Source organism: Lithobates pipiens, unplaced genomic scaffold (genome assembly GCF_037356315.1).
Source record: "Lithobates pipiens isolate NorthernLeopardFrog02 unplaced genomic scaffold, aLitPip1_a1.2 Scaffold_27, whole genome shotgun sequence".
NCBI classification, from domain to species: Eukaryota; Metazoa; Chordata; class Amphibia; order Anura; family Ranidae; genus Lithobates; species Lithobates pipiens.
This window is the reverse complement of record NW_027507788.1, coordinates 106,437,198-106,499,628: the sequence shown is the minus strand read 5'-3', so window position 1 is coordinate 106,499,628 and position 62,431 is coordinate 106,437,198. Positions and strand designations below refer to the sequence as shown.

The window sequence follows — 62,431 nt, the reverse complement described above, 5'->3', positions numbered from 1 at the left end:
CATATATTAAGCTGTGTTCACCTCTATATGTGTGCGATGGGCTGTGCGTGTTTTTGTGCGTAACGTCTAGGGCAAACTATTCTTCTAAAATAGCACAAGAGAAGTAAGTGACCCTTTTATTTTTATCAGGCGGCACCAAAACGCATGGTACTTTGTTATGCGGAAGCACGCACATTAGCAAGGTGCGTTAGGGTGCCATTAACCACTTCCTGCCTCCTCATCAGTGCCCATCAGTGTCACCTATCATTGCCGCAGCACCGCTTCATCAGTGCCCTTCAGTGCTGCCTCACCAGTGCAGCCTCATCAGTGCCCATCAGTGCCAACTCACTAGTGCCGCCTCATCAGTGCCCATCAGTGCTCCCTCACCAGTGTAGCCTCATCAGTGCCCATCAGGGCTACCTCATAAGTGCCCATCAGTGCCACCTCATCAGTGCCCATCAGTTCCACCTCATCAGGGCCAACCAGTGCCCTCTCAATAGTACCACCTATCAGTGCCGCCTCAGTGTCCATCAGTGCCACCTCATTAGTGTCCATCAGTGCCCCCTCATAAGTGCCACCTTATCAGTTCCGTCTCATCGGTGCCACCTCATAAATGCTCATCAGTGCCACTTATCACTGCCACCTTATTAGTGCCCATCAGTGCCACCTCATCAGTGCCACCTCATCAGTGCCCATCAGGGCAGTCTCATCGGTGCACATCAGTGAAGGAGAAAAATTACCTGTTTGCAAAATTTTATAACAAACTATGAAAGTGCCCATCAGTGTCACCTATCATTGCCGCAGCTCCACTTCATCAGTGCCCTTCAGTGCTGCCTCACCAGTGCAGCCTCATCAGTGCCCATTAGTGCCACCTCATAAGTGCCCATCAGTGCCAACTCACCAGTGCCGCCTCATCAGTGCCCGTCAGTGCTCCCTCACCAGTGTAGCCTCATCAGTGCCCATCAGTTCCACCTCATCAGTGCCACCTATCAGTGCCTCTTCATCAGTGCCGCCTCATCACTACCACCTATCAGTGCCACCTCAGTGCCCATCAGTGCCACCTTACAGTGACTTAAACTCTATTGAGCATCTGTGGGGCATCCTCAAATGGAAGGCGGAGGAGCGCAAGGTCTCTAACATCCACCAGCTCTGTGATGTCATCATGGAGGAGTGGAAGAGAACTCCAGTGGCAACCTGTGAAGCTCTGGTGAACTCCATGCACAAGAGTATTAAGGCAATGCTGGAAAATAATGGTGGCCACACAAAATATTGACACTTTGGGCCCAATTTGGACATTTTCACTTAGGAGTGTGGAGTGTACTCACTTTTGTTGCCAGCGGTTTAGACATTCATGGCTGTGTGTTGGGTTATTTTGAGGGGACAGCAAATTTACACTGTTATACAAGCTGTACATTCACTACATTGTAACAAAGTGTAATTTCTTCAGTGTTGTCACATAAAAAGATATAATAAAATATTTACAAAAATGTGAGGGGTGTACTCACTAATATATATATTGGGATTTTTATTTATTTATTTTATACTAGTAATGGCAGAGATCAGCAACTTACAGCGGGACTGTGATCTTGCGGCAGACAATCTGACACTAACTACCACTTTTGGGAATCAGTGACACTAATCCAGTGATCAGTGCTAAAAATATACACTGTCACTGTATTAATGACATTGGCTGGGAAGGGGTTAAACCTATAGGGCGATCAAAGGGTTAAAGGTGTACCCAACCAGTGTTTTTGTGTTTAATATGTGTGCTGATTTTTCTAAGAGTTGTGCTGGACTTTATTCCAGAAACAAAATCCAGCACATCCACACTGACAGGACAGGGCTTTGCCTTGTTTACATAGGCAGAGCTCTGTTCTCTTCTTCTTGCTGATCATCGGGTGCCGACAGACATACATTGGCTGGCACCCACTAATTGCCATCTGCTGTGCGGAGCGTGCTGGACCACGTACTAGGTAAGCAATCCGGCACAGGCGAGCCACCTTGCCACCATATAACGGCGTTATGCAGTCCACAAGTGGTTAACCTCCCTGGCGGTATGATTATGTCAAATATTTGCGTCTCAAAGCGGTACATTGTTTTGCATAGAAATTTGACATTTTATATTGTAGGCCTGTAATTCTTAGCAAAAACACACTTAAATCTGTCCAAACAAGAGTCTAGTAGATATCCCGGGTATGATAAAGTTTGAAACACAAAATCATCAATTAGAATATAATAAATAATTATAAAAAATAATACTATAATAATAATAAAATTAATTTCCCCATGATTCACTATCGCTAAATTCTGCAAGTGTTCTAATTTACTATCGTTGTTTTCTAGCTGGTCTAAAACCACTTTTGATGTAAAGGGACACTTTTTAGTTGCCATGGACATTCTCAAGTTTCCAGGCAGAAAGAACAGTATATATAATATAAAATTGCATGCAGGGCACTGGACAAAGCACTGGGGACAAAAGGGATGTGAAATGATTTGATACAGTAATGTAATCTGTAAGAGTACAGTGTACTGTATGTGTTATGAATGTTCTGTTTTTTGAATTTGCCGCCGGGCTCCACCCCGTGCGTTGCCATGCTTGCAGGGAACAGAGTTCGGCACACAGAGGCATCGGGCAGAGGACAGAACCCGCAGACACAGCTGGGGGGGGGGGGGGGACATTGCAGGATCCTGGGGACAAGGTAAGTACACTGCACCAGTATTCTGCAATGCAATCCCAATTGTGGTTCGGGGTTACAGCTAATGGTACTGAAATTTAACCCCGAGCCACGCTTGGGTGAGAGAGAGGTTAATTCATTCCCTGTAATAAGGTAAAAATAACTCTATTTCCCTCCACCCCCCATCCCTAGCACCTACACGATTCCTTTCACAGATCTAGTGCCGTCACATCTGCAGCACCGCACTTCTCTCTTCCTGTTCTCACAGGAGACACTAAGACCTGCGGATGCCATAGACTCCTGCTGCTGTCAGTCAAACTATATAATCAAAACAGTACAGAAAATTCTGGAAAAAACATGTTTCTCCTAGATGTTGTTATTGTTTAGTATAGTTTTTGTTATAAAATTTTGAAAATAGATTATCTTTTTCAAAATGCATTCTGCTACATTTATTTGGTAAAAAAATAAGCCAAATCAGTGTATATTATTTACTCTGTGTGGAAGTAATAGAGTTTACTAAGCTATGGTAGATATACAGTATATTTGAAAATTGATCAATTCTGATGTACTGAATTACTTCTTTAGGCCCTAAAATACCAGGATAGTACAAATACCCCCAAAAGTATCCCCTTTTGAAAGTAGACAGTCCAAAGTATTTAGTAAGAGGCATGGTGTGTTTTTTTAGGTTATCTTTTTATAAGTAAATAAAATGTGTTTTTTCTCACAAGGTTGTAATTTTAACAAGTTATTTCTTACACCCATACTTATTATTACACCCAAAACACATTCTACTATGCCTATAGCACATGGGTGAGACTTTTTCACAGCCTAGCTGTATTGAGGGGCCCAAAACCCAAGGAGCACCTTTGGGCTTTCAAGGAGCATACATTATACATCTAATTATGGACTACCTATCACATTTGTGGAGGCCCTGGAGAACCAGAACAGTGGAAACACCTATAAAATGACCACATTTGAAAAGAAAAAAAATCCAATATATTATCTGAAAGTCATATTGAGTGTTTTGAAAGTGTCCTTTTTTGCGGGAAAAAAATCAAACTAAAATGTATATTTTAAACAAAGTTATTAAGAATTTTCTAACACACAGCATAGGTATACTTAGAATTACATCTCAAAACATATTTCACATAGCTGGAGTCCGTGAACCCGGAAGCAAGATGGGTGAAGATGGAAGCTTCCTCCAATGATTACATTCCATCAATGGAATGCTTCATTTTTTAATAGGATATTTCTCACACACAGCATAGGCATAGGCATATTAATGCCACGTACACACGACCGGACTTTCTGGCAGACTAGGTCCGATGGAATCAGTCCGTCATACAATCCGATCACATGTGGGTTAATCCGATCATTTTTCATCTAAAAAATCAGACGAACCTAGAAATAGAACATGTTTCAAATCTGTCCAATGGACTCAATTCCTATCGGGAAAACCGTTCGTCTGTATACTGGTCCAATGGACCAAATACGACGCAAGGGAAGCTATTGGCTACTGGCTATTGAACTTCTTTTTTAGTCCCGTCTTACGTCATCACGCTCAAAATGAATGGACTTTCGAACAGACTTAGTCCGTTCATGTGTGGCCAAGTCCATTCATTTGGAAAGTCCGTTGGAACTCCGCCGAAAGGCAGTCGGGAAGACCGTCGGACCTAGTCTGCCGGAAAGTCCGGTCGTCATTAGAATTACACCCCAAAAACATCAGGCTACTCCTCCCATGTATGGTGGTACCATATATGTGAGCCTTTCCCTGTTTTGACTAATTATAGTAAGCAAATGAAGAGAGTGGATTATGGAACTTTAAATGAGGCATGGATATGTGTATGAAATGGTCTAGGATACCTAAAATTTAATTAATTGTCACTGCGGGGAAAATCTGTATACCCATAGAAAGTTGCTAATCAATCCAATAAATTAAATACAAATACTAAATAGTAGGTATATATAATGTATCATAATATATAATACATGGGTCATGCAAAAATAAGCATAATTAATTGTAGTAATAATCATATTGACAAATTTTATGTATATAATGGATAGACATAATTGGTACAAGCATTCACAATTAAAAAATTTAATGGATATACAGAGCAGGTGAACATGGTTATCCTAATAAATATAACTATAAATGAATAAAAGAAATTCATGATTGTAGCAAACTTGACTTGGCATCCCTGAGTATGGACTCTACGCGTTTCATGGCGATTTCAGCCAATCATCAGGAGTGGGATGCATCAAAAATCGCTAAATAAAGAGATGAAATGGGTAAGTAAATAGGTCGGTCACAGTCTCCATTCCTCCATGTTCCTTGGAGAGCTATGGCTTAGGGTGAAGGGGATGTGTCCCCGCCTCAACCCCGGGGGAGACGGCTCATTCAGTGCCACCATCCTATTCCCTTTTTGGGTCTGTTGGGTTATTCATCTGAACGTGGCCAAAGGTAATGCATCTACTTTTAACACCTGCTCTCTTTTTGAAAGCAATGATTTTTCATTTGAGACTGTGACCGACCTATTTACTTACCCATTTCATCTCTTTATTTAGCGATTTTTGATGCATCCCACTCCTGATGATTGGCTGAAATCGCCATGAAACGCGTAGAGTCCATACTCAGGGATGCCAAGTCAAGTTTGCTACAATCATGAATTTCTTTTATTCATTTACAGTTATATTTATTAGGATAACCATGTTCACCTGCTCTGTATATCCATTCAATTTTTTAATTGTGATTGTTTGTACCAATTATGTCTATCCATTATATACATTAAATATGTCAATATGATTATTACTACAATTATTAAGCTTCTTTTTGCATGACCCATGTATTATATATTATGATACATTATATATACCTACTATTTAGTATTTGTATTTAATTTATTGGAATGATTAGCAACTTTCCATGGGCATACAGATTTTCCCTGCAGGGACAGTGACAATTAAAGAGGGATTCCACCTACAAAAAAAATATTAAAAGCCAGCAGCTATAAATACTACAGCTGCTGACTTTTAATAAATGGACACACACCTGTCCCGGGTTCCAGCGATGCCGGCAGCCGAGGCCGATCGATCGCTCGGCTCTCGGCTGCTGCCGCCACCATTCTAGGTGAGGGAATCAGGAAGTGAAGCGAATCGGCTTCACTTCCCGGTTCCCTACTGCGCATGTGAGAGTCGCGCAGCGCAATAGGAATTGTCCACGCTGTCTCTGAGACCCGTGTGTGTCCCAGCAGACAGCGCGGCAGGACAGGAAATGGCGTAGACTTCCACGGGAGTCTATGCCCAGAAGTGGGTGTAAATACCTGTCTTTGACAGGTATCTCCACCCCCCTCCCCCCTGAAAGGTGCCAATTGTGACACCGGAGGGGGGGAGGGTTCCGATCAGCGGAAGTTCCACTTTAGGGTGGAACCCCGCTTTAATTACATTTTAGGTATCCTAGACCATTTCAAACACATATCCATGCCTCATTTAAAGTCCCATAATCCACTTTCTTCATTTCCTTTTAATACAGGGATGGAGGCATGCTTATGTTGCATTGGGGTCCAAACAGGTTACGCGCTTTTTATTATAATTATAGCAAGCAGAAACATGACCACTAAACAGGCCAGGGTTAGTACAGACGACAATGCACATATTGATATGTTCGCCAAGGCGCCAACAACTTCTGCTTCAGTTCCTGTACATGATGACATCACAGGGGAGGCTTCACCTCACACGTTTCGTCATAAACAGACATCTTCCAGGGCTTGTTGCCAGCCTGGTGATTATATATCGATATGCACATTTTTTAATTGCACAATTAAAAAGGGGGTGCGTTTGGCCAATATGCTAAAGGACTGCTGCACTAAAAAGTCCCTGGAAATTGGGATGCAATAATATAGAAATGTGTGTGAAGTGTGCTGCCAAACTGAAGTGCATAAGCTCATAGGCTTATTCTGAAAATGCCATGTCTATGTGAACCAGTGATACAAAATCACAAAAAAATGTAAAACAAGATAGCGAAACAATGTCTGAAAAATATAAGTCTTGTAATAAAAAAAAATGACTGGTGTAAAGAACCTCTTGTTAGCGAGTTCAAAATATAAATTAAGTTAAAAACACCATTAATGAAAAAACGTGTATATAAAATAAATGATTCCATCCAATCCCAGTTGGTGCCTATTCAGGGGAAATGCATCGGACAAGGAGCTGGCGGTGTGGCGTTTTAGAGCATGGACCGCACTACAGGCGCTCATGCTCATATTTGTTGTTTTTCTTTTTTGTAAGTGCAAATTTTTATTAAATGTATTCTTGTTTAAAAAGTTAATTCACTATTGGCTTTTTTCTATTTCTCCAACACACTAATATCTGAGCACCTTAAGCCAGTTTCCAATGTGAATTCCGGCAACTGATCACTATTAGCTACATTTGCGATGTGGGGACACATGCATATGGTTCCTGTTGGGATTACTACATCCGCAGATGGAGTCAGTGTTCAGCTTGAGTTTCATGAAAGTGATCGGCAGCAGCTGATTTCCGTTTGTGGAGACATGCATATATTGATCCTGGTAGGATCTTAAGATCTGGTAAGCTTCCATCTATTATATTTTCAGCAGGGAGGTGAAGAATATCTGGATAAAGTTTGCATGGAACTTTCACTTATACATTGTTTTTGATGGAGACTGTCATTTGACACAGGAGATGATTCACTGATGGACTAGTTTATTTTATATACACTATTTTTCATTAATGGTGTTTTTAACTTAATGTGATTGTAAACCTTTTTTTTTTTTTAAATAACAAACATATCATACTTACCTCCACTGTGAAGTTTGTTTTGCACAGAGTGGCCTCGATCATCGTCTTCTGGGGTCCCCTGGTGGCTCTCGTGGCTCCTCCTCGCATCGATAAACCCCCTGGGAGAAGCGCTCTCCTGGGGGTGTTACCATGCGGGTGCGCTCCTGAGTCCAGCATTTGCGTGCATAGACACAGAATGCCAGACTCGGCTCTGCCCTCGGCGCCTGCGTCATTGGATTTGAGCCAAGAACCCGGGCAGAGAGGAAGAGCGCGTCTCCGTCAAGGGAACGAACAGGCTCAGGTGAGTAAAACAGGGGGGGCTTGGGGGCTGGTCAGTGTCCGAAGTTTTTTTATCTTAATCCATTGGATGCATTAAGGTGAAAAAACATGAGGGTTTACAACCCCTTTAATTAATATTTTGAACTCACTAACAAGAGGTTCTTTACACCAGTCTATTTTTTATTACAGTACTTTTATTTTTCAGACTTTGTTTCACTGTCTTGTTTTAAATTTTTTTGTGATTTTGTATCAATGATTCACATACACATGGCATTTTCATAAGAAGCCTATGAGCTTATGCACTTCAATTTGACAGAGCACTTCACACACATTTCTACTTTTTTTTAATGCTTTATTTATTTACCGTACTTACCTTTACAATACTTTACTTGCCTGTGCTGCATTTACCATCCATCTGTGGAGCGGTGGAGAAGAAAAGCATTGAGATTTGAGTGGAGAGTTGCCGGTAAAGCTGAGCATTTAAAGCACTTATAGACCACTTTGAATAAGGGAGTCTTTTTATTTGGTAAGCTTACATCTTGTCTTAACTGTGGTGACAGGTATACTGGTGATATTGGATGAAGAGAGAAGATTTTGCTAATGCTCTCTTTAACCACTTCCCATCAGGGACAATTCTGACACTTCGTTCCCACATGTAAAAATCATTTTTTTTTTTCTAGAAAATTATTCAGAACCCCCAAACATTATGTATGTTTTTTTTAGCAGAGACCCTAGGAAAATGGCATGGCATTTTTTTCAAACATTAAAAAAAAAAAAAAAAAGAACTGTCTCCATAGGTGACGCTTTAAAAATGTTTACAGGTTACCTGTTTAGAGTTACAGAGGAGGTCTTAGGCTAGAATTGTTGCTTTTGCTCTAATGCACACGGCAATACCTCACATGTGTGATTTGAACCCCATTTACATTGTGGGCCTAACCTATGTATCCTTTGATGATGCCCTGGGGGAGGGGCGAAACACATTGATGTACTTCAGGTTCATGCTAACCACTGACGCAATTTCCACCTCCGTGGAACGCACACCAAATAGCAACAAACTCGGATGTTTCTTACTAATGCCTTCCTTTGCCAAATATCCTGTAAGTGGCGCTTGTAATGTATTTGATAATTTATGTTAAGCGGTATTTCACTATGAGTTTTTTCTCTATTTTCCCATCTATGGAGTATGGTGTATCCTTTCTGTCCTAAAGTACCCTCTTGGAAGAGTTTGTTGAGGAACCATCCTACACATCCCCAGATCAATAGATCACTGCCTTTTTTGATGCCTGACTGCGAAGTTGAGGGTCTTTTGTTTCTGGTGAGTGGGGTCACCGAAGGGGGAGTTACCTCACATTTCGCAAAGTTTTGGAGCACCATTGCACTTTTTTTTATAGAAGCACCAAGCACTTTACAGATTTGTGCATATTATATTATATATAATTTTGTTGTATTTTGATTTTGTATGTCACAAACACATTGATGTAAATAGCATTAATCACCAGGATGTGTTTTGTATAATGTAGCCTGCCAGCGCTGTTTTATATTTTCTAAGACTTACTTATGCGTTCGCTTCTGTGCGCTAGCACGCACGGACGGGGGTGCTTGATTTTTCTTTTTTATTATTCTTTATTTTACTTTTACTCTTTCACTTTAACCACTTGCTTACTGGGCACTTATCCCCCCTCCTGTCCAGACCAGTTTTCATCTTTCAGCACTGGTGCACTTTGAATGACAATTGCGCGGTCATACAACACTGTACCCAAATTAAATTTTTATCATTTTTTTCCCCATAAATAGAGCTTTCTTTTGGTGGTATTTGATCAAAAAAAATCTAAAAAATGTTATTCTTTTATATTTTGTTATAAAATTTTGCAAGCAGGTGATTTTTTCTCCTTCATTAATGTATGCTGCTGAGGTGGGACAGATGCGTGGCAGTGATGGGCACTGATGGGTGGCAATAATGGGCACTGATCGGTTACACTGATAGGCAGCACTGCTAGGTGGCACTGATTGGCACCACTGGTCAGGGCAAGGGCTGACCTTGGGCTCCTTGAGGGTAGGGACCAATGTGAGTGTGCAATGTACAGGGATAGGGACAATTGTAGACACTCACTCAGGTTGAACTGGATGAACTGGTGTCTTTATTCAACCTAACAAACTATGAAACTATGGTGGGCATTGATAGGTGGCACTTGTGGGCATTGATAGGTGGCACTGGTGGGCACTGGCAGGTGGCAATGGCATGTGGCACTGGCAGGGGGTACTGGGTGGCACAGATAATTGCATCTTCCTCTTAGGGACCTTGCTGATAAGCCGGTGATCAGCTTTTTTTTTCTCCTCAGGCTGTCAGCGTGAGGAGAAAAAAAACGATTAACGAGATTTTGTTTACATCATGTGATCAGCTGTCATTGGCTGACAGCTGATCACGTGGTAAGGGGCCGGGACAGTTGTATGACGGCCTCCTGGAAATTTATGTGCGCACTGTGGCCGTCATTCGGTTATAGCGTGGATGGCAAGTGGTGAAAAAAAATGTTTTTGATCATTTTTATTCCTATTACAAAAATGTCCCCTCCCACTGCCTGGAAGAATGATCGAGCAGTTGAACTGCCTCTATGATTGTTCCTACAATGCACAGAATCCCTGGCTGAAAAAAATGATATCTGGAAGATGCCTGTAACTGCAGGCATCAGATATCACCACTCAAAGTCCAGGACATCATATGACGTCCTATAGGTGTGAAGTGGTTAAAGGAGACTGATAATTTATAATTCATTCACTGTGGACTATTTTGTACATTCATTTATTCATGTTTATTTCTTTAGGTCACTTTAGTTCTTTTTATGTTTGTAGCGCAACACTTATCTATTTTAACTTATTAGAGAGGATGTCTTCTAGATATCCTCTTTTGATTTTGCTGCCCACTGTTTTATTTGTCCTCAGTTTTGCGCAGTTTCGATTTTTTATTATTTGCTCAGCATATAACATTAACCATAAGTATATTGATGAAGCCTGGTATAGAAATAATACAAGCTTATGCAAGAATAGATTATTAATAGTACATACATCCAATGTACTGTGCAAACAGATATTATCAGGAAAGGGCTCGATAGGAGTCCTGGTGGAATTGTACATGAATTACCAGGTATATGTAATTATTATTAAAGATACCTTGAGATGAATGTTGCAGCAAAGTCCAATTGCAGAGACTTCTGAGGATGACGCAAGAGGAAAAGGATGTGTCAAGAGACCTGAAGACAAGATCTGTGGTCATGGGGAGATCCTCCAACTGTTGTCCAATCAGACTGGAACAGAGTTTCTCACAGCAGGAACTGTGGTGTGGCACTGGAACTCAGAGTCAGCCTATCAACAATGCGCTTTAGTCCCTTACTAATAGTTTTATTCTGACATGCAACTGGACCTCTAAGCTAACAATCCCGATGTGGACTAACCTGGCTCTAGCCTATGCTGGTTATAGAGCCTAGGCTACAACTAGCTATAGAATCCTAAACCAGAAAGGACATGGTTAACTAGAATAACAGGAACTGCATATAAACTATATTGCAAAAAACAGGTTCACCTACCAATATACTAGAAGGTGACCACTACAAATACAGTAGCACAGACCTAGTTATCTGGAACTGTGCATGCTAGATAATAACAAAGAAGTGGCATTAATATTTTGTACCTCACAAGGATTTAGATATACACTCAGCCGCTGCAGTTACGTTATTAGATCATAGGAATACTTATATAATATTCTCTTTTGGTCCAGGATTTAGCAGCATGGACAGAGCGCGTGGCTGAAACTTTCTGTCTCTTTCCATTTACTCATTCTGGGGTTTTAAAGCCAACAACCAAGCACAGGAAGTGCACGCATAGCATATTTAAAGGCATTTACAGACATTTACAAACTCAGACAGTAGATGGCAGAAGACCCCTACAAGAAAATGGTTTACTCTTTGCAAACTACAGAAACAATAGGCTCTGAACTAAATAGTTATTGTTTGATTGACAACAGTTCATCTGTGAGAGGAGAGGGGTACTCAGAAAAAAACCTATAGCACGTTTGACCATTGTGTAACTTCTCCTAAATTGCTAATCACCTTCTTATGTCAGGGGACAAAAATTATACCCCAGCAGATCTGAAATGTTGAAGAAACGATAAGTTCATCAAGGCATTTCAGATTGGCAAGTAAGGGTGAGAGACATTGAAAAATGGTGGAAAACTGCACTCTATTAGGTAAGCTTACATACATAGAAGGGGAAAGGGTAGGATAGAAAGCGGAACAGAGTAATGTAGTGTCCTAGGCTCTCCAATCCTATGAATATACAATACTGGGTATGTAGGTAAAGAGAAGTATAGGAAGTATAGGGACCATCACGAGGGGTCCACCAGCAGATGCCAAAGCTCCCATGCCGCCTTATGACTTTCCAGCCTGTCAGAAAGACATGCTGTGCTAGACTCCATGAGTTCCACATCCTTAACCCTACCACAGAGGTAGGCAGGGTTTGTTTTTTTCTACTGGAACACCACCAGACATCTAGCTGCCATGGACAACAGGTTCTACCATTCCAGAGGCACCAACAACCAACAAATACAGCTGTACTGCTGGCCGTGACATATATATTAAATGATTAATGAAGCTTGTGGTTTAGATACAAATGCCTAGCAATTGTTATAAAGTGCAGCTCTGCTAACGAGTCTTAGCACAGGTATGATCCATCTTCTGAGGTCTTTTCAGAAAAAAAACCTTGGTATTCGGTCACGTAGTTCTACATTTTTAACACAAACATTTAAAGCCACAGTAGATCTGTCCTTTGCATGTACTGCAAGAAATCGCTAAGAAACTGCAATTGTTACATAGTTACATAGTTAGTCTGGTTGAAAAAGACACAAGTCCATCCAGTTTAACCAATAAAAAGGAAAAATAAAATAAAAATTCTAATAAAAGATATTTAATATAACATTTTAAATGCTATATCATTCCTTTAAAAACTAGGCAAAAACTACTGGTAAAACATACATCACTGTTAATTGGAACTGGATGAAGTTCATAAAGCTGGTGATATTGGAGATTGCCACTCTATCCTATTATCACACATATCTATTGGTCCATCACTATGGTGAGCTGCTTCAATGACCAGTAGAAATATGCAGGAAGCATGAATGAGTGTGCAAGCTCCAATACTACCAGAAATACAAAAGCTTTACCAATGGGCAGGGTGGCAGGCTGTTGCACTCTGTCGTTGTCAACATAGTAGTTATAGGGGCTTTAAATGGGGCCCTTGACATCACCAAAGGGCCACACATAGTATTTAGTACATGTAATGCTCTAGTCTAGATGACTGCCATAGACTGCAGAATAACTGAAGAAATGGTCAGAAACTGCTGACATACTACAGTGCCTTGCGAAAGTATTCGGCCCCCTTGAACTTTTCAACCTTTTGCCACATTTCAGGTTTCAAACATAAAATTTTAATTTTTTGTGAAGAATCACCAACAAGTGGGACACAATTGTGAAGTGGAACGAAATCTATTGGATAATTTAAACTTTTTTAGCAAATAAAAAACTGAAAAGTGGTGCGTGCAAAATTATTCGGCCCCTTTACTTTCAGTGCAGCAAACTCACTCCAGAAGTTCAGCGAGGATCTCTGAATGATCCAATGTTGTCCTAAATGACTGATGGTGATAAATAGAATCCACCTGTGTGTAATCAAGTCTCTGTATAAATGCACCTGCTCTGTGATAGTCTCAGGGTTCTGTTGAAAGCGCAGAGAGCATCATGAAGACCAAGGGACACACCAGGCAGGTCCGTAATACTGTTGTGGAGAAGTTTAAAGCCGGATTTGGATACAAAAAGATTTCCCAAGCTTTAAACATCCCAAGGAGCACTGTGCAAGCGATCATTTTGAAATGGAAGGCGTATCAGACCACTGCAAATCTACCAAGACCTGGCCGTCCCTCTAAAATTTCAGCTCAGACAAGGAGAAGACTGATCAGAGATGCAGCCAAGAGGCCCATGATCACTCTGGATGAACTGCAGAGAACTACAGCTGAGGTGGGAGAGTCTGTCCATAGGACAACAATCAGTCGTACACTGCACAAATCTGGCCTTTATGGAAGAGTGGCAAGAAGAAAGCCATTTCTCAAAGATATCCATAAAAAGTCTTGTCTAAAGTTTGCCACAAGCCACCTGGGAGAAACACCAAACATGTGGAAGAAGGTGCTCTGGTCAGATAAAACCAAAATCGAACTTTCTGCCCACAATGCAAAACGATATGTTTGGCGTAAAAGCAACACAGCTCATCACCCTCAACACACCATCCCCACTGTCAAACATGGTGGTGGCAGCATCATGGTTTTGGCCTGCTTTTCTTCAGCAGGGACAGGGAAGATGGTTAAAATTGAGGGGAAGATGGATGCAGCCAAATACAGGACCATTCTGGATGAAAACCTGTTGGAGTCTGCAAAAGACCTGAAACTGGGACAGAGATTTATCTTCCAACAAGACAATGATCCCAAACATACAGCAAAATCTACAAAGGAATGGTTCACAAATAAACATATCCAGGTGTTAGAATGGCCAAGTCAAAGTCCAGACCTGAATCCAATCGAGAATCTGTGGAAAGAGCTGAAAACTGCTGTTCACAAACGCTCTCCATCCAACCTCACTGAGCTCGAGCTGTTTTGCAAGGAAGAATGGGCAAGAATTTCAGTCTCTCAGTGTGCAAAACTGATAGAGACATACCCCAAGCGACTTGCAGCTGTAATCGCAGCAAAAGGTGGCCGAATCATTTTGCACGCCCCACTTTTCATTTTTTTATTAGTTAAAAAAGTTTCAAAAATCCAATAGATTTCGTTCCACTTCACAATTGTGTCCCACTTGTTGGTGATTCTTCACAAAAAATATAAAATTTATATCTTTATGTTTGAAGCCTGAAATGTGGCAAAAGCTTGAAAAGTTCAAGGGGGGCCGAATACTTTCGCAAGGCACTGTATATGTGTGGTTGGAGTCATGCTGATGGAAAAAGTCAAGAGATTTTCAATGTTACATTAGACTGCTAGGAATCACTATTATTGCAGTCCCTATACAAAATCAAAACTTCCACTGCTGACTGCTGGCGTCCATAAGCAGCGTGGCAAGCACAAAATGTAGCATTCTAGACACAGGCCTCTAGGTACCTGTATTTTATACCTGATTTTTAATAGCAGAGTTGGTTTAAGAAATTATTACATGCTATCATTAAATGAACAGTTCAACAAGTTCAACACACATAAATATAATCGCTATATTATAATACAAAATCGAACCTTTATTTTCTGTCTTTGTAATAATAATTATTATATAGTTACTAATATGGAGTAATTTGGCAATGGAGAGTACATTATTTTTCCGGATGGCATATCATGTGTACATATCAAGTATACTGCTTATACTAGGTAAATTAAGTAGTTGTTATAATGCCAACTACAATTGTATTTAGGTACTTAGTAAGCTGAAAAGTGCCTGTGTAGCCACAATTAATATTGGTACAGGACAAGTCATTGTGGAAGAGTCAGACCAGACAATATCTTGCTTGCAGAATGCACCTTCCTGAATGTGTTCTGGGGCTGGATGAGAACCTACAACAAAAGAAAAACAAATGGGGGGGAAATCATTAATAGTAAAAAACATTTACCAACAAATCGTGTATATATCAAAAACAAACTTAATGGACTTTTTATAGTGCATTATTGCAGTATATGTGCTTTTAGATTGCAGTAAATTGGCTAACATAAGTCCTCCCCAGGCTAAGTCCTCGGTGGTCTAGCTCCTAATATGGATCACTATTTTAAACACATCAGCTTCAAATATCAATTTGTTTGTACAAAGTTCCTAAGCATAAAGAAGAAAGTAATTGCAAAATACTTTTAAAAAGAAATAAAAAATGTATAAGTTATAACAAAACATATCCTGGACTCATTTGGATATCATGTAGCGATAGTCCTTGCCGATGTATAGCTACTGAGTCATCTTCAAGTCCTTGTGAAAACAAAAAAGGGTATGTCTCAATTTCTGGAGGTTTGTCGTGGTAAAGCCCCATACAAACTATCAGATTTTCTGCTGATATAATATGAGGTCAAACCTTAGGAGTTTCAATTTGTATGCAATCAGGCAGGCCCTTGCACTACATGGTTTTGGTAAATCTGATAACAAAAATCAGAAGAAAATCTGATAGTGTGTATGGTGCTTAAACGTGGCCAATACCTCCCAACTTTTTGAGATAGAAGGAACACCTATAAGCAAAAGTATGTAGGCATAGGACACACCCCCTGTCACATACACTCCTCAAAGGAAAATTATACACAAAAAAAGGATCCACAAGTGTTATGATTACTATTCTTTATACTGTGTTTTGAAATTTACAAATGCAACCATTTAGAAACTGAATAAAAAGGTTTAAGGGTCCTTTCACACGAGGTGGATCAGTGCTGATCCGCCCCGTGGATATCCACTTGCTCAGCGGGGATTGCCGGAGCGATCTCCGCTGAGCAGGAAGATGACAGGTCTGTCTCTGCACACTGTTCAGGGACGGACCTGTCACAGCGCCGTTTTCCCCTATGGGAGATCGGGTGACAACAGACCGCACTGTCCATTGTCACCCGATCCAATCCGATGACGGATGGAAAAATAGCTTTTTCCCTGTCTCACTTTTTCAGATCGGAGCAGGTCGGATGTCAGCAGACATGTCACCGCTGACATTCGACGCTTTATAGAGCTCTATGGAGCATCCGTTCAGGTCCACCTGAAAAACTGACGGACGGACCTGAACGGAAAGTAGTGTGAAAGGGGCGTTACACTGGGAAACACTTTGAAAGATAAATAGTGCATTTCATGTACAACTGTGTACAGTGGTACCTTGGATTACGAGCATAATTCTTTCTGGAAGAATGCTTGTAATCTAAAGCACTCATATATATATATATAAACAAGTTTCCCTATAGGAAATAATGGAAGCTCAGATAATCCGTTTCAGTGGCACTGCTAGTGTATGCAGTATGCTCTCAAACCGAGTTAAAAAACAATAGCTCGTATTGTGAAATGCTCTTCAACCACATTAGTCGCAATCCGAGTTATAACTGTAGATCAGATCAAAATGAGTGATAAATGAGGAAGAAAAAGGGACAGTCCCTCAAAATCAGGGACAGTTGGGAGCTATGGTGAAGGAGCACCAAACATCCCAAACTTTGTAATATTTTCAGGGACAACCTCTGTGTTCATACATAGTCTTTTCATGTGGCAAAGTCTGATTAACAATTTAAAGCCCTTGGGATGTATCCATTTAAGAGCATCTAACTTACACGGTAGAAATAGTGTTTCAAGTACCAATTATCTAGTGTACCTAGGCCACTGTTCTTCATCTAGTATGCCCAATAAACATATCTCTGGGGTGAAAGACACAGGCATAGACAATACTGCTGACCTTAGGTCTACTATTTGCTTCCAGTGCCCAGTAATCACTGAATATATAGTTGTATTGATTTGTTGTTGATAGGGATGGATACCGACAAGAGTGAGAGCAGGCCTCCTCCCAATCCTCATTGGAAAAGGTCATATTAGAGTTTGCCATTTGGAGCGCACTGTCAATGGGACTTGGTATAAAATAAATGAGATTAGACTTCAGAAACCAAACCTTTGGGGCCCTGTGATCTCAAAATACCTGTCACTGGGTAATTAGAGAAGCGTAAGGCTTGAGTACCAAATTGGGTTTCGAAGGCGTGTCCTAAAGAGATATTAAAGGTTTTTTTTTTTTCTTAATAACAAACATGTTATAATTATGTAGCACCCTTGTCCTAAACAGGGCTGCTAGTAAATTTAGTTGTGCTAGGTAGTAGCTAGCATGGCTAATTTGTAGTCTATTGATCAAATGTGTTTCTCCTAAGCCTGGAGTTAACTGTGATTTCTCCCTTTTTTCAATAGGTGGCACTGTTTCATTTGGCATCAGTGTGATGAATTATAGTGGATTCAGGTTATGAGAGTATATACTTCTCTCAGCCAATCAGCAGAAGTTTCTTTGGCCACTGAGGATGGTGGGAGAAGGTATTTACTCAGAGAAGGTCAGGAGATCAGGGTTCTTTCAACCTGGGCTGCGGCCTGGGTGGGTGTGTATGGAGCAGCAGCAGAGGTGTAGGCCTGAAGCCTTAGGCCTAACCACATGTAAAGGGGACTTGGCCTGAGGGGGGCCTGATCGTTGCTGGGAGGGATGGGAGAAGAAGTTGCCAGAGGGTTAACCACAGTGAAGGTAATCTTCAAGTATAACACTCTTCACATATAGCAATAAAAATCTGCTAGTCCTTGCAATATCTGAGCATAACAAGAGACCATATAGACATGCAAATCAGAAACAAGAAGCAGATCACTCAGTATCATGGGTATCTTCTGGAGTGGAAATGGCAAGAACCATGGGGTGGCCGTGAGCAAAATCATCCCCAAAGTGTGGCACAAGAGGACTGAATATATACCCTTGAAAGATTAAAGTGTTACTAAACTTAGTAATATGAAAATAGTTAATCTCCCCCCCCCCAAAGTGCCCACAGCTTATAAATCTTCTTTTTACATTAAAATACTGCCACTATAATATTTCCACTATAGCCTGTGTCCTCATGCTGTTACGGGAGGCAGATCATCCATCAATCATGATGTGACATCCCACCCACTGTGTTCTTTTTTAGTTACTGGCCATGGAGGAGGCAGGGACTGGGCTGTATGCACGTCCACATGTGTGATGTCAATATCATGGGACCTGGCTAACTCTAATCAACATGGAAATGTTCTCTCCACCAATAGAGACCAAACTGAGCATGTGCAGCAGCACTACCCTCACTGTGTCTTATCTGGCCTTGCCAAGAGAGACCCTGCAGGAGGGGGAGGGTCTGTCCATACAGGACTAAAAAGCCTTTTTGCACAATGCAGAGGATTAACCCCTTATGTTCCACAGTGAGTATAACAAGCATGCTATTCTGCACATACAGACAGATTTTACTGTTATGGGTTTAGTAACACTTTAAGTATCCCCACACAAAGAGGCATGGGCCCCAAAACATGTTAGTGGAGGTAATTCATCTATTGAGAGTATGTCTAGTCTTTTCTTGCTACATTTTGGGGACATTTTTTGCATGTCCACCCCATGGTCCCTGCAATATCCGATCCAGAAGATACCATGTCTGCTCACATCTCCTGTTGTCAGCTTCTAGCGAGAGTGTCATCAGAATCTGTTGATGTGACCGTTGTTCAATTAATGGTGTATTTCACCTGATGTTATGCCCTGATCAAACCACATTATTAAGTTAAATTTTATCATTTTGATTGGTTTCAAAATCTCTTTCAATCCCTTAAAGCGGTTCTAAAGACATTACTTGCATTAAGTTAAAACACCTTCCACTATTTGTTCCACCCACCCCCCTTCCTAATTACTTACCTGAGTCCTGTATGGGTCCAGCACTGGTTCTCTCTCTTCCCTCTCATAGGCTCAGAGACAGCACCTGGAGTCATTGCCTCTCACTGCTGTCAATCAAATGCTGTGGGGAGGGAGCAGGAGGTGAGGCCGAGCTGCTCTGTGCAGGTGTGCCACCACAGGAACACACAGAGGAGAGGAGATGCAGAGATTACTGGCAGAGGGACACCAGAAGAGGAGATTTGGAGCAGCTTTGTGCAATACCATTGCACAGAGCAGGTACAGTTAGACCTTGTACACACGATAGAAAGTCCGCCGGATAATCCGCCGGACTTTCCAGCGGAGGTCCGCTGGGCTTTTCGAATAAGCAGACTTGCCCACACTGACTTTTCCGGGTGACTAGGTCCTTTGGCATCCCCCGGGACTGTGACATCATAAGGGATGGGGTCACCATGTGACATCACCCGGTGACCCCGTCCCTTATGCCTATATAAGTCGCCGCGCAACGTGTCCCCGGCATTACAGCGGGAGAGAGCGTCATGTCAACATTGGAAGAAGAGAAGAAGAAGAAGACGGAGGTGACGACGAACGAGAAGACCGGGCCAACGCTAGTAAAAGAGCTGGAAGAAGATAGTGGAGGAGCCCGGCAGAAGAACCGGAGAGTGGCAGAAGAGGCCAGAAAGCACGGAGAAGTCGGAAGAAGATCCCTGGACAGCGACGACGACGAAGGAGAAATCTGGGCTCCTCTTCTAGCAAAAGAGTGGCAAAAGAGCAGAATATATCGGAGGAACCCAGCAAGAAGACCCCCGAAGTCAGAAGAAGACCCCCGGAGCTGCCTAATAAACGACTTCAAAAACCTGTGTTGTGTGTTTTTTATTGACACTTTTTCCCCCCAGGTGAATAGGTAGGGGTACGATGTACCCCATACTCATTCACATAGGGTGGTGGGCCGAGATCTGGGGCTCCCAGGTTCCAATAAGCATCCCGCCTGCAGACCCCAACAACCAACGGCCAGGGTTGTCTGGAAGAGGCCCTTGTCCTCATCAACATGGGGACAAGGTGCTTTGGGGTGGGGGGACCGCAGGGCCCCCCTTCCCCAAAGCACCACCCCTCATTTTGAGGGCACGCGCACTGGTACAGTTCAGGAGGGGGGAAGTTCGCTCGTCCCCACCCCCTTTCCTGACCAGCCGGGTTGCATGCTCGGATAAGGATCTGGTATGGACTTTGGGGGGACCCTCACGCAGTTTTTCGGTGTAGGGGTTACCCTTAAAACCCATACCAGGCAACGGGGCTCGCAAACTGTCAATCTCGCTGATGGAGGCGGCGAGATTGACTTCCTTCTCTAGTCTCGTCGCACCTGAAGTCACGTTCAAAATAAACTGACTTTAGTCCATGTGTGGGTAAGTCCATTCATGTAAAAAGTCTGGCGGACTAGCACACAGACGAGCGGATTTTTCAAGTCTTCAAGTCAAGTCTTCTTTCAAAGTCCGCTTTTGGGAAGAAAAAGTCCTCCGGAGCCCACACATGGTCGAATTGTCCACCGGATAGTCTGATCGTGTGTACGCGGCATTAGTGTAACATACTTGCTATTCAAAAAAAAAAAAATATATATATATATATATATTATTGTATACAGTATGCCTTTACAGCCACTTTAAGTATATCCAACAACTGTTTAACTCTTTCATCATCAAGAAGTAACCACAGGCAGATCACTTCTAAAACAGATAAATCATGTACAAAAGGTATCACGATCAATAAATGAACTTAGCAAACTCCAACACAAGTGCTTCTATATCTATCTATATATATACATATAAATATTTTATATATATATATACAGTGGTGTGAAAAAGTGTTTGCCCCCTTCCTCATTTCCTGTTCCTTTGCATGTTTGTCACACTTAAGTGTTTCGGAACATCAAACCAATTTAAACAATAGTCAAGGACAACACAAGTAAACACAAAATGCAATTTGTAAATGAAGGTGTTTATTATTAAAGGTGAAAAAAAATCCAAACCACCATGGCCCTGTGTGAAAAAGTGATTGCCCCCTAAACCTATTAACTGGTTGGGCCACCCTTAGCAGCAACAACTGCAACCAAGCGTTTGCGATAACGTGCAATGAGGCTTTTACAGCGTCCTGGAGGAATTTTAGCCCACTCATCTTTGCAGAATTGTCCTAATTCAGTTACATTAGAGGGTTTTCGAGCATGAACGGCCTTTTTAAGGTCATACCACAACATCTCAATAGGATTCAGGTCAGGACTTTGGCTAGGCCACTCCAAAGTCTTCATTTTGTTTTTCTTCAGCCATTCGGTGGTGGACTTGCTGCTGTGTTTAGGATCATTGTCCTGCTGCAGAACCCAAGTTCGTTTCAGCTTGAGTACACGAACAGATGGTCGGACATTCTCCTTCAGGATCTCTTGGTAGACAGCAGAATTCATAGTTCCTTTTATCACGGCAAGTCTTCCAGGTCCTGAAGCAGCAAAACAGCCCCAGACCATCACACTACCACCACCATATTTTACTGTTGGTATAATGTTCTTTTTATGAAATGCAGTGTTCCTTCTACGCCAGATATACTTGGACACACACCTTCCAAAGAGTTCCACTTTTGTCTCATCGATCCACAGAATGTTGTCCCAAAAGATCATCAAGATGTGTTGTGGAGAAATTGAGACGAGCTTTGATGTTCTTTTTGCTCAGCAGTGGTTTTCTCCTTGGAACTCTGCCATGCAGGCCATTTTTGCCCAGTCTTTTCCTGATGGTGGAGGCATGAACGCTGACCTTAACTGAGGCAAGTGAGGCCTGCAGTTCCTTGGACGTTGTTGTGGGGTCTTTTGTGACCTCTTGGATGAGTCGTCGCTGCGCTCTTGGGGTAATTTTGGGCGGCCGGCCACTCCTGGGAAGGTTCACCACTGTTCCATGTCTTCGCCATTTGTGGATAATGGCTCTCACTGTGGTTCGCTGGATTCCCAAAGCTTTGGAAATGGCTTTATAACCCTTTCCAGACTGATAGATCTCAATTACTTTCTTTCTCAATTGTTCCTGAATTTCTTTGGGTCTCGGCATGATGTGTAGCTTTTAAGGATCTTCTGGTGGACCTTACTTTGTCAAGCAGCTCCTATTTAAGTGATGCCTTGATTGTGAACAGGTGTGGCAATAATCAGGCCTGGGTGTGGCTAGAGAAATTGAACTCAGGTGTGGACAACCACAGTTATAGTATGTTTTAACAAGGGGGGCAATCACTTTTTCACACAGGGCCATGATGGTTTGGATTTTTTTTCACCTTTAATAATAAACACCTTCATTTACAAATTGCATTTTGTGTTTACTTGTGTTGTCCTTGACTATTGTTTAAATTGGTTTGATGTTCCGAAACACTTAAGTGTGACAAACTTGCAAAGGAACAGGAAATGAGGAAGGGGGCAAACACTTTTTCACACCACTGTATATATATATATATATATATATATATATATAGAGTGAACCAAACATTAACATGAAAAAATCCATGCAGTTCTGTCATCAATGTGACTTCAAAGACAAACAAGTGTTCCACACTACAAGAACCACAACTTCTTGCCAAATATCCATGATCTCGAAAATAAAAAAAGATCAATCAGGCTTTTTTAGTAGGTCAGTGGGAAGACAGCACACCTCGGCATGTATTGGTACCCCGATCTCACTCCTTTTAAATGGCACCCAGCCAGCTGGAACAAGAAGCTTGTCAGCTCGCCATGACCCAGTTTGTATAATCCTCACAGATACCATACCTTCCAACTTTTTGAGATAGGAAGGAGGGACATCTATTAGCAAAAGAATGTAGTCATAGAACCTACTCACTGCCACGCCCCCTTAAAGGAGAATTATACAAAAAATGATTAGTCAAACCCACAATTTTTTTCTTTTACAACTATTACTGCTTTATACCGGCTTTGACATTTACAAATGCAGCAATTTAGAAATTGGATGCAAGGTTTAACACTTTGAAAAACTTTTTGAAAGATAAAAAGTGCATTTTATATACATCTATTTAGATCAAACCAAAATGAGGGACAAATAAGGAGGAAAGTGGGACATAAATCAGGGACAGTTGGGAGCTATGCAGATACCATAGAAGAACAGAGGCATACCACATAGTGTAAAACCAGACAGGTACTTACACAATAGAAACTAAGACATGTAATACCTTGCCTTCCGCCACTGGTGGGCGTGCTGACACCACCACTTAGAACCCACCAACGCGTTTTATCTACAAGCAGGCATCATCGGGGGATTATTCTCCATAATGTAATACATCTGAACCTCTGAATATGATCCAAATTGTTCTAACAACAATTTGCCCCTATTCATATTTCATGATGGGTATAGGATTGTGTATATGAGATTGTATTTTTTATTTTTTTTAAATAAGAAAAGAGCCTATGTACACGAGCAGCCCCAGTAGGTAACATACATTGTGCATTTTTGATTATTTTTTTTGATATCCATGTTGGGTGATAAATGAACTAGAATATATAAAAAGATAAATAAATTATCACATAGCGAAAATACTTTGTGTTGTACACAAAATACTCAGTTTACAAATGTTGCCCACCTAAACACTGTATACTGTTTCCACAACACTAAGCAAATAAATGTATAACCTAAACAGTGCAACACTCTTTCATATCCTCATATAAATCACACAAAAAAGTACTGACTATTGAGTACTGGCTACTACCTAAATGATACAAAATTGTGAAAAATTATATGCAAAGTCCAATGTTCACAAATTATATACACAATATTGCCAATAGTATTGGGACGGCTGCCTTTACACGCATATTAACTTTAATGGCATCCCAGTCTTAGTCTGTAGGGTTCGGTATTGAGTTGGCCCACCCTTTGCAGCTATAACAGCTTTAACTCTTCTGGGAAGATATCCACAAGGTTTAGGAGTGTGTCTATGGGAATGTTTGACCATTCTTCCAGAAGTGCATTTGTGAGGTCAGGCACTGATGTTGGACAAGAAGGCCTGGCTCGCAATCTCCGCTCTAATTCATCCCAAAGGTGTTCTATCGGGTCGAGGCCACCCATGTCATTATGGACCTTGCTCTGTGCTTCTGGAAGAATGGTCAAACATTCCCATAGACACACTCCTAAACCTTGTGGGCAGCCTTTCCAGAAGAGGTGAAGCTGTTATAGCTACATAGGGTGGGCCAACTTAATATTGAACGCTACGGACTAAGACTGGGATGCCATTAAAGTTCATGTGCGTGTAAAGGCAGGCGTCTCAATCATTTTGGTAATATAGTGTAAATATACTCCAGAGGAAAAAAAACACTGTGTGCTTTCAATCTTCATGTATACAGTGCCTTGAAAAAGTATTCATACCCCTTGAAATTTTCCACATTTTGTCAGGTTACAACCAAAAACGTAAATGTATTTTATTGGTATTTTATGTGATAGACCAAGACAAAGTGGCACATAATTGTGAAGTGGAAGGAACTTGATAAATGTTTTTTCTAATTTTTTTACAAATAAATATGTGAAAAGTGTGGTGTGCATTTGTATTCAGCCCCCCTGAGTCAATACTTTGTAGAACCAGCTTTCACTGCAATTACAGCTGCAAGTCTTTTTGGGTATATCTCTACCAGCTTTGCACATTTAGAGAGTGACATTTTTGCCAATTTGTCTTTGCAAAATAGCTCAAGCTCTGTCAGATTGGATGGAGAGCAACAGTTAACAGCAATTTTCAAGTCTTGCCACAGATTCTCAATTGGATTTAGGTCTGGACTTTGACTGGGCCATTCTAATGCCGCGTACACACTATCGGACTTTCGGCCAGCAAAAGACCGATGAGAGCTCTTCATTGGAAAATGCGACCGTGTGTATGCTCCATCGCAATTTTGCTGGCCGATTTCCTGGCAGCAAAAATTTGAGAGCATGTTCTCAATTTTCCAGACGGAAAAACTTTCGGGAATTTCCAATCGTGTGTATGCAATTCGGATGCGCAAAAACTCATGCATGCTCAGATTCAACTACGAGACGGAAGCTATTGGCTACTGGCTATTGAACTTCCTTTTTCTAGTCCCGTTGTACATGTTGTACGTCACCGCGTTCTTGACAGTCGGAATTTGGTGTGACCATGTGTAGGCAAGACAGCTTGAGCGGAATTCCTTCGGGAAAAACATCAGACCCTTTTCTGACCATAATTCCGATCGCGTGTACGTGCCATAACATATGAATATGCTTTGATCAAAACCATTCCATTGCAGCTCTGGCTGTATGTTTTGGGTCGTTGTCCTGCTGGAAGTTTAACCTTTGCTGACTACTAGCCTCTACGTAGTCCCGTCGTACTCCACGAACATCACCATGTTCCAAACGATCGGATTTTCCGACAACTTTGTCCGACCGTGTGTATGCAAGACAAGTTTTAGACAAAATCCGTTGGAAAAAATCTGATGGATTTTGTTGTCGGAATGTCCGTCCGTGTGTACAAGGCATAACAGGTTTTCTTCTAAGATTGCCCTGAATTTGGCTCCATCCATCTTCCCATCAACTCTGTCCAGCTTCCCTGTCCCTGATGAAGAAAAGCAAAAAGCATCCCCACAGCATGATGCTGCCACCACCATGGTTCACGGTGGGGATGGCGTGCTCAGGGTGATGTTAGTGATAGAGTGTTCGTTTTCTGCCACACGTAACGTTTTGCTTTTAGGCGAAAAAGTTACATTTTGGTCTCATCTGACCAGAGCACCTTCTTCCACTTGAATGCTGTGTCCCTCACATGGGTTCTCACAAACTGCAAACGGGACTTCTTATGGCTTTCTTTCAACAATGGCTTTCTTCTTGCCACTTCTTCAAAAAGGCCAGATTTGTGGAGTGCACAACTAATAGTTGTCCTGTGGACAGATTCTCCCACCTGAGCTGTGGGTGTCTGCAGCTCCCCCAGAGTTACCATGGGCCTCTTGGCTGCCTCTCTGATTAATGCCCGGCCTGTCAGTTTAGGTGGACGGCCATGTTTTGGTAGGTTTGCAGTTGTGCCATACTCTTTCCATTTTCAGATGATGGCTTGAACAGTGCTCTGTGGGATGTTCAAAGCTTGGGATGTTTTTTTATAACCTAACCCTGCTTTAAACTTCGCCACAACTTTTTTATGACCTGTCTGGTGTGTTCCTTGGCCTTCATGGTGCTGTTTGTTCAGTAAGGTTCTCTAACAAACCGCTGAGGGCTTCACAGTACAGCTGTATTTATACTGAGATTAAATTACACACAGGTAGACTGGGTGTAGAATAGGGGGTGGCAATGGCAGCTATAGATAGATTCATGCAAGGCATGAATCTATCTATTTGGGATAGAGGGGGTGGCAGGAGAGAGAGGGCGGCGCCCGTGCGCCCTTAATGCACAGGTTGCCACTGTCAGCCAGTGTCACTAATTCAGTGACAGTGCATATTTTTAGCACTGATTACTGTAATAATGTCACTGGACCACAAATAAATAATGAATAAAGTTCATATAATGGTGCAAAATAAATATTGGTAGAAGATGTGCATAATCCAGGAATTTACCAGCATGCTCCATCACCCAGTGTAAGATGGACTCTTACCAAAGTTGCAGGACTCTATTACGTAGTCAAATACGCTCAATAGGTGTATCGTCAGTGATCAGTCATCATCATATTCTCCAGGAACAGATGCCGTTCAGTAATTCCAATGTGAATAAATGGACGTAGGGCAAGGGATGTGCCTCATGTATATAAATGAAGGAAACATCCACATAGTGTAATAACGTAAACACTGTTTTATTACACAATAAAGGTACACACATTTCAGAAGATAAAAGCGGGCTGGTAAAATCAGTCCAAAAAGTATAAACCAAGCATGCAAATCGCTAAGGTAGTGCACACAGCAGGACAAGCTTGGCAACGGCGCATACATAGGCTCTGCCCTACATGTTTTGTCACAACTGACGTCATTGGGGGCATGTATGCGGAAATGTACGTGGTGATGTGCCATGGCTGCAAAGCTTTCCTTTTAATTTAATGATTCTAATAAAGCTGGATGTGGCACTGGTTACAGAAACACAGGGGTTAAACAGTTGGTCACCCCAACTACTGAGGATTATCCTTTTCATACATAAATTACAGTGCATAGCACTGTGACCACGGCTTAACCCATTGTGGAAGTGTGCTGTTTTGAATTAGTCTTAAGGATCATGGATTTATCCATCAGTTCAGCTATCCACAGACTGTCCAGTGTACTGTTTAGTGTTGTACATGTAGCATGGTCTCCAGCCTTGTCCAGTCTAATGAGGACCTCCAAAGCCAAAGATAGCTGACATCCTTCAATATGTAGTGGGTTGTGAGGCATATTGGGTGCAAAGATGGTGAAAGTCATTGGGCGCCAGACACTTCTTCAATGTAAAAGAGGTTTTATTTATTTTTACAGTCCTTTTTGTATTTTTGGGGGAAAGAGGGTTAGGGCCAGGACACCCTTACATAGTTATAAATCCTTTCAGCTCCACTACAACTGCCTCTTGTAGTTCTTCAACACTGAGCTCCTGGTCTTTCACTAGACCCTCTAATTCACTGACTCTGAATCCCTTAAGCTCCTGCAAGGTTGGCGGTGGTATCTCCCTCAAACGTCACCCCTGCTTCTCTGCTGGGTCCCTAGCTTGGCACTCAAGATACTTCTCAAGCTTCACCCTGCTAACCGGTGAGGTCCCTGGCTTGACTCACAAGGCTGCTCTGCAAGCGTCTCCTCCACGGGTTGGGTCCATGACTTGATCACCGCCTGAAGTTTCCTGATTCTCCACTGTGCCCTTTCGGTGAGAATATGGTTTTGGTACTTGCTTCAGTTACTCACTGAGGTCCCTAGTAAAGGTGGTTGGTCCCTTTGTGGTGACAGCTTCCCTTCTACCTCCGACCACTGACAGGTTCTCCAGCCAACAGAACAGTCAGTTTTGGTTGGACTATAAGCTGCAGTCCCAACCCTGCGCTGCACTCTTACTTCTTGATAGGCCCTCATGCAGCTAGATTCCCCTGGGATAGGCCAAATCTCCGCATCCACCCAGACAGCCCTCCAGGGGGCACAGAACATAGATCACCTGACCTAACCCGAATATATAGGTTCTCGCAGCAGGCCAAGGGTTTCAAGAAATCCCCTGCCCATTGGCTGAGATACCCCATATACTCATAACCTGACCTTGAGTTGCCCTTCTCATATCTAGTACCACCAAGCACCCAGGAACCTAGTGGTAGAAGAGAAAAGTGCAACAAGGCCAAAAGTAGGGAGAAATCAATAGATTTCTATCAATCGACCAAGATAACTACTCTTGGCGAGTCAATTTTTGAGGACCTCCCTGACTAAACCTCAGGGTGCTACATACATAACACATCTATGGACTCTGTGTTTATGACATTGGCATTGTGGCAAGATTAGGTTATGTACCGAATCCATTATGATTTGGGTTTAGTGCACTGAACCTTATTTTTTGGTTCTGTGCTCGATCCGGCCCCTTACCCTGTGATCAGCTGTCAGCCAATGACAGCTGATCACGTGATACAAACAGAAGCCGGTAATCAGCTTTTTTCCCCCTCGCGCTGTTAATGGGACATCGGTCCCACACACGGAGAGCAACTGCCGCCTCATCAGTGCCCACCAGTGCCACCTACCAGTGCCCACCAGTGCCCATAAGTACTACTAAGCAGTGGCCACCAGTGCAACCTACCAGTGCTCACCAGTGCCACCTATCAGTGCCCACCAGTGCTGCCAATCAGTGTCCACCAGTGGTGCCTCATCCTCAGTGCCACCTGTCAATGCTGCCTATCAGTGTCACCTACCAGTGCCTATCGGTGCTCATCAGTGTCGCTGATCAGTGCAGCCTCATCAGTACCTCCTGATCAGTGCCCACCAGTGCCATCTCATCAGTGCCCACCAGTGCCACCTCATTGGTGCCCATCAGTGCCACCTATCAGTGCCAACTATCAGTGCTGCCTTATCAGTGCCCATCAATGCAGCCTCATCAGCGCACATCAATGAAGGAGAAAAATGACCTGTTTGCAATTGGGCTTAAGTGCCCAGTAAGCAAGTGCTTGCCCCAGATAACATTCTTAAGTGAAGTTCCAGCCTCAAAAAAAAAAAAAAAAAAATCAGCAGCTACAAATACTGTAATCCCACAATGCCGGCCCCCCGAAGCTTGGGAAGGAAGGGGGCTTAAGTGCCCAGTAAGCAAGTGGTTTCTCCAGATAACATTCTTCAAGTGGAGTTCCAGCCTCAAAAAAAAAAAAAAAATGTAAAAGTCAGCAGCTACAAATACTGTAACTGCTGACCTAAAATATTAGCCATAGGCTCGGGTGCAGGTGCCACTATTGCAACTAAGGGAAACCAACAGTGAAGTCTTCAGGCTGCACGTCTCGTGTTGCGCTTTCTGAATGGCCCCTATGTGGGTCCCAGAAAGCAGCGAGGGGTAAGGAGGAGGGGCCTAGGAAGGAAATGCCATACCTCTCCACAGCAGGGTTAGGATAGGAGTACACTAGAAAAGGTACATAATAAATATTTTTTTTAAATGATGTGTCCGAAAACGAGGGGGGGGGGTGATGCAGTCTTTTGTTTAAGACCTTGAAGTATTTTTGGGTGGAACGCCGCTTTAAATTTATGTTTTAGTTAAGTAAGGTAGATATGAAATATTTCTTAAATACTTATTATATCAAGCCAGCAGGTGGAGCTCTATTTTTCATGTTTATCAATCTAACCATAATTGCTTTGCTGAAAAAGCCTGTTATAAAGTCTATTGTGTTTCTGCTGTGAATGTCTGGATGAATTGCCCGCAGCTACAGAGGTCAGTGATCACTTGTTTTCTGTTCAATGGTCTTTAATGAGCTTTTAAAAATTGTAAAAAAGCAAAAAGTGGGGAACAATCCATGTACATCTATATTCTATATAAGTAGAACATTGCAACTTAAAGTGTTTGTTAAACCAAATAAAAATTTAGATCCTGGTCCCTTAAAGCAGATTAAACAGCACAGTGCTTGTGCTGTGTAATTTGCCCCCCTCTAAACTGAAAAAATCCTGTGTGATCCTGCCACTTCCTGTATCCCCCTCTCTGCGATTACCACGATAATCAGGGCAGCTGATTACCACTGTGGTCAGTTTGCATGCCTCCGTCACCTGCAGCTCTGCTCTCCTCTCTCCCCCTCACCCCCTCCTCCCTTCCTGTCAGTTCTGTGTCTTTGTCTGTGTCTCGGCCCCCCTATCCTACCGCTATTATAAAAAAAAAAAAACTTACAATGGTCCCTGCCAGTCCCTCTATTATAGGCAGGCATACCACACTGTGTACGTTTTTTATTAAAATTAGGATTGTAAACACATTTTTAGAACTATCTTCAGGCTGGTCACGTGACCACTTTACATTTCATTTAATTGAGTCAGGGCTTCTGCGGGAGGGGCCGAGCGACCACGTGACTTTCCCGGCTGATGTCACAGGGAGATCTCAGCCCTCCTGCTGCATGCATGTGTCAGAGCTGTAAAACAGCCGTGAGTCACGTGACCGGCCTGAAGATCGCCCTAAATAGGTATTTACAATCCTCTTTTTTATAAAAGACTTACACAGGGTGGTATGCCTGCCTATAATAGAGGGGCTGCCAGTGAGTTCTAACTTTGAGTTAAACACTTTAATGATAATAATGACACTCCCAGATTGGTTCACAGATTGCAGTGCGAATTGTGGATTCGGACAGGAATCAGATCACATGGGTATTCCAGTGCGGGGAAAAAAAAAGTCCCTGCACCTTTTTTATGCAAATCCAATGCAAGTTCAGCCATACAACTGTATCAGCATGGTTCAAACTCTAATCGAGAAGTGGAAAATGGGGTGTTCTGTTGAAACCAAACCATGGTCAGGTAGACCAACTACAATTTCAGCCACAACTGCCCGGAAAATTGTTCAGGATGCAAAGAAAACCCCATAAATAACGTCTGGTGAAATACAGGACTCTCTGAATGTGGTGTTTCAAGATGCACAATAAGGAGGCACTTGAAGAAAGATGGGCTGCATGGTCAAGTTGCCAGAAGAAAGCCATTACTATGTAATGCCTATGTAAATGCCACAAAGTAATCCCACTTACAATACGCCAAACAGCACAGAGACAAGCCTCAAACCTTCTGGCACAAAGTCATGTGGAGCGATGAGACCAAAATTGAGCTTTTTGGCCATAAACGCTACATTTGGAAAGAAGTCAATGAGGCCTATGATGAAAGAGGTGGATCGCTGGTGTTTTGGGGATGTGTGAGCTACAAAGGCACAGGAAATTTGTTAAAAATTGTTGGCAAGATGAATGTAGTATGTTATGAAAAAATACTGGAGGAACATTTGCATTCATCATCCAGGAAGCTGCACGTGGGACGACCTTGGACATTCCAACATGACAATGATCCAAAACACAAGACCAAGTTGACCTGTCATTGGCTACAGCAGAATAAAGTGAAGGTTCTGGAGTGGCCATCTCAGTCTCCTGACCTCAATATCATTGAGCCACTCTGGGAAGATCTCAAATGTGCAGTTCATGCAAGATAACCCAAGAATTTACAGGAACTGGAGGCTTCTTGCCAACAGGAATGGGCAGCTTTACCATCTGAGAAGATAAAAAGCCTCATCCACAAATACCACAAAAGACTTCATGCTGCTATTGATGTTAAAGGGGGCAATACACGGCATTAGGAACTGGGGTATGTAAACTTTTGATCAGGGTCATTTGGGTAGTTTCTTTTCTGAGTAAACACAGTTAATTGATAATAAATGGCTTCAGCCAAACACTAACCATGAGTGAAATAAAAGTTTTTTGTGTTATCATTCGTATTCTTGGAAAAATGGCCAAGAAATCATAAATTCTGCCAGGGTATGTAAATCTATGAGCATATGAATGGGGACCTTGGATTGTGGGCTCCTTGAGGGCAGGGGCCAATGTGAGTGTGCAATGTACAGGTATAGGGACAATTGTAGACACTCAGGTTGGACTGGTGTCTTTATTCAACCTTACTAACTATGAAACTATGCAACTATATGTGCAGAACGATGCTCGCAGGGAACAGAGCCCAGCACATTGATAGATCGAGCGGAGTACACAGCCCGTTGGCACAGCAGGGGGACATCTTGGGGACAAGGTTAGTAACTTTTCCAGGATACTGCGATGCAATCAGAGCCTCACTCAGGATTACCGCCAGGGAGGTTAAATAGAATTGGTCCCAGGTAGGAAATCATTCGATAAGGGATGTGGTGGGAAGTACCTTGGTCAATGCATCCCCTAAAGAATTTAGAACAGGCCGCAGGCCTATATTTCGATATGCAGGTTGGGACAAGGTATTAACATAAAAAGCAGCATGTAGTTTGTCTGAAAGGTATACAGGGACAAGACTTGCCAAAATTTGTCCCAGACTTATGGCTCTATCACTGTCCATAGATATTCTGCCCAGTAGGGTGGATCATTTAGATATTTACATTCAAAGGATGTGGAAGTTTCATAGATACTGGGGTCTAGTTTAAATGTCTGTGGTATGTAATGTTTTTATCTGAAGGTAGCAAAACATTTCTCAGTGTGGTAGAGAGTATTTTCACCCCCCAAAGGGCTGCTGACTTGTCCCAGGTTCTTTCCCCAAATTGTTGAAATGCAGCCAGGCACACCACAACAGTCACTCTTCTGGCTCAGTAAATAGTCTAGGGATTGCCTTTTTTTAAATGTATTGCTGATTACCTTGAATAGGACTCAGTCACTTCAGCAACAGTTCAGGAAAATGGACAGCACTGGGACAACATAAGCAATGTTCCAGGCCAGGCAAGTCTTAGCATTAGTGCACCAGGGGTAATCACTGGGATCCTTCACTCAGGTCTATACTCACAGTGTCCCCAGGCACCAGGATGCCTCCCTCTTGTCTCAGGCAGGTGATTCCTCAGTGAATCTTCCAGACTGGATGCCTTGTGAAAGCCCTCTCTTTGCTTCAGTTATTTTATCAGAAGAGGCTCCCCAGCTCTGGCACAGCTGGGACTTTGTAGCATTTTCATCTAGGCTGCCTCGAAGGGCAGTAGTCTTTCAGGCAGCGAACTTCTCCTGGACAAGAACAGGACTGCCACAGGCCCCTGACTATTTATGTGCTTTGAAGTCACCTACTGGACACCCTTCCCCAGGGATTGGCTTACTGGACACCCTTCCCCAGGGATTGGCTGGAACCACATCAATACAAGAGAAAGCAGTCAAGCCTGCAGCCTGCAGAGTCCAGAACAAAGCCGTTTAGCTGATTACAGGAACTAAATTTACTTAACTTAATAAGCAACCTATTTAGGAGGGTGCTACATTAAGAATATGTAAATCTTTGAAGTTTTATAGCCTGGCCAAGATTTATTATTCATTTCTGCTTTGAGTTGGTTTTATTGTGAACGTCTGCTGCCTCCCTGGAAAGCTTACCTCAAACATAAATGGGAAACCGTAGGTATAGCGTTGTCTGACACGCATAAGGAATGGGTCACGGCGGGTCCCTCTGCTCCCCCACAGGAGATCGCAATAGATGTGGTTAAACTGTTGTTGGGATATCTGATTGATGCGCCAACCCTATGCCACTATCTTCACTATTTGACTAACTCCTGCTGAATCTTACTCCTGGGCAAGGAGGTTTTAACGGCAGTGCGGACCCTCCGTTACTGATACCAATACAGTGTTAACCGCTCGCTTACCAGCAAGCTGACAATTACTTACACATTGCTATTTTCAATCCTACGTGTGAACTTCTCCTGAAGAAGCGCTATTTTAGTGCGGAACATGTCAAGCCATTTTGCTACATAAAAAATTTGGACCCTCACGCCTGACATCACTCCTGGGACCAAACCCAATACACTTTGAATTCATCTCCTACACTGAATACCGAAATCAATGGCTTTGTATTATACATTTTAGTACCATATACTTAATTATGAGCCTTATTGGAGAATCTTAGTGATCAGGCAGTGCGGGCCACATTAATACCATATTTTATAATGCCATAAAGATTATTATTGTACTATGTATATGTTATTGTCAAATTTTTGCTAATTTGTGGAAATCAAATAAAAAAATCTTTATTACCTTTTAGACAGAGTACTCATGTGCCTTGTAAAGTCCATAAAACATTAGTTCCTTTCTTCTCGTAATCTATATTGGGACGTTGGCACATTAATATTGGTCTACCCACAGTGTCACCCTGCGATACACACCTTTTAAAATTTCCCACTTTCTAATTCTAAATGGGAAACTGTCAAATATGGGGTCTTACCTGATGCTGTCCTTGTGTACATATTCTATTTTGCACATGCAAAAGATAAACATGTATATTATTTTCCATTTGTATAGTTGATCCATACTGTATATTTAAGTGTTAAATATTAGTTTGTACACACCACAGCATAGTGCCTTCACCCTTGGATTATAGCAGTGCCGTTTGTTGCCTTTTCTGTACTCCAAACTATTCTGTGGAGCAGTCCCGTTGAATCAATGTTGTCCTGTTCTATGCTGTCTCATCTTGTTATCAAATTCATTATAGCATAATGTGGTGTTTTCAGATTTAGTGTTTGCTCATCAAACTTTTATCACAAGTTTTCCATATGACCGGGTTCTGTGCTTCTTTATACTTCAGACAATGGGATTTATTGATAGAAAATATGAAACAGCGCTGGCAGCATATATTATTCAATACACATCATGGTGATTCGTGCCATATACATCAATGTGTTTGTGCCATACAAAATCAAAATGTAACAAAATTATATATAACGTGCACAAATATATAAAGTGCTTAGTGTTTATATGAAAAAAAGTACAATGGTGCTCCAAACTTTGCAAAGTGTGAGGTGACTCCCCCCTTCGGTGACCCCACTCACCAGAAACAATGAACCCTCAGCTTCACAGTCTGGGGTCAAAAAAGCTGTGATCTATTGATTTGGGGATGTGTAGGATGGTTCCTCAAAAAGCCCTTCCAAAAGGGTACTTTATAACAGAAAGTATACACTGCGTCATCAAAGGGCCAAAGGATCAATGGTCCATTGATGAGGCCCTGGAGGAGGGGTGAAACGCGTTGACGCACTTCCGGTTCATGTTAACCATTGACGCAATTTCAAAAAGAAACAGAATAAAAGGTCTGCAGTCACCAGTGATACACCTCCATCCCTATATACATATACAAAGAAAGGAGAGTTGCCCTGGGACTTTAAATGAGGTGGTCAAAGTTAGCCACTGAGTAACAAGAGTAATAGTAGTATAAATGTTTATTAAAATTAACGCGTGCTGGGTTTTCTGATGCGTCTATTTGTATATACTGCATTGTATAATGTTTGTATCAACTTTATTTATTCTCATTATTATATGCAAATCCATTGGCTGAGCTAATATGCTATATTATCCATGTATGTACATTCATTTTAACACCCCTGGCGGTATTCCCGAGTCTCGCTCGGGGAGAAAATTTTGTACCAAAAGCGGTAACCCCGAGCCAGACTCGTGACCGCTGAATCCAGGGAGAGCTTACTTACCTTGTCCCCTGGATCCAGCGATGTCCCCCCGCTGTACGAGCGAAAGCCTTGCTCCGCTGGATCTATCACAGAGCCGAGCTCCATTCCCTGCGAGCGTTGCGACGCACGGGGCGGAGAACGGCGCCAAATTCAAAAAGTAAAACACAGTATACATACAGTATAATGTAATCTTACAGATTAAATTGCTGTATGTAATTATTTCACATCCCCTTTGTCCCTAGTGTTCTGTCCAGTGTCCTGCATGTCGTTTTATATTATAAAAACTGTTTTTTATGCCTGGAAACTGGAGATTGTCCATAGCAACCAAAACTGTCCCTTTACATCAAAAGTGGTTTTAGACCAGCTAGAAAACAGCGATAATAAATTAGAATCACTCACAGAATTGAGCGATAGCGATTTGTGGGGAGATCCGTCATCAAATACTGAAAAGTAATGACAGTGACAGTTCTGAAACTGAGCAAATTTCAGTGTTTTTGATTTAATTGCCTTATTGAATATTTTTTATTATTGTTTTATTATTTGGTATAGTTATTTATAATTATTTGTTATATTATAATGTATGATTTAATTTTTCAAACTTTATCATACCCGGGATGTCTGCTAGACTCTGGTTGGGACAGATTTGAGTTATTCCTAAGAATAAGGCCCCTTTCACACTGACGTCCCGTTCAGGCCCGCCTGTCAGTTTTTCAGGCGGACCTGAACGGGTGCTCCATAGAGCTCTATGGAGCGTCGGATGTCAGCGGTGACAAGTCCGCTGACATCCGACCCGCTCCGATCCGAAAAAGTGTAACGGAGGAAAAAGCTATTTTTCCATCCGTCTGCGGATCGGATCGGGTGACGACGGGCACTGCGGTCCGTCGTCATCCGATCTCCCATAGGGGAGAGCGGCGCTGTGACAGGTCTGTCCCTGCGCAGTATGCAGAGACGGACCTGTCATCTCCCTGCTCAGCGGGGATCGACGGAGTGATCCCCGCTGAGCAAACGGATATCCACGGGGCGGATCAGAACTGATCCGCCCCGTGTGAAAGGACCCTTAGAGGCCTACATTATAAAACGCCAAATTTCCATGCAAAATAATGGTACCGCTTTCAGCACCTAAAATCTGAAATATTCATACCGTCAGGGAGGTTAATAAACATTTATACTACTATTAGCCCTTGTACACACGGTCGGACATTCCGACAACAAAATCCATTGGATTTTGTCCGAAACTTGTGTTGCATACACACGGTCGGACAAAGTTGTTGGAAAATCCGATTGTACGTAACGTGATGATGTTATTTCGTTACGACGGACTACGTTCAGGCTAGTAGCCAATAGCTTTAGTCTAGGAATTTGATCTGAGCATGTGTGGCACTTTGTCCGATCGGAATTTTCTACACACAATCGGACAAAGTCCAATTGGATCATGTTGTCGGAAAGTTTTATAGCCCAGCTCTAAAACTTTGTCCGTCGGATATTCCGACTGAAACAGTCCGATGGAGCCCACACACAGTTGGATTATCCGACAACACAGTCCGATCGGACATTTTCCGTCGGAATGTCTGACCATGTGTACAAGGGCTTACTCTTGTTACTCAGTGGCTAACTGTGACCACCTAATTTTAAGTCCCAGGGCAACTCTCCTTTCTTTGTATATTGATGCAATTTCCGCCTCTGTGGAACGCACGCCATACAGCGGCGAACTCGGATGTTTTCACTGATGTCTGTTTTTGCCAGATATCCTGTAAGTGGCGCCTTTAATGCGCTTGATAACTTATTTTAGCGGTATTTCACTATGAGCTTTTTCTCTATTTCCCCATCTATGGAGTGTGGTGTATCCTTTCTGTTATAAAGTACCCACTTGGAAGAGTTTTTTGAGGAACTATCCTACACATCCCCAGATCAAAAGATCACTGCCTTTTTGATCCCATTCTTCTGGAGAAGTGGTGTTTCTGGTGAGTGGGGTCACCAAAGGGGGACTCACCTCACACTTTGCAAAGTTTGGAGCACCATTGCACTTTTTTCATATAAGCACTAAGCTTTGTATTGCTCTCGTTTAAATGATTGTGGAGATGCCTCACATGTGTGTTTATTTTGTATTTATTTTTTACACTGTCTCTTAATTATTTTTTTTATGATCACTTTTTTTGCAAACATCCATTGTGACAGTAATAAGCAGTGACAGGTACTCTTTATGAGAGATCTGAGGTCCAAATCCCTCCTTTGCGCTTAAAAGCATTCAAAACACCAAGTTTGGCTGTTTTGAATGCTGTTTTTTTTTTAAATCTGGCACCTTTAAGTCTTCTGTAAACCGTAACTAATGTCATGACATCACTTTTGGGATACTAGATCCGAGACATGATCAAAGCCAATTCCGGCCTCGTTTGGGTCTCCGGCCAGCCAGTGGACATGTCGGCTGGTCACTTGGGCCTCCCGGTGGGACAGGAGGGCCTGGGTGAGCGGCAGAAGGTGCTTGTGATAACGATTGAGTGGCTTCTTAGCCGCATCGGTTATTATTCCAAGAAAGCCAGCCGCCGCCTCTGCAAAAAATGTCCGTGGGCTGGGTGCAAGTGAATTCATTACGTGCACTGACGTGCCAAACATTTAGCGGCGGCGGGACGGGTGCGGCTGTAGGTTGCAGACTCCTGCTCTACATTAGGAAATCTAAATAAATACATCAAGAAAAAGCTGGGCATACACTGAATTAAATTCCATCTGTTCAGCAAGGACTGGACAAATTTCAATCAGTGTGTGGACATCCCTGCTCAACAGAAGTCAATTGTTTGACTGACTTCTACAAAGATGTTGGAAAATTTTCCTTGATCGGCGGCTGCAGCTGGTGCCGCCATCAGAAAACAACAAGGTTGATTTACTGAAGGCAAATATACTGTGCACTGCAAATGTAGTTGCGCTACATCTGAGAGGAAGCTCTGAAATTAGAGAAAGCAATATTGTTTTTTTTTGTATTTTTCTTGCATGTTCCCCTCAGATCTAGAGCAACTGCGCTTGCAGTGCACAGACTTTGGAGGAATTAGGGAATCAACCTGCTGATAAAAAAACTACCGTGGCCATGGCCAACTTTAAGTAAATAAACTTGTGTCATATCTAGCCTGACTAAGACCCCATACACACTATTAGATTTTCTGCAGATTTTTATCTTCAGATTTACCAAAACCATATAATATGAGGTCAAACCTTAATGCCTTGTACACACTCTCGGACATTCCGACCACAAAATCCATCAGATTTTTTCTGACGGATTTTGTCCGAAACTTGTGTTGCATACACACGGTTGGACAAAGTTGTTGGAAAATCCGATCGTTCGGAACGTTGTGACATTTGTTGCGCATGACGGGACTACGTAGAGGCTAGTAGCCAATAGCTTTGGTCTCGTAATTTGATCTGAGCATGCGTGGCACTTTGTCCGATCAGAATTCTCTACAATCAGACATTTTTGTCGGAAAAAGTCCAATAGAGCCCACACACGATATAATAATTCGATCTGACCTTTTCCATCGGAATTTCTGACCGTTTGTACAGGGCATTCGAGTTTCAATTTGTATGAAGACAAAAATCTACAGAGAATCTAATAGTGTGTATGGGGGTCTTAACTATTGGAATAAGAATATATAGTATCCTAGTTTTGAAATAATTTATTAAAATTACCGGATGTATTAAAATAAAGAGATATAGAACATTTATTAGCAATTGTTATGAATGGTTTAAACATACTGTATATGTATTGGTAGCAGAAATAATGACAGTGAAAAACAAATAATTAAATCATGAGATTTGGAGCATGGCCTTTGAAATAATCTGAGTCTCACCCTAGTTTCAAATTTGCTGCAGGTTTTAAATTGCAGGAGTTCATCTGAACTCGCACGATTTCAACCAAGCAATGCAGTCTGAATTCGGGGGCAATTTGACAGACATCTGTGCGGGTTCCTGCACAGATGTCTACACAAACCGCCTCCTGAAGTCACCAAAAGTTGTACAGGAATTACTTTTGGGAATTGGTGTGCCGCCGCAAAGTTGGCAACACACTGATTCGGACATTGCCATTGCTGGCAATAGCTAATGAGGTCATGTCAAATCACATGCCAAATCACTTCAATATAAACCTGGGCTCAAGGTCAGATTTTGAGAGTTCACTTTCAAGGTACTACAGACACGGGTTACAATACTTATCGGTATATACAGAAAAAACAGTACATCTGAAATTCATTTCTGTAACTATCTTAATGCCACCAATCTCCAATCTCTATAGCTGTGCGCCCGCACAATCTTGAAATTTGCCCCAGAGCTTAGTAAATATGGGGACATTTTACTTTGCAAAGAATACTCAATCACATACAAGGAAAATAAAAAAAATCAAACAGCATTTTGCTTTTACATGATTGGGGGATGGAAGTTAGCAGAGCTTCACCTTATTCACTAAGCTCTTGGGAAAATTAATTTGCAAAGTGCAATTTCCTCTGGAAAGGGAACAGTCCATTTGCTTTTAGTAACTCACCCCACTATATCAGAAGTTTAGCCTAGTTATATGTGCAGCTGAAGGATGAAGAAACCAAGGAATATGACACAGTAATGGGGAGGTTAGGAGAACAAATTGTTATAAATATCCCCTTAGCATTGTATTCAAAAGGGAAAATGTTCACCCATTGCTCTAGTGTTTTACTTAACACTGCACAATAATGCTTCTATTTGTATTTGTACATTAGGAAATTAGATGTACAAAAAATATATTTGTGGCATTGATTAGACTAATCTTATGTTTTAGAGATTAAAAGATTTGCCCAGCCAACTTTTTGAATAGAGTGGCAAAGGATTAGAACCCATGTCAGTTTTTTTTATTGATATGTACACTGTGTGTCAAGGCAAAATAAAAATAAAAAACACATATGAAGTACATATCTGGATTACATGCGTATTTCTGCATGTTGTATTCCTTTTAAGAAGCCTGTAAATACAGAAAAATACACAATAATCTGTCTGAAATTCAGTGTTTTGGGGGCTGGCAACACACAGCATCTTTGTGGACTGAGTGGGCTCAGCACTGCTCAGTTTTCTTTTGCTAAACGACTCCAACCTTCCCGTATTACCCACTACGCAAAATAAAGGCAGATGATTCTGTAGTTTCAAGATGAGGACTGGGAGGGATAATTCCACTCCTTGATGTAACAGAAACACTGGACACAGGACAGCTCTGGATTTCTGACAACATCAGCAGCATACCTCCCAACCTTTTGAGATGGGCACAAGGCCACCTATTATCAAAAGTATGTAGGCATAAGACCCACCCCTACCATGCCCCTTTAAAGTGGTTGTATAGTCCTATTTTTGACTTTAACCTACAGGTAAGCCTATAATAAGATTACCTGTAGGTAAAAAGAATGGCTCCTAAACCTGTACTGTTTAGGAGATATTCCCCTCACAATGAGCCGCTGAATTCAGTGGCGCATGCGCACAGGGCTGAAAGTCCGGTAGACGCCAGACCTTGCCGGGAAAAAAGCTCCAGCGCGCATGTGTGGGAGTGACGACATTGCGGCTCCAGCCAGTCACAGCGCTGGAGCCGTGATACCCGAAAGACACGCCGAGGGAATATGTCAGCTCCCTTGGCGTGGACCGAGTGAGATGCCGGCACCTCTTTCTAAGGTAAGTATTTCACAATGAGCTAGTATGCGATGCATACTAGCTCATTATGCATTTTCCCTTGCAGGTGTAAAAAAAAAAAAAAGTCAGCGGGTTTACTCCCGCTTTAAAGGAGAATTATACAATAAAAAGACTGATTCAACCCACAAGTGCTTATTTTTTACCACTACTATTCCTTTATACTGGCTACTGAAATTTACAAATGTAGCATTTTAGAAATTGGATTAAAGATTTATCCCTGGGAAACACTTTTTGAAAGATAAAAGCACAGGGGAACTTAGTTCCAAATCATGGACAGTCCCTCAAAATCAGGGACAGTTGGGATCTATGTCAACAGGTATTTTTTGCACTTATCTAACAGATATAATAAAACACTTTTAATAGTCTATAGAGAGAGCAAATAAGAGAATTTCATTCCTGGGGTTTACAAACACTTTAATGTCCCATGGTCACCAGACAGAAGTGAGGCAAAATGACCAACATCAACACAGAAAGAAAAAACTAAACATTTTTTTAGTGAGGGGATGGTAACATTGTTACAGTATTTCTGCCCTTGTCCTGATTCCGATTTTTGCCTTAAGGGCCGGTTCACACTGCGGGCGATGCGAGGCGACACCGACTTGCCTCGCCGTGACCTGCCGCGACCTCAGCGGCGATTTGCAAATGACTTCTGTATAGAAGTCAATGCAAGTCGCCCCGAGGTCGCCCAAAAGTAGTACAGGAACCTTTTTTCTGAGTCGGAGCGACTCGAGTCGCTCCTCTCAGAACGGTTCCATTGTACAGAACGGGGGCGACTTGTCAGATCGCGGCGAGGCAAGTCGTGTCGCCTCGCATCGCCCGCAGTGTGAACCGGCCCTAATCCTGGTCTGATGTAATCATTGTCAGCATGACATCAAGTGGGGGGAAATCTCTCTAAGCCCTTGTACACACGGTCGGAGAATCCGTCGGAATGTGTCCTATCGGATCGTGTTGTCGGATAATCCGACTGTGTGTGGTATGCATCGGACTGATTCCGTCGGAATATCCGTCGGACCCAATTTTCCAACATGTTGGAAATATTTCCAGACCAACTGGTTCGATCGGACATACTCCGATCATGTGTAGAGAATTTTGATCGGACTAAGTGTCACACATGCTCAGATCAAATTCCTACATCAAAGCTATTGGCTACTAGCCTGAACGTAGTCCCATCGTAACAAAATTACGTCATCACGTTCTGAATGATCGGATTTTCCGACAACTTAGTCCTTGGGAAGAATCCCTACTTATTATGCTTATATTGCATACTGTACATGTGAACAGAAATATTGACCATGAGAGTGTTGGTATATTGTTGGTTTCCTTTGGAAATCCATTAGTGTAGCCTATAGAATAGCACGGGCCTGCCCGATGCCACTAAGAAAACATTACACAAACACAATGATAGGGAAATGGTATATTTCCTATTTCCTTAGTATTAGTGGTCTAGTTCCCTCAAAAATATCCAATAAACCTTCGGATATCATGGTTATTCTGGTAACTTTTAGCTGACTCATGTGATTGAAATGTGATTGTAAGCTGATTCTATGGACAAGCCAGCCCATTCTTTTCAGGAATTTAAGGATGTGGTGACCATTTCCTTACATTCAAGATATATATTACCACAGCCAAAACTGGTATTACTTTAGTCTCACACCAGAGCTTGCATGCATTTGTCTGTGGTCACCCGTATACCATGCTGCATATACACAGATGAGACTCCATGGTGGAAACAGCATCTTTATTTAAGAATTATTGTCATATTTTCTTTGTCTTTATCTGTATCTGTCATTATCTTTAAAGCGGTAGTAAACCCGCACATTTTTTTTTTTTTTAAACCTGCAAAGCAAAAGGCATAATGAGCTAGTATGCACCGCATACTAGCTCATTATGAAATACTTACCTTAGAACGAGGCCCCGACATCTGGCCCGATTCACGCCGAGGGAGCTGACATGCTCCCTCTGCGTTTCTTCCGGGTATCGCGGCTCCGGCGCTGCGAGTGGCCAGAGCCGCGATATCGTCACTCCCGCGCATGCGCGCGGGAGATTTCAGTCCGGCCGCTCGGCTGCTGCCGGATTTTGACGGCGAGAAACCCCTTGTGCGCATGCGCCGCTGCAGTCAGCGGCGCATACCGAGGGGAATATCTCCTAAACCGTACAGGTTTAGGAGATATTTTTTTTACCTACAGGTAAGCCTTATTATAGGCTTTCCTGTAGGTAAAAGTTAAAAATGTGGGTATACAACCACTTTAATAAATAATATATTTGTGTGATCTCTCTTTGCACATATCGAATAAAAACCCTAAAAGGACTACAACTATTACCAGATACAACACACAGTAACACCAATACCCCTCAAAACACAACCTCAGGGTTCATGCACACCGGGCTTAAAAACACTGATATAGAGCGTTTTTGCACAGACGTTTAGGAGCGTTTAGGAGCACTTAGCATTTTTTTGTGCCAGAAAACTCCTCTCAAAAACACAAACCAGAAGAGTTTTTTTTTCTGCGCTGCTTCTACAGACATAACGCAAAACTCCTGTAAAAGCAATGTTTTTTAAGCCCAGTGTGCATGGACCCTGAACATATTTCAGCACAACCATTTGTCTCTTTACCTCTTGAATTGTTCCAGATGTAGAATTTCAGCTCCATCAGCATCTCTGTCATATTCTCCACCTTGCTGTGCAAAAATGCATTCTCCGTTTGCAAGTCTCTGAGAATATCATGTAGCTGGAAGCAGATGGTGGATCTCCAGAGTATGAAGAACATGCAAAACACAACCCTGCCCTGCATGTTTCAGATCTTTTCTCAGCTGAGTAAGCTTATCAAAGATGCTTGTCACTGTTCCCACTTGGCTTAACCTACAATTTCTGACTTGAGTTTATGAAGATAGATCTTGAGAAAACACTGAAACAAATTCCAGAACCAAACGACCAAAATAAAGCCTTTGTCTAGACCAGCAAACAATATCAATGTTGCTTTCAGTCAAGTGACAATTCACACAGGCATTGATTCGGACATATACAAGGACACCAATAATTGGATAGAGAATGTTAACTCATGAAAGCTATTGCACTGTCCAGTTACATACAGGCCCTAGGCTCTTTCATACTGGAAGCCAAGAACAGCCATTCACCCTCTTCTATTATTGATGTGCAGCTATTTTAGAGCCAGTTGTCATTACTGATTCTCACCAAATTGCTGCACACTGTAATTGCGTAGATTAATCTGATTTTGTAAGAAGAACGGAGAAGTAATTTACATCACATTGACGTGGTTTCAGAAATACCTAAGACCAACAAATAAAGTGACTGCCAGGACAAAAAACAAACTGGAGTTGCCTGGTAATTATTACTCTCATGCAAAAGGGCCCCTGTGCCTCTGATTCTGGCACAGGAGCCCCCACCCAGCCATTACACATTTAAATAATTTTACCCTGCTGCCACTCCAAAGTTTCCCCATTGCTGCTCTAAAATCCCAGAACATATTGCCACTTCCTAAATCCCATTGCTGCTCTAAAGTTGTCCCTCATTGACGCTCCAAAATCTCCCTCCCTTACTGCCATTTCAAAACACCCCCAAATGGTTCTTTAACCCCCCAATTGCCTTACAAAATCCCAAAACACAACCCATCCCCTCCACGTTTCATGCTTTAAAAGCCCCCCTCACTGACATTCCAGATGTTCTAATGTTCCACTATTCTATTACTGCTCCAAAATCCCCCTTCCCTATAGTCGCTCCAAATTTGCTATTTTACCCCCTTTTTTCTAATCTGTTAATTACCTAATAACAGAAAAAACACAAGAAAAAGGACAAAAAATGGGTGGTGCCTATATGGCAGCATACTGGTGATAAAGCACTGCCCTTATCTCCACTTACAGGGCCATGTTAAATCTATAAAAAGAGAGAAAAAGAGACTCATCATATTCTAGGTAGTAACATTTTATTTGATCAGTATCACTCTCCCTGTAGTGTAGCTATTTGCAGTTGGTATGGTGTCATGTAGGCACCAAGAAACTGGAAAGTTGTATCAAATACTTACCACAGGTTTTCTTCCCTGGTGCCTACCCATGACAGCATACAGACCCACTCTCGTTTTTTTTATACGAGCTACTAGGGATGGGCTGAACAGACCCCTGTTCGGTTCGCCCCAGAACTTCTGAACACCGCAAAAGTTCGGACCCGAATAACGAACCCCATTAAAGTCAATGGCCATTTTGGGACATGTATCAGTATAAAAAAAGTTTGTAAAAAAACGTCATTTTTAAATGAGCAGTGATATTTTGATTTTTAAAGTGAAAGCATAAAAATAAATAATTCCTTCCAATATAGTGCCTGGGGGTTCCCCTTAGTCTACCTGTAAAGTAGCAGATCTGTACCATGTTTAGAATCTGCTGCAGCAATAATAAAGCCATTTTCCCTGCAAACTGCCTTTATTTTGGTCAGCAACAGCTGAGGAGCCAGTGTGAATGATGAGGCCACAATGTAGTGCACTGGGAACAAGATTAGAGATTTTTTGGATACATTCTGGTGTCACTTTGACTTTGGATAGTAGTAACGGGTGCAGAGAAATTAGTCTTTGGGTGTCGGTGGTGCCTTCCCACGGTAACCCTATAGAGGTAATCTTGATGAAAGCAAGAATTGGCCTTGCTGTAAAAAATTGCAATGATATGCACCTGTCAAACAAGTGCAGAAAAATTGGTCTTTGGGGGTCGTTTGTGCGTTCACACCGTAACCCTATAGAGGTACTCTTGATTAAAGCAAGAATTGGCCTTGCTGTGAAAAATTGCAATGATATGCACCTGTCAAACAGGTGCAGAAAAATTGGTCTTTGGGTGTTAATTGTGCCCATGAAACCTATAAAAAAACATTCTTCCAGATGAAATGATTGAACACCCTCAAAGCTAGGCAGTATCGAAGTCCTGCAGATATTCTACATCCCAAAAAGACTTAATCATTGACATCGGCATCAGGGGCTTCATAGCTATAAATCAGGACTTATTCTTTTTTGTAAAAGTATAATGGTCCACGGAGTCTGAGGACAGACACGTTCTATGATCAGTAACAAAATCTCCTACAGCACTGAATGCCCATTCTGAAAGCACGCTGGATGAAGGGCAGCCCAACAACTCAATAGCATACTGGGCAAGTTCTGGCCAGTGGTCTATTCTCATGGAAAAACTCTCCATCTCTGTTTTGACCCCAAGATAATTGTCCACCATTGATGCAGATGCTGCCGATAGGATGTGGAAGCTGACAGCCCTGGGTGGCGAAGATGAAAAAAATCTGAAATGCCTCACTTAGGTGGACACCTTCTCCAACGCTCCTCTCTGCACCAACAGAGGACTCAAAACTAGGTTTTTCACCACACTGTACCCTACTGGAGTCAGGAAAAACGTTCAATAAAATCATCTTCAACGTCCCCTCAAGAGATTTTATCTTCCGCACTCTCTGTGGGGACGGGATGAGTTCTGAGACCTTCCCCTTATAACGGTGGTCAAGGAGGGTTACCAACCAGAAATTATCCTTCTCCTTTATGCCACGTATTCTTGGGTCCTTTTGCAGGCTTTGAAGCATGAGGTTGCCCATGTGCCTCAAATTTGCAGAGGCTTGAGAAACAGACTCCTCGGGGTCACTCAGGATGACAGAATCTGGAACTTCCTCCTCCCAGCCACGTACTACTCCCAAGGGTCCTGGGGTTGGAAAGCCATCGCTTATAAATTGACTCATGTCTTCTTCGAAGCTTATGAAAGTGCCAGAATCCTCCTCCTCATCCTCCTCCCCTCTCTCCTCCTGTGTGTTCTGTGACATAGGAATGATGGTGTCTGGATAAAGTGGACCTTGAGAGGAAAGGAAGTCCTCCTTTTCCTCCTGCTGCTCTACCTTCAGTGCCCGGTTCATAATGCCACACAGAGTCTGCTCCAGCAGGAACAGAACAGGGATTGTGTCACTGATGCATGCACTGTCACTGCTCACCATCCTCGTGGCCTCCTCAAATGGTGACAATACAGTGCAGGCATCCTTAATGATCAGCCATTGGTGTGGGGATAAAAAGCCAAGGTGGCCTGAGCCCGTTGTCGTGCCGTATTGGCACAGGTACTTGTTGATGGCCATTTGCTGCACGTATAGCCACTGCAGCATTGCCAAAGTTGAGTTCCACCTGGTGAGCGTGTCACAAATCAGGCGGTTTACAGGCAGGTGGAATTCCCGCTGAATTTCAGCCAACCGAGCACTGGCTGTGTATGACTGCCTGAAATGACTACAGACTCTTCTGGCCTGTTTTAGAAGCCTGGGTACGTACTTAGGAAACGCTGCACCACCAAATTGAGGACATGTGCCACGCATGGCACATGTGTCAACTTTCCCTGTCTAAGGCCCGAAAGGTTGTTTGAGCCATTATTAGATACCACCATTCCAGCTGGCGTGGTGTGATCCACCTCTGGGCCTGTCCCTGCAGAGTTGCAAGAATCTCTGCTCTGGTGTGGTTCCTGTCCCCTAAACACACCAGCTGAAGAACTGAATTGCACCTTATAGCTTGACTTATGGAATAGCCCTTTGAACGCTTAGGGGGTACCTTATGTTCATAGGACAATTCTGCAGAGGAGGGCATGGAGGTGGCGGAGGAGGAGGAGGTAGAACTCACAGGTCTGGCATCATCCCCATCAGCTGTATGGAGACGTGGGGGCACAACAAGCTGCAGCACCGCACCCTGTCCTGCATCCTTTTGAGTTGCAAGCAGCGTTACCCAGTGTGCTGTGAACAAAATATATCATCCCTGCCCATGCATACTGGACCATGTGTCAGCAGTAAGGTGGATTTCATGGCTGACTGCCTTGCCCGATGATGCCAGAACATTCCCTACCACATGATGGTAGAGAGATGGAACGGCCTTACGTGAAAAGTAGTAGTGACTAGCAACCTGCCATTGTGGTACTGCACATTGTGCGAATTCACGGAAGGGGGCAGAATCTACCAGGCTGAAAAGCAGAATTGGAGAGAGATCAGCATTTAGACACTGGTCATGTGGGTGACAGGGCCCTTTTTTTTTTGTTTTTTTTGCTGCAGCAGATGGGGCAGAGAAATTTGCCGGCTACAGTCTACAGCTGGTGGTGGGCTGCTGGCAGATGTGCTGCTAGGACCTGGGACACCCTGTGCTATACCATCATCCCTGTCAGTGGAGGCTGCTGAGGGGTAATGACTCGGAATAGAAGGGGCAGACTGAAGTGGGCAAGGAGGAGGAGGAGGGACAGATTTTTGCCAACGGGCCGAGTGGTTGGTGTTAAACTGTCAGTAATGCAATCAAATAGACGTGTTCAACTACACTGACGCTATCTGAACTGTCCCTAATCTAGCTATACACTAATGTCAAGATTACTGACACGGTCTCACTAAACTACAGTGAAACTATCTGAGCTGTCCCTACTCTAGCTGCACACTATGCAAAGCTGAATGATTTTCCTCCTCACTACACTTTCACTATCCCTAGACTGACACTAAACTAATATTCTACACTGACAATTGAAGAAAAATAGCACAGTATAGAGAGCGCTGTTCTCTCTCTCTCCACGCCGAAATCACACTGAAAATGGCTGCCATTGAAAGAATACTTTTATACTGTGGGGCGGGAATGAGCCATGATTAGTTAAAGTCATGATGACAGTGTCCAATCATGAGTCTGACAGTGCTCTGTGCCCTGATTGGCTGAAGCTTTCACTGCTGCAGCCAATAAGGGCTTGCAATATACTGTTCAGCACCGCAATGTATTGTGGTTAGTTCAGGGGGCCGAACAAACGGTCAAACTACCCGTTTGTTCAGCTGTTCGTTGAACATTCGAACAGTTAAAGTTCGACCCAAACTTATGCTCGGGCCGAACCGTTCGCCCATCCCTACGAGCTACCTAGCATACAACAGGTCTCTCTTTTTATAGATTTAAGCTAGTTCTGTAGGTGGAGATAGGGGCAGAGTTATAATGCTGTCATGGATAGGTACAAGGAAAATTATTAAATTTACTGTACATATTACATACTGCAAATATTGGATAAATTTTTCCAGTTTCAGACCAGATGTATTACCATTTTTTCCCTACACATTGGATGCTTTATAAAAAAAAGATTTGCTGTGCGTCAGGGATATGCTAATCTGCACATTACCAGCTTTCCTGGAGTTTAAGGATTTAAATATTGTATATACTTCATATTTACAGGATTTTTTTTTTTAGCAATTTAGATGCTTTAACTACTTACAGCAGAAGTAAACCCATCTGTGCCAAAAATGTAACACTCCCATTGGTTGCGCTCTCAACCAAACTGTCAAACCATCCAATGGCTGGTATCATAATTAATCACATGTGCAGCATCATGGCACTTGTTGATTAAACAGAGGCAAAGATGGCAGCTTCCTTGGCTGAAAACGATAGGGAGGTTTACTTACACTTAAAGGACCAAGCCTATTTTTAACACTTGTTTACAAATTAAAATCAGTATTTTTTGCTAGAAAATTACTTAGAACCCCCAAACATTATCTATCTATCTATATCTATCTATCTATCTCTCTCTCTCTCTCTCTCTCTCTCTCTCTCTCTCTCTATATATATATATATATATATATATATATATATATATATATATATATATATATATATATATATATATATCTATATATATCTATATATATATATATATATATATATATATATATATATATGTATGAAGGCCAGTATGGTGGCCTGAATTTATGGGAGGAGCCCGGGGGGTATTTAACCAGCCCACTCGCCTGTGGTCTTTGTCGGTTTACTGTGCGCAATACTACGTCACTAGGCCGACTACTCGAATTTCGTTGCCGTTCGGAAACTTCTCTCTACCAGAAGTCTCGTGGTTTTCGTTCCCGTTCGTGTTTTGTACAACGTCTCTGGCTCGACTGCCGCAGGTCTCGTTTGACCTTCCTTTACTAAAACATTTCATTTTTTGAGTATCGTAAAACTTGAAATATCTTGAGTCATTAGTTACGAAACCGGGTCGTTTATCACTCAAAACGCACCATTCTCGCAGCGCCCTTCATTTCACGGGCCTCATTTCAGTAGGAATTGCTCGAAGGAAAATCTGCACTGTTTTCGTAAATTGTTGTGTTATCTGCCTCATCACCGTGTTCCACTGACTAATCGTTGCCAGTCGCACCTCACGGCACAATGATTCGTACCTCTGCCACAGCTGGCTCACGTAGGTCATTTCATCATTTCACTCATTTCTGTCACTCACCGCGCCCCGATTCGAATCCAGTCGCATTCGTTTAAATGCGACGGTTCCTTCCGGTGTGCCCCAGTTGCTCGGCCTCATTTCAGTACATGCTCCAGAAACCGCTCGTTGCTAATCGATCGGGTCTCTGTCATGGGAATCATTTCACTGTCACCTATCACGTTCCGATTCGAAACCAGTCGCATTTCTCAAAACGCACGGGTTCGATCAACGTGTCCCAGTTGCGTTGGCCTCATTTCAGTACATGCTCTAGAGCCCGCTCGTTGACGGTCGCAGGCTGCGTCCTCTCCGATTCGTAGCTCTATCATGGGAAACATTTCATTGTCACGTAGTGCGTTCAGTTAGAATCCGGTCGCATCCCTGTGCATCGATTCGTCCGGACGGCCCCAGGTATTTTTTCAGCCTCATTTCAGTGCATGCTCCAGAGACCGGTCGGTTCCAGTCGCAGTTCGTGGCCAGCCGATCCAGGCCTCTGTCATGACAGAAGTTGTTCATTTCATTTCACTGTCATGCTCCGCGCTCCGGTTCGAATCCAGTCGCGCATACACATGCACCGATTCGTTCCGGTTCACCCCAGGTTATTTCCCACATTTCAGTACATGCTCCAGAGTCCGCTTTGTTGTCAGTCGCACTTGCGACGCGACCATTTCGTGCCTCTGTCATGGCAAATCATGCTTCATTTCACTGTCACTTACAGCGCTCCGACTCGAATCCAGTAGCCTCCGTGATGCATCGATTCGGTTCGGCGTGCCCCAGAGGGAACGGCCACATTTCACTTTTTTCAACAGGTTGCCTTATTGTACGGTCACAACTACAGCACTTATTTACGCTCCCGCATTGGACACGGGTCATCTCGCACTTCGTCCTTTACGCATATGATACGTCGGATTGGGACAGCAAAAAAAAAAAAAAAAAGGGAAAAAAAGGAAAAAATAAATAAATGATGATGATGATAAATAAATGGCGGTGATAAAAAAGGAGTGGTGGCGGGAAAATGTCTACTCAACAGTGCACTTCGGTCGTGTTAGCCAGCCGTTTATGTCACTCTTCAGTTTACTTGTTAGGTTCCTCACCAATAGGGATGAGCCGAACACCCCCCGGTTCGGTTCGCACCAGAACTCTCGAACGGACCCCACGTTCGTAACGAACGTTAGAACCCCATTGAAGTCTATGGGACTCGAACGTTCGAAATGGAAAGTGCTAATTTTAACGGCTAATATGCAAGATATTGTCCTAAAAAGGGTTTGGGGACCTGACTCCTGCCTCAGGGGACATGGATCAATGCAAGAAAAAGTTTTAAAAATGGCCGTTTTGGCGGGAGCACTGATTTTAATGACGATTAAAGTAAAAAAAAAAGTGAAATATTCCTTTAAATATGGTGCCTGGGGGGTGTCTGTAGTATGCCTGTGAAGTGCCACGTGTTTCCCGTGTTTAGAACAGTCCCTGCACAAAATGACATTAAACGGAAATAACACCATTTAAAACTGCTTGCGGTTTTAATGTTATATCTGGTTCCTGCAATATGGTTGAAAATCATGCAGAAAAATGGCATGGGTAGCCCTCCCTGCCCATTACCAGCCTATTTGGGTCTTGTACGCATATTAAGGGGAACTCCGTACCCATATTAAAAAAAGGAAATGCGTGTGGCCCCCAGGCCCTATATACTCAGAACAGCAGTATACAGGCGGTGCAAACAAGACAGGGACTGTGTAGGTTTGTTGTGTTAAGTTGAATCTGTTTGTAATTTTCAACTGGTACATTTTTAAAGTGTAGCTCCAGTCAAAAAAACTATTTTTAAGCTTTTTGGAAAACATAGGGAAGGGTTATCACCCCTGTATAATTTGTTTTGTCGTCCATCTTTTTTCATCTCACTTGCTGCTGTCTGATGTTTGTAAGTTGGATGTTTGAAAGTAGGGGCCTGCCCTATATGCTCTGCAGAAATGGCGGAACAAGGTGTTGGTTTTGCCACAACATTGTAAGCCCTCAAAGTGACTCTTGGTGGGCGCTGGAGCGCCCTGCTGTGAACGATTATATCAAGAATTGTAATTACATGCCATTGTTGAACAGTGGTAGAAAAATTGACCTTTGGTGGTTGTGGTGCTGGTGCCACAACACTATAAGTCCTCACCGTTACTCTGGGTGGGCACAGGAAGGGGCCCTCCTGTGAAATATTATATCAAGAATTGTAATTACATGTCCCTGTTAAACAGGGGCAGAAAAATTGGGCCTTAGGCACTGGTGCCATCACACTGCAACCTCTGCCATATACTCTAGTTTTATTGCAGGAATTAGCCCTGCTGCAAAGCATTGCATCAAAAATTGTACTTAAACGCCCCTGTTAAACAGGGGCAGAAAAATTGGGCCTTAGGCACTGGTGCTGGTGCCATCACACTGCAACCTCTGCCATATACTCTAGTTTTATTGCAGGAATTAGCCCTGCTGCAAAGCATTGCATCAAAAATTGTACTTAAACGCCCCTGTTAAACAGGGGCAGAAAAATTGGGCCTTAGGCACTGGTGCTGGTGCCATCACACTGCAACCTCTGCCATATACTCTAGTTTTATTGCAGGAATTAGCCCTGCTGCAAAGCATTGCATCAAAAATTGTACTTAAACGCCCCTGTTAAACAGGGGCAGAAAAATTGGGCCTTACGCACTGGTGCTGGTGCCACCACACTCCAACCTCTGCCATATACTCTAGTTTTATTGCAGGAATTAGCCCTGCTGCAAAGCATTGCATCAAAAATTGTAATTAAACGCCCCTGTTAAACAGGGGCAGAAAAATTGGGCTGCTGGCATCACCCAGAACCAAAAATGTTCTTCCAACATATCAGCGGAGGAGGAAGAGGATAGACAATCAACATAACAGGACAGTCACTCAGCATCAGCATAGGCAGTCTTGAAGGGATGTGGTATTTCAAAAAAAATTATTCGGTTACATCAGCTTCAGGTGCTTGGTAGCTGTGGGTGATCCAAGACTGATTCATCTTGATGAAGGTCAGTCGATCAACTGATTCGGTGGACAGGCGCACCCTGTGATCGGTAACAAAGCCACCAGCAGCACTGAAGGTGCGTTCCGAAAGAACGCTGGATGCAGGACAGGCCAGTAGCTCAATTGCATACTGTGCAAGCTCTGGCCAGTGATCCATCCTCAAGACCCAGTAAGCCAGAGGATTTTCAGTGGGAAAGGTGTCCAAGTCTGACCTTGCCCCTAGGTATTCCTGCATCATGTAAATTAGACGCTGGCGATGGGTGCTGGAACCAATCAAACCTTGGGGCTGCGGACTAAAAAATTGTCTGAAAGCATCAGTCAGACGGCCACCTTCTCCACCGCTCCTTCTGACTGATGCCTCAGCAACACGTTGTCCAGGACCAGGAGTTTGTAACCTCCCAGTCTCTGGGAACACATTGCACAGAGCTTTCTGCAAGGCCTCCCGGAGATGTCTCATCCTCTGCTCCCTCTGCGATGGCAAGATAAGGTCGGCAACCTTACCCTTGTACCGTGGATCAAGGAGAGTGGCCAGCCAGTAATGGTCCCTCTCCTTGATCCGAAGAATACGAGGATCCTTCCGCAGGCTTTGCAGGATCAGGGAGGCCATGCAGCGTAGGTTAGCTGAGGCATTCGGTCCGGAGTCCTCTGGGTCACTAAGGACAACATGATCCGCAGCTACCTCCTCCCAGCCACGTACAAGTCCACGTGTTTCTTGGGACTGTAAATCATCCCTACAAGACTGCTGCTGCTGATGCTGAGTGCCAGCCTCCACCTCCATGCTAACACAATCATCCTCCTCCTCCTCTTCCTCCTCCTCACCCTCTTCCTGTGTGATGGGTGGCACAGCAGGAACACTGTCTGGATAAAGGGGGCCTTGAGAGGCAAGGAAGTCCTCCTCTTCCTGCCTCTGTTCTGCCTCAAGTGCCCTGTCCATTATTCCACGCAGCGTATGCTCCAAGAGGTGGACAAGAGGTACAGTGTCACTGATGCATGCACTGTCACTGCTCACCATCCTTGTGGCCTCCTCAAACGGTGACAGGACAGTGCATGCATCCCTGATCATGCCCCACTGGCGTGGTGAGAAAAAACCAAGCTCCCCTGACCCTGTCCTGGTGCCGTAGTCGCACAGGTACTCATTGATGGCCCTCTGCTGCGTGTGCAGCCGCTGCAGCATGGCCAATGTTGAGTTCCATCTGGTGGGCATGTCACATATAAGGCGGTTCTTGGGCAGGTTCAACTCCTTTTGGAGCTCAGCCAGCCGAGCACAGGCATTAAATGATCGGCGGAAATGCACACAGACTTTCCTGGCCTGCTTCAGGACATCATGTAAGCCGGGGTACCTGCCCAAGAACCGCTGCACCACCAGGTTAAGGACATGAGCTACACAGGGCACATGGGTCAGTTGTCCCTGTCGGAGGGCGGAGAGGAGGTTGGTGCCATTGTCGCAAACCACCATTCCTGGCTTAAGCTGGCGCGGCGTCAACCACCTCTCGGCCTGCCCCTGCAGAGCTGACAAAACATCCGCCCCAGTGTGGCTCCTGTCCCCCAAACAAACCAGCGCAAGCACGGCATGGCATCGTTTTGCCTGCGTACTTGCGTAGCCCCTGGAACGCCTACGGAGCACCGCTGGTTCTGAGGACAGAGCACTGGAAGAGGCCATGGAGGAAGAAGAAGAGGAGGGGGTGGAGGAGAGAGGTGTGTCACAACCAATAGTAGCATTTTGGAGGCGTGGTGGCGGAACAACCTCCAACACTACTGCACCTTGTCCTGCATCCTTCCCAGCAGCCAGAAGAGTGACCCAATGGGCCGTGAAAGACAGGTAACGTCCCTGTCCATGCCTGCTGGACCATGAGTCAGCGGTAATATGCACCTTACCGCTGACCGCCCTGTCCAGCGAGGCAAGGACATTGCCTTCCACATGCCGGTAGAGAGCCGGAATCGCCTTCCGTGAGAAAAAGTGGCGTTTGGGGACCTGCCACTGAGGAACCGCACATTGTACAAACTCACGGAAGGGGGCCGAGTCTACCAACTGAAAAGGCAGCAGTTGAAGTGCTAGCAATTAAGCCAAGCTAGCATTCAACCGCTGGGCATGTGGATGGCTGGGAGTAAATTTCTTCCGCCGGTCCAGCAGCTGGGGCAGGGACATTTGCCTGCTATAATCGGACGTGGATGTACCACTAGCAGAGTTCCCGGAAGCACTTGGCTGTGACACACCTAATTCTACACCTTCATTCCTCTCAGAGCAGGTTTCAGAGAGGACTGAAGGTCTAGTGGGGTTGGAGATGCCAGCTGATGAGGAGCAAGGAGAGGTCCGCTTTGTTCTTTGGTGTGGGTCTTTGAGGTACGCTTGCCAACGAGCTGCATGGCAGGTCAACATATGTCTGGTCAAGCATGTGGTGCCCAAGCGGCTGATGTTTTGGCCACGTGAGATACGCTTGAGACATATGTTGCAAATAGCAGCGGTGCGATCTGATGCACTCGTCTCAAAAAAGGCCCACACCAAAGAACTTTTAGAATAACGCGCAGAGGAAGCACTCTGCGCAGGCGGAGCTCTGCGGTGTGATTCAGTCGGTGTGCTGCCCCTAAGCTGGCCCCCTGAGGGCATCCTGCCTCGTTGGACATGTGCCTCCTCCTCCTCCTCCTCCTCCTCCTCCCTCCTTCCAGGCACCCACGTGGAGTCAGTGCCCTCATCATCCCCTCCCTCCTCATCGCTGTAGCAAACCTGGCAGTATGCTGCAGCTTGTGGAACATGACTGCCAGATTGCTGTGCTTCTTGAGCATCCTCTCTCTCTGCGCTCACGCTACTGCCTTCCTCTAGCTGAGTGTCATCATCAGAGCCCACCAAACACTGGGCATCCTCCTGGAGCATGTACCCAACACTGTGCTCAAAGAGTTCAGGAGACTCCTCAGGAGGACGTGGTGGGTCTAGGGAAGGAGTCACTGATGATGACATTGAGAGGAGGGAAGACGATGCGTTGGCAGCTGCTTTGCTACTACCCTGAGACTGGGTGAGAGAGGATGAGGAGGATGAAGAGGGCTTGGTCATCCACTCTACCAAGTCGTTGGCATGTTGCGGTTCAACATGTCCAGCTGCAGAAAAGAAGGACAAGCATGTCCCATGGCCACGTGCTGATGACAATGCACCGCGTCCACGACCAGCACTGTTGTCTCTAGACACAGAGCCTGCTTGCCCTCTTTTATCGGCTCGCGCCTGTCTGCCTCTCCTTGCTGGCCTTCCAGACATGGTAATGGCCTGAAGGGAGTTGGGTAAAACAGTAGTTGGGTAGTTTATATTGTGCTGGAGGCACACAACACCCACTAACTCCTGCAGATGCCTTTTTTATAGAACAGCAGAGTTAAAGGGGTATATACAGATGTATACTGTGCTGTGCTGGAAGCACACACAACTTCCAATAACTCCTGCAGATGACAATTGGGCCCAAATAGAGAACAGCTATGTAGGTGGATTATAGCGGTATGTACTGGGTACAGAGCACGCAGACAGCACGCACTATCTCCTGAGTGACACTACTGACTGCAAGCGCTATTATTAAAGATGGACCACTAGCTATATAGGTGAGGTGAATATCACGGTGTATACTGCGGTCAGGGCACGCAGACAATAACCAGAAAACAGCAGAGTTAAAGGGGTATATACAGATGTATACTGTACTGTGCTGTGCTGGAAGCACACACAACTTCCAATAACTCCTGCAGATGGCAATTGGGCCCAAATAGAGAACAGCTATGTAGGTGGATTATAGCGGTATGTACTGGGTACAGAGCACGCAGACAGCACGCACTATCTCCTGAGTGACACTACTGACTGCAAGCGCTATTATTAAAGATGGACCACTAGCTATATAGGTGAGGTGAATATCACGGTGTATACTGCGGTCAGGGCACGCAGACAATAACCAGAAAACAGCAGAGTTAAAGGGGTATATACAGATGTATACTGTACTGTGCTGTGCTGGAAGCACACACAACTTCCAATAACTCCTGCAGATGACAATTGGGCCCAAATAGAGAACAGCTATGTAGGTGGATTATAGCGGTATGTACTGGGTACAGAGCACGCAGACAGCACGCACTATCTCCTGAGTGACACTACTGACTGCAAGCGCTATTATTAAAGATGGACCACTAGCTATATAGGTGAGGTGAATATCACGGTGTATACTGCGGTCAGGGCACGCAGACAATAACCAGAAAACAGCAGAGTTAAAGGGGTTATATACAGATGTATACTGTGCTGTGCTGTGCTGGAAGCACACACAACTTCCAATAACTCCTGCAGATGGCAATTGGGCTCAAATAGAGAACAGCTATGTAGGTGGATATAGTGGTATGTACTGGGTACAGAGCACGCAGGCAGCACGCACTAACACTACTGACTGCAAGCTCTATTATTAAAGCTAGATCACTAGCTATATAGGTGAGGTGAATATAGTGGTGTATACTGCGGTCAGGGCACAGACAGTAACCACTACACAAGAGCAAGATAGGAAAACAGCCAAAAACAATTGGTGTGTAACTGTGTTGAAGGTACACAGAACACCCACTGCTTCAGATGCTAACTAACACACTACACGAGGCGGCCTTATATAGTGTGGGGCGTGCACTACACAGCCTGAGCTATGATTGGCCACAGGCAGGATGCCTGTGGCCAACCATGGCTCTCCTCGCTGCTGGCGCTGCGATTGGCCAAGCATTCGGGGTCACAGTGCATGCTTGGCCAATCATGAGACAGCAATGCACTGCGCCATCGCAGTGCATTGTGGGCCACACGAATTTTGCCGCGAACGGGCCAAACGTTCGGAATTCGGCGAACGCCCGAACGACCAATGTTCGAGTCGAACTTACGTTCGACTCGAACACGAAGCTCATCCCTACTCACCAATTGTCATCTGTTGTTTCTCTCTCCAGGTCAGTCAAGTTCAGTAGGTCCACCCTGCACCAGCTTGGACGCTATCTTCCCAGGTAAAAAAAAAAAAAAAAAGGGGGAGAGAAGGGAAGGCGTGGAAAATGCGACAGCAACCATGCTGGCATACATATATATGTATGTGAAGGCTTGTGACAATATATATATATGTATACACGTTCGCTCCCGCCTTAGTGCTCAGCAAATAGGTGGGTTCGCTTGGTAAAATAGAGAAACAGTCTTGACTTATGTCACCCTCTATAGGTTCCGGTCGTCCATCCTTCGTCCCCAAAGAGATAGGACATCCCTCCTAGGGCACGATTTACCTGGAGCCATGTCCCAACTCGGCAGCGAAGACCTTACCGCCCCCTTGTCTCCTCGTCCGCCTTCAGTGAGCGACAGCGTACAGTCCTTCAGGGGTTGGACTATCCCCAGGCTGACAGCAGAGCTGAGATGCAGGGGCATTCCTTTCCCCGCTACGGCTAGGAAGGCAGAGCTTTTCAGGCTCCTCTCTACCCCACCAGCTACGGCCGGGCCTAGTACCCCGCCTCAGGCTACGCTCCAGTCCATCTCAGCGGCTATAGGCCAACTGCACGCTATGGTGTCGTCCCTAACCAATACGGTCACGGATGTCCAGGCCAGAGTGACGCTCCTAGAAACTCTCCCAGCCACAACCACCCCTGTTCCGGTTCCAGTCCCGTCACCACTGCCGACAGGTAACGAAGGAACATGTCCCGTGGTCTGTCCAGCACATCTGGTGCCGGCCGGCATAAGGAAGGACATCTTGGACGGCAAGGATGTCAACCTGGCCTCCCTGCTCATTTCGGTACATGACCTTGCAGAAAACAAGGCTTACTCCTGGGGAGACGTCTCCGTAGTCCTCAAAGCTAAGGACCCCAGGCTGAATCGTAAACTTTCCATCCCAGAGTTTGCCCTAGCCTTTGGGATGCTGAGAGACGTCATTTGCTCAGCATCCCCTGCCATGAGGGAAGAGCTGGATTTGTACCTCCACACGGTAGTGGACCTAGGATACAAATACGGAGGCTTCTCCTTCTACGACTATCATCGGTCATTCTCAGCCAAGGCAGCCGCTAAACTGGCACAGTTCCAGTCACCCACAGACTGGAGCCTTATGGACACGGAACTATTCTGTCGGCATTTTGCCGGCCTTCGTTCACCCCTGTGTGCCATCTGCCAGTCCTCCACCCATACCGCTTCCTGGTGCGCCAACATACCGGTTAGTCGCCCGGTAGAGTTCCCCTCCACCTCTGGTGCAGCCCTAGGCCAATCAGGCCCTGCGCCAAAGAATCAAGTAGACAAATTTGGACGTACGGTCCGAACCGTAGGGGGAGCGGCCATCTGCAATAATTATAACTACGGCTCGTGCAATTTTAGCCAGTGCCGCCTACTGCACATCTGTGTCGTATGTCACAGAGCGCACCCCAGAAATTTGTGCGAGGTCAAAGCACACAAGGGCTCATGACTGAGCCGCATAGACGTCCTATGCTTGGGCTTCTACCTCACTATGCACCCCACTCCTTCACTAGCCACCTTCCTCATCGGTGGCTTCACGACAGGCTTCCACACCGGCCTCATCTCCCTACCCCACCAGACCTACGAGTGCAGAAACCTCCGCTCAGCAGCCTCTGACGAGCAAGCCATTGACCAACTGCTGCAGAACGAGGTGGAACGAGGCTTTGTCATAGGTCCCTTCTCACAGCCCCCCTTCAATATGTGGAGAGTTAGCCCTATTGGGCTTGTCAAGGGCAAATTTTCTAATAAAAATCGTTTGGTGTACGACCTGTCTGCGCCTCGTTCTTCCCACATTCCCAGCTTAAACTCCTTGATTCCTTCCGAAGAGTTCTCATTAAAATACGCCTCGGTGGACATGGCGATTCAGGCCATCCTTAAAGTAGGCACAGGTGCGTGGCTGGCCAAAGCCGACATATCCGACGCCTTTAAACTATTGCCTATCCACCCGTCCCTCTGGTGCTGGCACGGAATTAAATGGAGAGATCAATATTATTTCACCACCAAGTTAACGTTTGGCTCTAAAAGCAGCCCGTGGCTGTTCGACACATTCGCGCAGTCTCTCGAGTGGATTCTCCTGCACAAAGTTGGTTATCAGCAAGTTATCCACTACTTGGATGATGTTAGGAATTTCCCTTGTGATCAGTAAAAACTCCGGGTAGTCTGAGAAGCAGGAAAATTTATTTCTGATGTGGCCCACAACAGAGAGACATGCTTACAGGACGAAAGCTGAAGAAAAATGTCTCCCAAAAGACTGTGTCCCGCCTTCACATAACCCATAAGAATAACATCTCTATGCTTCTATTGGCTGAGGAAAACATAAATTAAGTTGTCATGGTACGAACTAGTACCTTTATTCAATGAGCTTATGTTTTCCCGTACATTCTTAGGCTATCATATTTAGTTAAATCTAATGATTCTACAACTTACTATGGAGTTAATTAGGACAAAACAATACAATGAGTTAATACAATAATGTGCTCAGAAGTAAGTTTTTTAACAAATCAGTCTCAGGATTATTGTTTTTCTAATAGTCACACAATAAACATTTAAAACTTTTCTAACATTCCCTCCTCTTTGTGTGACTATTTTATCTCAACACATTTCGATGATAGTCCCTGTGTTATACACTTTCGGACTGTATGTCATTAAGTTGAGCTTCAATGTCCACATAGGTATCCTCAGAGGTAAAGAGGGTTTGATACATTGTTCTTGAGACTGCAGTTTCAATGAGTTTTTGTGAAAGTCCTCGAATACAGGGAATGCAGCAGCATCCGCAAGTGACCAAAACGGCCAAAGCCACAGCGATTGAGATCAAACATGATGTGATAAATCCAGTCCATTTACCGAACCATCCTTCAAGCCAAGTTGTGAATGGATCATTAATACCTGAGTTTTCCGCCAATTCATTCGATAGCGCAGTCAGTCCTTCCAAGGCTCTGGTCACGGTCCCTCCAGGAGCTGTATTGTTGGGGATAAATGTACAACACATGCTACCAAACATTTTGCATACCCCTCCTCTTTCAGCTAAGACCATATCTAAAGCCATTCGGTTCTGCCAGGCCATTAGAGATGTGGGGGCCAACTGTTCTGCTAGGCCCTTCACAGCATCCCTAGTATAGTTTACAAATCGTTGTTGGTTATAATATATATAATTAATCCAGTCAACATTTTTATTTATAGTCACCCACCAGAGAAGAGACTCAAACCCAGCTGTCACCTGATTCCTGGCTTTAAACTCGTCCGGCACCCCGCGAGGAACCCCAATCTCATCTATGTAGATCTGAGAGTCAAATGACCCCAAGGGAGAGGTGTCCCTACGATACTGTCGGTGACTCTTAGTCCACGGGTATTCTGACAGGATTCTCAGGGGCATAGCCAGCTGGACCATAGCGCAATCCCCTTGGGCATTGGCTGGTAGTCTAGCTCGCAGTTTCTTATCCCCACACATCCACCAGACATCAGCTCTCTGAATGTCATGTTCAACCCAGTCACCGTTGTCCGTGTTAATCCTCTCCACACAGTAGTCATCAGGTAGTGACCCAAGATCCACCCCGCTACGGTTCCCTGGGAGTGCAAAACAAGTAAAGTTGCCCGGATAAGCGGTAACCGCTGGAGGTATCTGAGGTCTCTGTACTGGGGGAAACAACAAACTCAATGTGTGACAAGTAGAATTTGCTTCAGGTTTATAGCTCTTATTATACAATTGCAACATACATTTTAAACCTTCTGGATCTGTATTGTGATCTAGAGGAAAAGGAACTGTTGCTAAATGTGGTCTGGCTCCGGCACAAACTAAACAGTTTTCCTTTTTCAGAGTTCTAACCGTGTACCTCAACCATTCTAACCACTCATTTTTTTCTTGGTAGCCCGTCTCCAAGGCT

The 62,431-nt window shown here is 43.7% G+C and overlaps 1 long non-coding RNA gene across 1 annotated transcript; it reads right to left on the bottom strand.

The window, feature by feature from the left end:
* Positions 1-15,017: 15,017 nt before the first annotated feature.
* On the bottom strand, positions 15,018-44,417 carry LOC143933209 (uncharacterized). The gene is made up of 2 exons (XR_013263045.1): positions 43,968-44,417; positions 15,018-15,348 (listed from the first exon to the last, which is right to left on the bottom strand). It is a non-coding gene; the product is annotated as an uncharacterized LOC143933209 (long non-coding RNA).
* Between the last annotated feature and the right edge of the window lie 18,014 nt (positions 44,418-62,431).